Source organism: Aegilops tauschii, chromosome 6 (assembly GCF_002575655.3).
Source record: "Aegilops tauschii subsp. strangulata cultivar AL8/78 chromosome 6, Aet v6.0, whole genome shotgun sequence".
NCBI lineage: Eukaryota > Viridiplantae > Streptophyta > Magnoliopsida > Poales > Poaceae > Aegilops > Aegilops tauschii.
In genome coordinates this window covers 378,511,534-378,583,622 of record NC_053040.3, presented here as the reverse complement: position 1 = coordinate 378,583,622, position 72,089 = coordinate 378,511,534, and the positions used below count along the sequence as shown (strand labels likewise).

General features: G+C 45.8%; 1 protein-coding gene, 2 long non-coding RNA genes and 1 other non-coding gene across 4 annotated transcripts; all 4 read left to right on the top strand.

Annotated features, from left to right (window-relative positions):
- Window positions 1–25,309: 25,309 nt before the first annotated feature.
- Window positions 25,310–28,918, top strand: LOC141025957 (uncharacterized). Its single transcript, XR_012187954.1, has 3 exons — window positions 25,310–25,725; window positions 26,917–26,993; window positions 28,620–28,918. It is a non-coding gene; the product is annotated as an uncharacterized lncRNA (long non-coding RNA).
- A 2,619-nt stretch (window positions 28,919–31,537) lies between these two features.
- Window positions 31,538–38,803, top strand: LOC109731952 (DNA topoisomerase 2). The gene is made up of 21 exons (XM_020291131.4): window positions 31,538–32,372; window positions 32,940–33,229; window positions 33,322–33,388; window positions 33,471–33,741; window positions 33,827–34,026; window positions 34,107–34,316; window positions 34,401–34,514; window positions 34,660–34,767; window positions 34,917–35,084; window positions 35,164–35,349; window positions 35,428–35,583; window positions 35,670–35,803; window positions 35,899–36,067; window positions 36,174–36,443; window positions 36,521–36,707; window positions 36,793–36,842; window positions 36,919–37,332; window positions 37,432–37,563; window positions 37,657–37,737; window positions 37,822–37,933; window positions 38,022–38,803. Exons 1-21 carry the CDS (start codon window positions 31,806–31,808, stop codon window positions 38,600–38,602), a joined length of 4,467 nt encoding a protein of 1,488 aa, XP_020146720.1. The 5' UTR covers window positions 31,538–31,805; the 3' UTR covers window positions 38,603–38,803.
- Window positions 38,804–42,947: 4,144 nt separating this feature from the next.
- On the top strand, window positions 42,948–43,107 carry LOC120967727 (U1 spliceosomal RNA). Its single transcript, XR_005761448.2, has one exon. It is a non-coding gene; the product is annotated as a U1 spliceosomal RNA (small nuclear RNA).
- An 8,064-nt stretch (window positions 43,108–51,171) lies between these two features.
- LOC120965880 (uncharacterized) lies at window positions 51,172–51,852 on the top strand. The gene is made up of 2 exons (XR_005758869.1): window positions 51,172–51,237; window positions 51,410–51,852. It is a non-coding gene; the product is annotated as an uncharacterized lncRNA (long non-coding RNA).
- The last annotated feature ends 20,237 nt before the right edge of the window (window positions 51,853–72,089 follow it).

Below are 72,089 nucleotides of genomic sequence, written 5' to 3'. Positions count from 1 at the left end.
ACAAATGGTCATGTGAGTGGTGTTGCAGGCTGCTATACAGACTGAGAGAGATAGAACGGAGAAACTTCTGGCGGAGGCGGCGGAGAGGCAGCGGGAGATGGAGGAGAGGACGAGAAAGATGATGGAGGAGGAGAGGGCACGGAATGACATGCAGGCAAGGGCCATGTACGAGCTCCTTGTGGTAAGTTTCTTCTGCAGATTACTTGCTAGTCTTAACATTTGAGTCTCATTACTAAGTAGTATGACTCTGTTCTGAAAACCAAATGTGCAGTCTGTGTGCGAGAAGTCCGGTCAGCCCGCTCCGCCGATGCCAGTGATTGCTCCTGGGAGCACGGTGAGTTTAGTTTGAATGGACATTACTTGGTAGTCTTAACATTTGTGTGTCGTAATGCTAACGAGACATTGGAAATGATCTTTGGTGCAGCTTAACTCCAGAAACGCATCGCACGATCCTTCTCCAGGTAGCGGCACTAGCCACCCCGCTCCTACACCTCCCTGATCACAGTAAGTTTCTCTAGTGTTTTGCTTAACAAATGCATAAAGACCTAGACTTAGCTTTATTTCCTCCAATATGCTTACCATAATGACCTAGAGTTAGCTTATTTTCCTCCAAAATGACCCATTTTACCTAGGTTAGCTTATAAATGATGCAGTTCATCCAAGTTAGCTAAAAAATGACCCATTTTACCTAGATTAGCTCCTAAATGATCCATTTTACCTACGTTAGCTTTAAAATGGCCCATTTCACCTAGGTTAACTCCAAAATGACCCATCTTACCTAGGTTATCTCATAAATGATCCATTTCAACTAATTTAGCTCATAAACGATCCATTTGACCTAAGTGAGCTAAAAAACGATCCATTTCACCTAAATTAGCTCTTAAATGATCCATTTCACCTAAGTTAGCTCAAAAAGATCCATTTCAACTAAATTAGCTCTAAAATGACCCATTTTACGTAGATGAGCTCCTAAATGATCCATTTTACCTACGTTAGCTTTAAAATGACCCATTTCACCTAGGTTAGCTCCAAAATGACCCATTTCACCTAGATTAGCTCCAAAATGACCCATTTCACCTAGGTTAGCTCCAAAATGACCCATTTCACCTTACTTAGCTCAAAAACGATGCCCTTCACCTTAGTTAGCTCATAAACGACCCATTTCAACTAAGTTAGCTCATAAATGATCCATTTCAACTAAGTTAGATCATAAACAACCCATTTCAACTTAGTTAGCTCATATATGATCCATTTCACCTAAGTTAGCTCATAAATGACATATACTTCTTGTTCTAGTCTTCTTCTTGTTCTAGTCACCTATTTCTAACTTTCTTATTTACCATTTTGCAGATTTCATTCACTTCATAGAAGCTTGCTATGATGGAGTGCTTGCTTTTCCTTTCATGAAACTTTGCATTGTATCTAGCTTGTTATGATGGATGGAACTATGTGATATGGATCATTGCATCTAACTTGCTATGTTGATGAAACTTTGCATTGTAATATATATATGGATGGAACTATGTGTATGGATGGAACTTGCTTATGTATGAACAATGTGTATGGATGAAACTGATGTGATATGTGATATGAAACTTATGTGCTGGATATGTGCTGGATATGTGATATGAAACTTATATATTTTCTGTGCAAATTGTGGGATTTAATAAAAAACAGAAAAAAACAGACAATATGCAGGCTCTTTGCCGTCTGCCACCGACGGCAAAGAGCTCTTTGCCGTCTGCCGCGGACGGCAAAGAAGCCACGTGGCAGCCAACTGTGCTTCCTGGGAGCTGACCCATTTGGTCAGTTTGCCTACAGTGGCAGACGGCAAAGACTTTGCCGTCCGTGGCAGACGGCAAAGACTTTGCCGTCCGTGGCAGACGGCAAAGAACCTGCCATCTAGTGACGTGTAGATGACATCATAAGGCGGACGACAAAGAACCTGCCATCTACTGACGTGTAGATGACATCATAAGGCGGACGGCAAAGACCAGAGAAATTTTGCCGTCTGCGGCGGACGGCAAAGGTCTGCCGTTAGCCACTTAACGGACTGACAGCGCAATTATTGCCGTCCGCCCTCTTTGCCGTCCGCCGCAGACGGCAAAGAGCCTTTGCCGTCTGCCTCCAGGAAGCAGACGGCAAAGCAGCTGTTTACCGTAGCCTTCTTTGCCGGAGCCTTTTGCCGTCCGCGGCTGACGGCAAAGGTCTTTGCCGTCCGCCTTTCGAGCCTTTGCCGTCCGCCGTGGCAAACGGCAAAGTAGCTGTTTCCTGTAGTGCTAGCCACCGTGCTTCACTGATGTACTCGGCGGGAAAGGTGGTCTTTCGTGATTTGAAGACTCATTTACTTGCTTCGGCGCTACGACCGAGGAGGACCCAGAAAACGCGCGGTAGGGCGTCCCACGTCAGGAAGAATATATGCGCGCACCACCCGGGAGGACCCCGAAACCGCGCGGTAGGGTGTGCCACGTCTCGGCACGGAGGAAAAATGTGCGTGTAAAAATATACTGTATCAGACGTAGTACCTATGGTTCGACCTCGGGACCCAGCCAGTCGGTCGAAAACACCCCACTAGCCACACAGCTTCATCATGCAAATGTGGCACGGAGGATAGATGTGGTTAGCTCCGTCTCGACCAGCCACAACGTCTCTTGTTCTAGGCGATTCTTCTATTTTCCAAGCTTTTTTTAGTTGTAATAACACCACGGCAAGCTAGCGCCGCTCTTCGTGTGTGCCCGTGAAAAGGTTAGACAATGGAGAGAAGAGAGATTGAGATCGCAGACCTGGGACCCACCAGTAAGTGAGACAACGGTCATGCACGTGTTGACGAGGCACTCCCTCTACTCTACTCAACGCAAGTACTGTATAAAATCAAGTTATGGGACAAAGCCAACAACCGTTTGTTTTTTCAGGCTATCGACTTATGCTTTGTAGTCCAGGTTGCCAGTTTGAATCTCGTCTTTCAGATTTGTTAGTTTTAGGTCCAAATTTGATTAATGACAAGTGGGAACCCCGTGTGTTGTTCCGATATTTCAGTGTAGGATGGTTTTTTTGAACAAACACTTTGCGCGGTTAGACAAGTAACGGCACGAGTTACACGTATTTTGCAAGTTTACGAACAAAAATGACAGCGGCATAGAATATCACATCCACCCCGCAGCTTAGATACTATGGTGATATGAGTTTTTACACCGTTGGAAGTGAGATCCAATGGCTTGGGAGTAGTCTTTGTAATTATGCGCAATTTCCAAACTCTCCAAAGGTTTTTTTTGCAAATAAAACATTCAGGCCTTGTGTGTGCCGCTGCATCTTCGATCCAACGGCTCCCCGGTGCTCATATTAGGTGCTCCCCGTAGCTTAATTACCCGCTGCGGTGATATGAGCATCTAGGTCGTATGATCAGTGATCAGATGGCACATGCGTAGTACTTGTACTTTCTGCGCATTTCCCAAACTCTATCAGCCGTATATTGCAAAAACATTCAAACCTCCTACTGTGGGCCTTTAGATCTTAGTGAACTCGTATCACCATAGAATCTACGGTGCGGGAGCAGCTCATACTCTCCCGTGCGAGAAAACATAAGGTGCTATCGCAGCTTGGATGCTACGGTGATACGAGCTTGGAGGTCGTTTGATCTGAGATCCAATGGCATCTGAGCAGTCTTTGTGCTTGTAAGCAGTGGCCGAACTCTTTTGGGGCTTTTCTGCAAAAAACCATTCGAACCACCGAGGAGGTGTTGGGTCACAAATCCAACGCCTCCGAAGAGCTTGTATCACCAAAGCATCTAAGGTGTGGTAGCACATGATATGCTTACATACAGGAGAATATGATGTCCTCCTTCATCTTAGATGCTACGGTGCTACGAGCTTCGAGGTCGTTGGATATGGGATCAAAGGGCATCTAAGTAGTTTTTGTACAAATTGTGTGCAATTCTCAAACTCATCAAGGTTTCCTGGAAAAATATTAAGACACATCATGTGAGCTGCTATATCTCAGATCTACAAGCTCCAAGAAACTCGTATCGGCATATAGCATCTAAGGTATGGGGGCACATGATATTCTTCCGAGGAGGAGGGGTGGGGGGTGCACAACCAATCGGTGGTTGGGAGGGTGGGGACAAATATAATCTAAACAACCCTAAACAGAGCTCCACAATTTTATCTAAGGTCGAGGGGTTGACCCCCGACAATCATAGCTCCGCCTAAACACAACATTTGCATGTACTGTAGTACTAGACTTAATATTCATGTTTCAGTTTCATGTTCATTTTAAATATTGAACTGAGGACCATGGATGTCTTACATTTTACTCCCTTCATTCCTAAATATTAGTCTTTTTAGAGGCTTCAAATGGACTGGCACATACGGATGTATATAGACATATTTTAGAGTCTAGATTCACTCATTTTGCTCCGTATGTAGTCACTTGTTGAACTCTCTAAAAGACTAATATTTAGGAATAGAAGGAGTATTTTTGAATTCGTGTCATACATGCATGGTTTGGAAAAATAGATGCACTATACTTATTGGATTGTTGTTGTGTTCGTGCGTGCGTGTCTCTGTGTGTGTGTGTGGTCATATGCTTGATACATACAAAGTTTTCTCACCTCCGTATTGTTCATCTTTTAAATTTGAATTTGCATTGGAAAACTTACTAGGGATACCATGAAATGTGAAATCCACGTTGAGATCACTATATCACAAACTCACTCTAATTCAACAACTCGTCATAAATCAATTACCACGTTGAGATTAGTATTTGCAAGGAAAATACGGGTATTGTAATACACATAGATTCGTTCTGCAATTTAAAAGGTTCCTTTCGTATTCTCGAATGGTAGGACCCAACGGCGTACCAGCCAGACCTTGGCTCATGTTGATCCTAAAAAAATGGGCTCGTGTCCTTCAGTGGCGTGTGTGGTACGCACATTAGGCAACCCCAACCAGTCGAGCCTCAGCATTTCAAGTCGAAATATCTGGCGGCCAAAATTCCAGCCCTAGGAAATTCCCCTCATGTCCCCGGTCCATAATGACTACCGATGAACAACGGAGGGATGCTTTAGTAACTAGACAACGTTACCTACCGTGCCGAGCACGGTTCAATTCCCTCGGTCGCCGCTCGTCAAGGTCACCCGTCAACTGCATTGCCTAGTACTACTACTACTACACTAGGATGAGCACAGAATTGAGCCCGTTTGTTCGTGCCTAGTACTTGAGTTAATATATCAGGCAATGCACTGGTACGGAGGGATTATCCTTTTACTCTGCATATATAACTTGTCTGAAGTCTAACTAAGCAAAATGTTTGACCAAATCCTTTCTTAAGAAATACAACAGGACAGATGTACGGCTTGAAAATTTATTGCATGATGCAGGTTATGATATTGTTTCGAATCCTGGATCTTAAATTTCAGAAAATCCAAAAGTGAGCATAAATTCTTGAAACTAAGCATGGTCACGTGATATGGCACAAATATTACTTCGTAAGTTTTTTCTTCAATTTGAGACAAGCTACTTATGACAAGTTGCACAAATGAAGAGCCAAGGTATTTTGGAACAAAGACATGTCACGTTAAGGCGAACGCTTTCACTATTGAAACCATGGGCGTTTACGTGCCGCCACGAGTCCCCGCTTCTCATCAGCAGGTGCCGTCCAAGCAAGCGTGTGAGTCGACGGGAGGCGTGCGAGCAGACCGCTGCGCCGGCTGTCAGGGAGGCGTGCGAGCAGACCGCTGTGCAGGCTCACCGGGAGGCGAGCCCTTTGACCAGGCTCCGCCGCCCACCGTCGTCCCAACTGCTCCCACTTTTAATGTCGCCGGCGCCGCAGTTTAAAATCAACCCCGCACTACCCGGTATCGCTACAATCCTCTCTCTTCCTCTCCGATTCTCCTGTCGTCTACCTCCAACTAGCCTGACCTAAACGTACGCCATGCCGCATCACGATGGTCTGCCCTTAGTGTTCTAGTTTCCTGAGGAAGACACCCAGCCGGAGTCTCAAGAACATAAGGCGCTTTGGGACGAGCTTGAACTGGCCTTGCGGGAAGACGTCGTGCCTGTCCCCGCTCCTGTTCCGGATCCCGTCGCCCCGACTGCGCCAGCGCCCATCCCCGTGGCATTGATGGGTTGGGAGCCGCACATTGTCGCCGAGCTTGATCCCACGGGGTTCCACGAGGTCCCAGCCGACTTTCACACGCTCGTGCACCTGCCAGCGCATGCGCCTGCGCGTGCACTGACGCGCACGCCCGTGCGGGTGCCCGTGCACCTGCCAGCGCATGCGCCTGCGCGTGCACTGACGTGCGCGTCCATGCCGGTGCCCGTGCACACGAATGTCTCCCCCGCGTCGTTGACAGCGCCTGTCCCCGCGCGGGTGCCAGTGCCCCCCTCAGCGGCATGGATGGCCGCCGTCGACCGCTTCCTTGCACCAACGCCAGTCGCCTCCTCCCGCCAGTTGACTCGCTCCAAAGTCCAGAACATTTTGGCCTTCCTTGAAGCTAGGCCAACGTCCAGGAGTACGCCAACAACGGCGCAAGACGCCGCCGTCGCCGTCGGTCAGTGGCCCGACGACACACAGAGCACGGCAGAGGAGCCGCTTCCCACCGCGAGACGCCCCCGCCGCCGCCGCGTAATCTAAATTTGCCATGAAAAACGTTCGGATTGCCATGCTTAAAATCCGAACGTTTATCATTTCCGTTTATTTTATATCGATCGTCGTATAAGTTAAAGTCGGAGTAAGACTGAACGAAATGTATGATTTGATCGATTGAATGTTCTGCTAGAGCCGTATCAAATTAAATATAAAACGTCATCAAGCCACATGTATTCCTTGTCATCCAACGACCTAGACTGCTTCAATGTCGAGCGCTCAACACGTTTAGCGTGCAGTTAATTTCATGCCAAAAATAGTGCTAATCACATGACAACACGCAAATAATATCCTAGTAGTTAATATCCGCATGCACTTAATATACTTCCAAATTAACGTGCATTGCACGTACACACTGACTAGTGCTGCTAGTACGTGAAACTGGTGCCGTGACTTGTGAACGCGTCCAGATATGGTCAACGGCAACATCGCCCGCGAGTTCTTCATGTTTGCCTGTGCGTCTAAACGCGGAAGGGGAGGAGAGATAGAGAGCACACATGGAACCCACCAGTAAGTGAAGGCAAATAGTACTAAAAATAATATTACATGTTATCCATTAATTAGGCTGTGGTAATATAAAAACATTATGTGAACAAAGGGGGTACAACAAACATTGCTATTCTACGTATGTTGCCTATTGACGTGCGGCTTGAAGGCCCGGTCGCATGTTCGATCCTCGTCCTTTATTTTTTAATTTGTATATGGGTCCAAATTTGTTTCATGACATGTGGGCCCCTCGGTGTGTAGTTTGTAGCACTTTAATTTGTGGGTCGAAATTTGTTCCATTCCAGGTGGACTATCGGTGTGTAGTTTTGTAGCTTATTTATAATAATTAAAGAGAACAACATAGTTTTTTCAATAATACCATGGTGCGACGTTGAAGGCAAGAAAGGACGTGCGAGAGAGCAATGACCGAGCCAGAGGGAAATCAACTAGGGGAGTTGCGTGGGTTGCAACGGTGTTTGGAGTAGTTGTGGGCCGAATGCTACGAAAATATAATCTAAACCGACCGGAATAAATGCCTACACAAACTAATCCAAGGTTGGAGTGCCCCTCGCAATGTAAATAGCTCCGGCCTTGCGAGGGATGGAGAGGTAGTAGCTTCAATGCGTGGAAGATACGGTGTGAGAAAGCGAGGTCAATCGAGAGACATATAGATAGAGAGACAAAGTGAGTGTGGTTCGACATTCATCGAACAAATATATGCTCTGGAGAGATATTGTCCGATTGAGATTTTTGGCAAGGGTGAGGGCTGTAAGATAGAGCTTGAGAGATGATCCAGTCACAGACGTGTAGATATATTTTGTGCGTGGGAGGAGGCAAGGTCAACCGATCACATAGGGTCGCCGTGCGATCGAAAGAGTGAGACGGGTTGGAGAGAGTGACCTAGATAGACGATGTGCGTGAGAGAGTATACAATGTGAATAGGTCGAATTGGGCTCAAACATGGTGATATATCATTTTTTTCCGAGAAAGAGCGAGGTCAATCAAGACATACGGAGAGAGAGAGAGAGAGAGAGATTGAGTGAGCGTGGCCCACCATGAGGTCGAAAGAGTGGCGGCGGCTTGGATGGACTGACCTAGATAGACAATCTGCGTGAGAGAGTATAGAGTGTGTCGATCGAGGCCCGAACAGGGAGATATATCATTTGTGTGTGAAAGAAAACGAGGTTAAACGAGACTCAGATAAAGAGAGCGAGATTGAGCGAGTGTGGCCCGCCGTGCGGAAGAAAGAGTGAGACAATCTCGAGGGAGTGACCTAGATATACAACGTGCGTGCGTGCGCACGAGAGGTTGGGGGGCTAGATAGGCAATGCATGTATTTAGCGCGAGAGGGTGAGAGGGAGAGGGGGGAGAGAGAGAGCTCGGCATGGGGTGCAATGGCGGGTGTGTGAGGTAAATACATTTGGTAACAGAGTGGAAAAAGGGGTTGTGTAGTTGAGAGACTTAGAGATCGAAACATGGAGAGAAAGAATGAACGTGTGTTGGAAACCGATAGCTTCCTAAGGTGGTTAGGAGAGGAAGATTGACTGATACAGGAAGTATGTAGCGTTTGTGCGGGGGGGGGGGGGCTAAAAATAACATTTGAATGTACATAGTACGAGACTTAATATCGATGTTTCAATTCGGTGTACATTGTAAGATTTGAACCGAGGACCAGGCATACGGGTAATTATTTCGAATTCGTGCCATACTAAGTTTCGAAAAGTTGACATTGACTCTGTTTGTTGTGCTATTTTGTAGGTCATATGTTTGAATCCATCCAAAAGTTTTCTCACTACCATGGTGTTCATCATATACATATGAATTTGTATTAAAAAAGTAGCGTGGATACAGTGAAATGTGAAATCCACGTTAGAATTGGAGATCGCTACGTGACACACACTCTAATTCAAATAACTAACTACGTGACACACACTCTAATTCAAATAACTAATTATGTGACACACACTCTAATCCACGTTAGCGTGGGTACCATTTCGATTTTTTTTCAAATAACTCCTCATTAATTAATTTATAGTACTCCCTCTGTTCACTTTTATAAGACCTTGAAGACATTTCAGACAATGTGCAAAACAGTTCATTTTAAGTTGTCTGAAACGACTTACAAAAGTGAACGGATGGAGGATCTCGTTTCGAATGACTAATTATTGCAAGGAAAACACGGGCATGGTAATACATACAGATTCGTTTGCAAATGAAAGAAGATTCGTTTGCATTCTCAAATGTAGGCGCACCAGGAAGACCAGGGTCGTGTCGGGGTGGACGCTGCTTCGGTGCCTTAAAGGCAACTGCCTTTGGGTCACTGACATGTGGGCCAGCCACTTGTTGGGCCCACATGTCATGGACACAAAGGCAGGTGCCTTAAGGCACCGAAGCATAGTCCTGTCGGGGTGGTCGCGTGTGTCGGACGGACGCGTAGCACCCAGCCACCCACCCCCCCTCCCCCCAAAACAGGACAACGACAATATAAGTTCGCGCTTCCATGTTTCGGATTGAAATATCTGGCGGCCCCAATTCCAGCCCTGCAAAATCTCTCACCGTCCCCTTCCGCGCCCAGATTGCTCAAATCCCTAATTCGCCGCCAACCCTCGTCTCGTCTCTTTCCCCACCGTTCCCCACCTCTGTGCCGGACGACGACGACGAAGACGACGGTCGCGCTTCACCACCGCACCGGAGCGACCTCATCTACACCCTCGTCCATCGCACCGGGTGGTCCACCGACAACGTCGGCCGCCGCAACCGACGTGCCTCATAGACACCGAGTTCCACCGCATCAGGTGCGCTTCACCGACGCCGTCTCCTAGCTCACCGGGGCTACTTCACCGAGCACATCGTCGCACCTCCGCCCACCGAGGCCGTTGGGGCTTCACCAACGGTCTCGTCCACCGCATCGTAGTGCTCCGCTGCCACTCAAGATCTGCATCCGTGCGCGGCCAGCCAACGCCAGCGCATCACCCTCAACGGCTCTGAAGTGACCCGCACTCTAGCTAGGCGAGCATGCCCAAACGCCGGCCTGAACTAGGTATCCACACATCACTCCCTTGTGCATTGTTCCGACGATGTTTGGATATCCTTTCACTGCTCTCTTAGCTTACACGCCTATGCAACTCTGACTTTAACTCTTATTTCTTCTGGAGATATCATCTGAAACAAGCAAATTCATTTTTTAGCGAAGCATGACGACGCTACGGGATCTGGTACACATCCTGCACACCTGTATAACCTTGTAAGTATCTGTCCTCCGGTACAACATCAAGGTTGATTCCTCTTATTTGATCAACCATTCGCCGTGTCAAAAATGCAGAGGGGGATGCAAGGAGCACAAGGCCTGCACATCCAAGCAAGTGGTAACATGGACTTGTACATGGAACATCCCAAGCGCAAGCAGAGCTGCAGTGAGCTTGTACAATGAGCTAGCGTAAATCCTTGCATTTCATTTAATTCGTACTGGCATTCGTGTATGATTTGTGTGCAGTGGCTGATCCACGAATTCAAGTTACCAGGGGCGAACATTTCACTTAAAAAATACGAAGGCACTTGCACTCCGGAAATCAACATAACTTGAGAAATGTGAAGCTACATGCACTTTGAAAACCAGCTAATGATCCAAAGTAGTTCAGATTATAAACACTAAATGATGCAAGCACCAAAAAACACAAAATGCAACATGGTGTACAAGGACTACAAACATGGTCTGTACCTGCTTGAATTATTCGTTCTCTGGCTGAAAATATCGAAGTGTAATTGCACGTATAACCAGTGCGCAAACTGCATATCAATATATCTATCCTGCACAAGTATGCCAATAGTTTCAAACAACAGATTAGAAAAGTATTTATGCTATGTTGTCATGATACGGGGAATTTCTGGTAGATGGCCTCGACGTTTCCTCAAGCTATGAAAATGCACTATAATTTGCTTGTCATCACTGCCTGCAAATCTCTGTCTCTCTCAACATAGTAGATCATCATTAGACACTAAATCCTTCAATGAGCTTGCAAAATGCTTGCATTAGATCCCTCATTAGACACTATATGTTCATCACCAGGAGCATGTAAAATGTTTGCATCAAATCCTTCATTAGCAGTCTGTTCATTAGACACTTCAGGATCAAGAACAACATGAGCTTGTATGTTTGCACCGGAAACTTGATTAGATACATCAGATTCAGTCAGTTCAGTATTGATTGGGGGAGTTATAAAATAAGTAGAAATTGGTTTCATTTTCTCATAGATTCCCTACATACAAGCAGTTTTACAACACCGTCAGGTTTAACTATTGGCCAGAAATTGAAGAGTTGAATTAGATATAATCATGGATGTGATGTACCTGCTCGTTGCGCATGCTACTCTTGCAAGCTGCGACTATCCGTTTGCGCAAGCTCGATGCCATGCCCGTGCTGCCGCCGCTACCTCCCACGCAGGCTACACCCAGGGTTGGATCTTCATCTTCTTGTCCTTCCGTTCGCTTGAAGCCCGGCGACCGCCCTCCAACGAGGGCGCGAGGAAGTGATGTGTCGGTCTGTCCAGCGGCGGCTAGGTTAGGAGCGAACCAGACTGGAGGCTGGAGCGAATGAATTGGGATTTTTCCTGCTGTGGATCGATATGGGAGGCGCTCGTTTGGGCCGCGAGCCTGCTATAGGGCCTGCCTTGCACTTATGTTATTGGCCCATCCAAATTGAAACATTTTTCTTCATTTTTTACATTGCCTGCTCGTGCGTTGGGACGAACAAAACTAGCGTGGGCCAACCTGGACGACTCAAACTAGGTGCACACTTTCCAGCCACCTAAGGCGGCCGCCCATACTAGCCCCTATGGTGGCGTCGCCCCTTTTTGCGTGTATGATTGGGTAGTGAAAAATATTCCAGCGGCGCTTTTGATTTACCCACAGAATGGTTGAATTGCTTGTTTCTATGAACTGAGTTCTCCAATAATGTGAAGGATGCCAGTCTTTTCATCCTATTGTAGATTGCTTAGATCTCTATATGCCAAAAGTAATCGCATGAAATATACAGTAAAAGCCAGTGTGATGTGTTTGGCTACAACTAGTCTGACTACACGTCCTCATATAACATATCAAGGACGCATCATCTTACCAGATTAACCATTCGACTTACCCATGCATTGTGGGAAGAAAGAAGTATTAGGACTGCGTATCCAAGCAATTGATGCCATGGACTCCTTCGTACAACCTTGTAAGCGAAAAAGAAGTTGCAGTGTGCATGTACAAAGAACTAGCATAACTTCAGTTACCTGCTTCTCGGAATTTTAGTTAGCCACTTATTGCAAAATTGTTCAATTACGTTGCTTGGCTTAATTTAGTTTGCTACTGATTACATAATGGCACAGCCTGTTAATCATATTGTAGACTGCGCCTATCTATGTGTTTGATACTTACTGTTAAGAATTACCTGTTTGCCTTAACTTAAATATCTACTTGTTTGTTTAACTGCTTTGCTGCTGCAACAACGGGTTACAATGATGTTAATAACTACTTTTCAGCATCCAATTGAAACTCTTTAATTCCTTGTTTGTTTAACTGGTTTGCTGTTATAACTCCCAGTTGAGATGTTTTGCTAACTTCAACTTTTCTGAATCCAATCGGAACTTTAATGGCAAAACAGGTTAGCCCAAGATCAAAGAGCGAGGTCCCCATGGACATTGCATCATCCCACAGCAGTGGCACCGGCCCAATCGTGCATTATGAATTGCCAACTGCTGATGCTCTATAGGCTAAACTAGTGGTAGAAAGAGATTCTGCTTCTGCACTTAGAGATGAAGTTGACATGTTGAGGAAGCAAACAGCACAATCACAAGCAGTACTCAAGACAACCATTAAATATTTGGTGGATTTCAAAACGAAGCAAGCTGAGACTGACCAGATTGTTAAGGTCCTGAAGGAAAAAAGGAAATTAAATTCCTACTTGGTAAATCATAGGTGAAATGTTCTTTCCATAGTTGATTAACCTTTGTGTTGTCTGTTCATGTAATCAATCAAACCATTTGTTTTAGAGATCATGTAATAATTGTTTTTTTGTTTTTTGGTTTGTAATTTTATTTGAGCACAAGTCTGTATTAATTGATAAGACTCGGAGACATTTCATTTGGATTGCTGTGCCAGACCTACAAATATGCCAATCGGGCTGAATGTGCATTCAGCAATAGTAGTAGTATAGATGGACCATAAGTGGCATGCATCGGAAAGGGCCAAGATGCTGGCTAAAAAAAGGATGCTATTGTAGCCCAAAAAAAGTACAGCGGCCTGGCTTATGTATGTTAGTTGATATTATTGATCCATATACTCTATAAGTGTTTATATGTCTGTTAGTTCTGTACATTCTTGGTTGATTGACTCGGTATTTGAATCTTGATACATCGCTTGTGTACATATCTAAATGGGAGTACACATTATGCTGCGTGTGACATTTGAGTTGGACATGAAGTGTTCCAAATATTTGAATTCACCTTAAACTGGATTCATATATGACAGTGGAATACATCTTTGTTGTCCTTTTGAAGATATATAAAAACACATAGAAGGATTTATAAAGATTCATATAGGAATACAAAATGGATTCGAATTTAGTTGCCAGGGTAAACGTGGATGCTTATTGTCCCAAAATTCGAAAGAAGCAGCAAAATGTCCACTCCCACGTCAGCTGCCCGAAGCCAAGTGTTTGGGAGATGGAAATTATTGTCTACCCATTACACGGACAATCCATCGGCCCAATTTCCACTGCTCTAAATAGGGGTAGGTTAGTACCTTCAATTAGACGTGACACGACCGCCTCTGAGCCCATTCCGACACGGTGGGCGTCAAACATGGGCGGCAAAACTCATTTGATTCAAGCTAGTCCGAAAGACCTCTGTTTCTCCCTCCATTCCCCATTCATACACGGTGGGCGGCAAAACAAACTCGACTCGGCCGAAATCGATGTAGGCAAATATTTTCAATAGGGGCAGGTTTGTAACTTCACTCAGACGTGACACAACCGCCCTACCTGTCAGCCCCGTTCATACACCGTGGGCGCCAACCATGGGCGCCAACCACCCTCTCCTCGCCCGAAATCGCTCTGGGCAAATATTGGCGAGATGCGAGATTACCGTCCTATCCCCAACCGATGAGACGTCCAAATTTTAAACGGGGGCTAAGTTCGTAACTTTCCCATATTTTAGACAGGCGCGTCCCAAAAACATGGTTCCCCGTACCTCTCCCTCCATTTTCCCATGCATACACTGTCCGCGCTAGAACACCCCATCCCCACACCAGCCTCGGTCCGCCACCCCATCCATCGCCGCCGTCCTCCACCACATCCATCGCCACCGTCCTCCACCATGCCGGAGCGCCTACCAAGACCGCGTCGTCCACTGCTAGAGATGGACGTTTCTCATCCACGGCGACGGACCAATAGCCTTGCATCGCGTCCTCTCGCTTCATCGGCGCCGTCATCCTCTTTGTCGGGGCCGCTCACACGACCTTCTCTTCCACCGCAACGGGACTTATCCCCCGATGCACCCGTCTACCGTCGCAGATCTGCTTCAACGCCACCGACAGCCATCGCACCCCCGATGCCTACACGGCGCCGCAAGAGAGGTGGTACTTCATATCTCCTCAACTTTTTGATCTCAACCAGAAAATAGATCTTAACTTGGTTACTCTACTTTCTTTTCAGCTCTTAGAATTTAGTTCTTAGTTCGAAGCAAACAATGGATGCTAAATATCATTTCTCCGGTTTGCGGCCTCAAATATGCCATGGCACAGCCATAATACGGTTTAATTGATCATGCTTAGGGTTTAATTGATCATGTTGGTTCCGTGGTGGTTTCTTTAATAGAAATCGGAGGGGAAACCCTCTTTTGCTAAAAAAATATGCTTAGAGTTTCCCCCTTTTATGATCACTATACGATCAGAATACGTGCTTCGTGTCATAATAACACTGCTCCACCCATCAAGCTAAACAAGCTTAGTTGTTCAAATATGAATCTGATATTATTAAAACAGAGTTGTTTAATTGGTCAGCTAAATGTTCCTAAATTAGTTTTGAAAATGCATGTTCGCCGCTCGGGTGTGTATCTCTACAGGGTGCCCACAGTGGGCCGGCCCACCCTGGGATTATGGGTCGTCCCAGGCCCCGATTCCCCTCTGTTCTGCTGCGCGCTTCCGATCTCTACTCGCCCCCAGCCGCCTGCCTCGTCGGCGGCTTGCCGTCCCCGGACGGCATGACTCTAGGAGGAGACGCCGGACTAACAGGACGCCAGGAGCCGCTCGCCCAACAGCGTCACCGCTGCCCGGGCGCGCCGCCGTGCCTACCTTCCCAGTCCGTTCAGGGCTCAGGCGTGCAGCACCCATCAAGCCAACCCGATTTATCCTGAGATACGTCCTCAACACTCAGCAGCCACTCCTCATCACCCATTTTCTAATTGATTCATTACTCATTAGGCAGGACTGTCATTAGGGTTTGTTGTGTGCTCAGTGCTACCTACACTTAATGGTTCAGATGTATTTCGGTAATCTTTAGTACCTCTAAAGTTCACAGGGTTTTCAAAATTCCGGCCCTCGGAACAGAAACTAGTCATTTTGGATTGTTGGTCGTAGTGACATTGACCCAGATTACTACTGCAAGCCAGGTTTGTTGACAATTTTACTTGTCTTTCTTACTCATTCGATATAATATCCAATTATTCACGTCGATTAGTTGCAAACAATAAGTGCTAGACAAACTTCTTCATTTAGATTTTGGACGGTCTCTTACTGCAGTTACAATTCTGCATACTTGTCCTAGTAAGCTCACAAGTAAATGATTGATTCACTACATCTATGCTTGCCTTGTCATATTTGTTGTCAATATTCTTTTAGGGTGGACCACCCTGTTTCTAAATACTGGAATCGTAGACATGAGTGAATAGTATTTCTCTATGTGATCTCTTCCATCATGTGTGGGTAACGAACACTGCATTGTATAGAAAGAAAGTGTCATTTCCAGCTTTTACATAGGTTTCGATCTTTTACATGGAATACAATCTGCCTACTTGCTTTGTGTCGCACTACCAACACTCCACCCTTGAAGCTAAACATTACGCCACTCATAATTGCTTAGTTTATTTGTTCAAATACGAATTTCATATGATTCTAATGTTCCTACTTCAGTTTTGAAATGTGTGCCTGCCTGTTATAGAGACATAAGGGGTTTGTATTTCTGTGTGTGGTATGGTCAGCACGGTTGGGGAGGTGAACTTTGCATATGCAGGGGTTTATAGGGAGACACTCTCCGAGTTGAATCCGCAATGCATTCCATAGATAATCTGACTACTTTTATGTTTTCATGAATCTCAGATTCTGAACAGCATCATAATGATTATGAGCTTGCGCGCATGAAAAGATTAAAGCAGAATAATGCCATGGCTATCAAACTTGGCATTAAGGGACTGAAATCAAGTCTGGATGCAATGCAATGCAAACGCTCTCCACCTACAGATTCATGCTCAGAATATGATCCTAATAGTGATTCTGAGCTAGAGGGAGACCTAAGTCAATGTAGCTCCCTAGTGGAGGAGTCAATAACATGCGACATATCAGAATCAATAGCAGGTGTAGGTGTCGCAAGCTTACTCAAAACAGAAGGTGAATCAAGTGCAGAGCTAGATGGCAGTTCCTTACCTCCCCTCGTAGTAGAGGAAAAATCATGGTTTTGTTATCTTTCAGATTCCTCATAGTGATCAACAGATATAAATCCCAAGTGACTCAGAGAATAGAGCTATGATCCCCGACAACGGCGCCAGAAAAAGGTCTTGATAACCCACAAGTATAGGGGATCGCAACAGGGTAGAGTATTCAACCCAAATTTATTGATTCGACACAAGGGGAGCCAAAGAATATTCTCAAGTATTAACAGCCGAGTTTTCAATTCAACCGCACATGAAAGACTTAATATCTGCAGCAAAGTATTTAGTAGCGAAGTAGTATGGAAGTAACGGCAACGGTGGCAAAAGTAACAGTAGCAGTTTTGTAGTGATTGTAACAGTATCAACGCGAAAGTAACTTAGCAAAGACAATGTGTGAAAAGCTCGTAGGCAATGGATCGGCAATGATAATTGTGTCGGATGATATTCATCATGTAGCAGTTATAACCTAGGGTTACACAGAACTAGCTCCAATTCATCAATATAATGTAGGCATGTATTCCATATATAGTCATACGTGCTTATGGAAAAGAACTTGCATGACATCTTTTGTCCTACCCTCCCGTGGCAGCGGGGTCCTAATGGAAACTAAGGGATATTAAGGCCTCCTTTTAATAGAGAACCGGACCAAAGCATTAGCACTTAGTGAATACATGAACTCCTCAAACTACGGTAATCACTGGAAAGAATCCCAATTATTGTCACCTTGGGGTATGCGGATCATAACTCGTAATAGGTGTCTACAACTTGCAAGATAGGATCAAGAACACAAATATATTCATGAAAACATAATAGGTTCAGATCTGAAATCATGGCACTCGGGCCCTAGTGACAAGCATTAAGCATGGCAAAGTCATAGCAACATCAATCTCAGAACATAGTGGATACTAGGGATCAAACCCTAACAAAACTAACTCGATTACATGGTAAATCTCATCCAACCCATCATCGTCCAGCAAGCCTATGATGGAATTACTCACACACGGCGGTGAGCATCATGAAATTGGTGATGGAGGAAGGTTGGTTATGATGATGATGATGAATCCCCCTCTCCGGAGCCCAAAACAGACTCCAGATCTGCCCTCCCGATGAAGAACAGGAGGTGGCGGCGACTCCATATCGTAAAACGCGATGAATCCTTCTCTCTAATTTTTTTCTCCCGGGATGTAAATATATAGCGTTGGAATTAGGGTCAGAGGAGGTCCGGGGGGCACAAGCCACCTAGGCGCGCCCCAGGGGGGCGCCCCCAGGCTTGTGGCCAATGGGTGGACCCCCTCTGGTTGATTCTTTCGCCAATATTTTATATATATTTCAGAAATATTCTCCGTAAATTTTCAGGTCAATCCGAGAACTTTTATTTCTGCACAAAAATAACACCATGGCAATTCTGCTGAAAACAGCGTCAGTCCGGGTTAGTTCCATTCAAATCATGCAAGTTAGAGTCCAAAACAAGGGCAAAAGAGTTTGGAAATACGATGGAGACGTATCATGAGGTTCTACTTTAATTTGTTCAAAGGGTTAGGTGCTTTAATATTACTCTTATGGACCATAGTTGTAGCTTTAGCATGTTCCTTAATCCTAGCTGGGAAAGAAGGCCTCTCAATGTAACTAGTAGGCACAACAGGATTAGCAGTGTAAGAAAGTATTTCAGTATTTGCAATAATTGGTTCTTCACAAATATGTTTAGTGGGTGGATGAAATTTAAACCACTTCTCCTTAGGGGGGTCAACGTGAGTAGCAAAGGATTCACAAAATGTAGCTACTGTCTCATAATTGAGTCCATATTTTGCACTAAGCTTATGAAAAAAAACATCTGTTTCTACAAAATACTTAAATCATTCAAATTCAAGATTTATACTTGTCTCATTACCTTTGTCGATCTCCCAATCTTTTGATTTTCATTTAATTCTTTCAATAAGATCCCATTTGAATTCAATACTTCTTTTTGTGAAAGAACCAACAGAAGAATAATCAAGCATTGTTCTATCATTATGAGAAAACCGAGCATAAAAGTTTGCCATAATCACGTCTCTTGAGAGCTCATGATTGGGACATTTGAGCATCATATCCTTAGTCCTCTGCCAATATTGAGCAATAATTTCTCCTTCACGAGGCCAAAAATTATAAATATAATTCTGATCACGATGAACCAAGTGCATAGGATAATTTTTTGATGGAATTCCAGCTTCAGTCGATTCCAGTCCCATGTTTCAGGTTCATCCAATAGCCTATACCATGCTGATGATTTTCCCTCTAAATACAAAGGGGATAATTTATTATTAACTCCATTCCTTGATAAACCTACAAGCTTAAACAATCCACAAAGTTCATCCATATAGACTAAGTGCATATCAGGATGTATTTTTTGATCTCCTACACAGGGATTAGCATGCAATTTTTCCATGATACCAAAAGGGATTTCATAATAAATATTTTTAGTAAGTTGAGGCATAGATCTTACCACTTCCGCTTAAGATTAAGATACCCCGAACAAACCCCTCAAAGGATTGCTTTCCATAGTGACAATCAAAGATGAAATTCAACATGTAATATAAATGTTTCCTTACAAAGAGCGCTTCACTCCGTGGCAACGGCACCATAAAAGAGTCTTGATGACCCACAAGTATATGGGATCAATCATAGTCCTTTTGATAAGTAAAAGTATTGAACCCAACGAGGAGCAGAAGGATCATGAGCGGTTTTCAGCAAGGTATTCTTTGTAAGTGTTGTAAAGTAGTTGTGATAGATAGTTTGGTAGCAAGATAATTCATAGCAAGTAACAAGGTGCAACAAGCTGGACCGATCCTTTTTATTACAAAGGACAAGCTAAAAGTACTTCTTATAGTGGTTAAAGCATTCTCAAGGACACATGAGAATTTTGTCTCGTCATTTTCATCACGATTCATTGACTCGTGTTCACTACTTTGATAAGTTGTTATGTGGGTGCATCGGTGCTAAGGCGCTCCTCTTACTTGAACAAACAACCTACTTATGATTACCCCTCTTGCAAGCATCCGCAACTACAACAGAATAATTAAGATAAATCTAACCACAGCATGAAACATATGAATCCAAATCAGCCCCTTACAAAGTAGCGCATAAAATGTGGTTTAGGCTTCTGTCTCTCCCGCAACCCATCATTTACTTAGTAATCCCACAATGCCTTCCCCAAGGCCCAAACATGGTAATGTGTTATGTAGTCGACATTCACATGGCACCACTAGAGGAAAACATAACACATCATCAAAACATTGAATGACCAACTTCACATTATTACTTATAACGAGACTTCTCCCATGTCCTCAAGAAAAAAGGAACTACTCACAAATCCTATTCATGTTCATGATCAGAGGAGATAAATATATGATTATCAATCTGAACATATAATCTTCCACCAAGTAAACCAACTAGCATCAACTACAAGATCTAATCAACACTACTAGCAACCCCACAAGTATACCAATTTGAGGTTTGAGACAAAGATTAAATACAAGAGATGAACTAGGGTTTGGAGATGAGATGGTGCTGGTGAAGATGTTGATGGAGATGAGTCCTCCCACGATGAGAGGAGGGTTGGTGATGACGATGACTTCGATTTCCCCCTCCTGGAGGGAAGTAATTAACCCCGGTGGAATCGCTCCACCGAAGGGCAAAAGTGCTCCTGCCCAGGTTACGCCTCGAGACGGTGGCGCTTCGTCTCGAAAGTCTTCTTCTGATTTTTTTTCTAGGGAAGATGGCTCCATATAGGAGGAGATGGGCTTCAGAGGCCTTCTATGGGCCCCACAAGCTCACATGGAATGCCGAGGGGGGCGCCACCTGAGCTTGTGGGCCCATGGTGGGTCCTCTCCAGTATATTTTTCTTTCAGTATCTTTTATATATTCCAATATAAATCTTCTTAAGTTTTCAGGTCATTTGGAGCTTCGACGAATAGCTATCTTTATTGTACTCCCTCCCTCCCAAAATAAGTGTCTTGACCTTAGTACAATTTTGTACTAAAGTTAGTACAAAGTTGAGACACTTATTTGGGACAAAGGGAGTATATTTTTTGAGGTCCAGAATACCAGCTACCGGCAATCTCCCTCTTGTGATAGAACTTGCAATTAAGAGAGAAAAGGCATTACAATTGCATCGAAAAGTGGAATATAACTTAAAAGAAGAAGAAATAATGGTAGGAAAACATGATGTAAAATGCATGTATCAGGGCATTGTATAGGCCCCACATATAAGCGTTCGTGGGAAGTGGAGGGATAGGAGGGTGGTCCATGGGAGGGAGGAGAGCGAATGTGTGTGTCTGTAGACATAGAAACATAAGGGAAATAGGCTCAACATAACCAACATGAGGATTTTTAATGGGGAAGGGCAGCAGACACATATTATAATGTTGCATACACAACAACAACGACTCACACGAAAAGTGAAGGGTCCTTTTTGAATGTACAAGACCAACAGGCCAATTTTGATAGTTGGTCAGTGATGATGACCAATCTATTTTGGGCGTCTGAATACATCATCATAAACACATTAGTTCAAGGCCAGTCAGACATACCTCTCTAGACGAACTCTCGTGTCACCGGTGCCTCCTAAGTGGCCTATTAATGATAATGCTCATCACTAAGCCTTGGACCTTGGCATGTCATGATGAGGGGGGCAATGCTACTTGGTTTTATAACAGTGATATTGATTTTTTTTGTCGATATGACGACATTCACTATAGGTTCGTTGTGACCCCCTACTAATTGTTGGCATGGCCATGTTACTAGTGGCACCATGTAATCTGATGCATGTTGTTTCCACAAAAAACAACAAATGGATTGGCATTTGAGTAACAAACTGAAAACTTCAAAATCGACTTGGCTACAAGGACTGGCCTTGTAGTTACAAGACTTTTTTTATAGAAAGATTGTAGGAAAGGCCCCTGCAATATAATTGTTGGAACAAACGCAAATTACAAGCACCATGCCTTGAACCTGGGTGGGTAGGAAGGCATCATCCATGTTGTTACTGTCTTATAGATTCCCCTCTAGATTCATTACTCGTTGAAACAACATATTCCCATAAAGAGGGTCCTGGCATTAATGACATATGTTTAGAAGACTAGCCTTGTTTCAAAGTGCTTTCACAACTGTGTGAATCTTAAGATGAAACAAATGGTTGGTCGGATACCCCCATGCAAAGGTCAAAGAAGCTGTCACGTTAATTTTTTACCGATGATTTACCGTTTGAGGCATGCTATGGATATATGTATGGGTATGAACAAACTTCAAATAAGTCAAATACACCCACAACCTATGCAATAGAGTGCGTTCAAGATGTTGCATGAAATTCTCTTTATTGGTGTGCCTTCGAATCTCCTAGGTACCTCTAGCTAAAGCAACAAGCTTCTATTTTGGCTCGGACGGTGATGTCTACTACACAACTTTATTCTTGTAGACTCGTGTTGGGCCTCCAAGCGCAGAGTTTTGTAGGACAGTAGCAATTTTCCCTCAAGTGGATGACCTAAGGTTTATCAATCTGTGGGAGGCGTAGGATGAAGATGGTCTCTCTCAAACAACCCTGCAACAAAATAACAAAAAGTCTCTTGTGTCCCCAACACACCAAATACAATGGTAAATTGTATAGGTGCACTAGTTCGGCGAAGAGATGGTGATACAAGTGTAGTAATGATAGTAGATATTGATTTTTGTAATGGTAACAATAAAAACAGCAAGGTAACGAGTAGAAAAAGTGAGCACAAAGGGTATTTGCAATGCTTGAAAATGAGGCCTAGGTACTTTCACTAGTGCAATCTCTCAACAATGCTAATATAATTGGATCATATAACCATCCCTCACGTGCGATGAAGAACCACTCCAAAGTTCTTATCTAGCGGAGAACATAAGAAGAAATTGTTTGTAGGGTACGAAACCACCTCAGAGCTATTCTTTCCGATCAATCTATCCTAGAGTTCGTACTAAAATAACACCAAGCTATTCTTTCCGATCGATCTAACCAAGAGTTCATACTAAAATAACACCATATGATACACATCAACCAACTCTAATGTCACCTAGATACTCCAATGTCACCGCGAGTACCCGTGAGTTGATTATACGATATGTATCAAACAATTTCAAATTCATAATACTTAATCCAACACAAAGAACCTCAAAGAGTGCCCCAAGATTTCTACCAGAGAAACAAAGACGAGAGCGTGCATCAACCCCTATGCATAGATTACCCCAATGTCACCTCGGGAATCCGCGACTTGAGTGCCAAAACACATATCAAGTGAATCAATATGATACCCCATTGTCACCATGGGTATTCATAGCAAGACATACATCAAGTGTTCTCAAATCCATAAAAGTATTCAATCCGATAAGAACGAAATCTCAAAGGGAAAACTCAATTCACAACAAGATAGAGGGGAAAACAACATATGATCCAACTATATTAACAAAGCCCGCGATACATCAAGATCGTGACATCTCAAGAAAACGAGAGAAAGAATGAGAGAGAGATTAAACACATAAGTACCGGTAGAAACCCTTAGCCCCGAGGGTGGACTACTCCCTCCTCATCATGGTGACCGCCGGGATGATGAAGATGCCCACCGGTGATGATTTTCCCCTCTGGCAGGGTACCGGAGCGGGGTCTAGATTGGTTTTTCGTGGCTACAGAGGCTTGCAGCGGCGGAACTTCTGATCTAGGGTTATTTATGGGGGTTTATGTATTTATAGGATTTTTTACGTTGGTTTCACGCGAAGATGGGCCTCGAGGTGAGCACAACCCAGTTGGGCGCGCCTGGGCCTTCTGGCGCGCCCAGGTGTCTTGTGCTCCCCTCCTTCACCTTCTGGTACTCCCGTGAAGCTTCTAGTGCCTCTTTTGTTCCAAAAGAATTGTCAAAAAGTTTTGTTGCATTTGGAGAACTTTTATTTCTGCACAAAAAAGAACACCAGGGTAGTTCTGCTAAAAATAACGTTAGTCCGGGTTAGTTCCATCCAAATCATACCAAAACCATATAAAATTGTTGTAAACATGGCATGAATACTTCATAAATTATAGATACGTTGGAGATGTATCAGGCGGCACCTGAAGGTACCTTGGAGCCTTTGAGGATACTACAACACAATGTCAAGGGCATATTTTTTGTGGGGCCTATATAAGATATTATATTCCCCACATAGGAAGTGATGAACCCAAATCTCTCTCCACCATTGTTGGACACCTAAAAAGGCTTGACACCCCCCTCCCTAGTCCTCCATTCAAGTTATACTTTTAGGAAGACCAAGAGGAGATCCTGGTCAACACTTGCACCAAAAGTAAAACTTAAGTTTGTTAATTCCCCACTAGTTTGTTTATGAACCATGTTACTCTTGGACATGTTGTGGAATTGTGCCCCGATATCATTTGTGAGGGTTTGGAGCTCATACAAAGAGCCATCCCTAATGAGAGGGTTCTTGGATATTTGTTGGTCAAGGCACTCAGTGACTTAGGTGAGACATTTGTTGTAATGGGAACATTGTGTTGTTCCCCACCTCTTAAATGGTGATCAAAACACTCCTAAGAGTTTGAACTTTAGATTACATCTTTGTCTTCATCGCTGGTGGTTATTTATAACCCTAACTTTACTTGTTGTTATTACTTGCTTGCATGCTTGTCCTGTCCAACTTGCTAGGTTACGATAACTCATCATATATGGTGTATTACTTAGTTGCATTTATGGAGAACATATGATTCCACACATGCCTCTGAAATCAACTAAGAAAATATTAAAATTGGAACTTGCTTGTTTCACCCTCATCTAGTCGACATATTAACCAAAAACCAAAAAATGAAAACCAAAAAGGAACCAACCCAATTCACCGAGTTAGCAAGTATTTTGGTTTTCAGGTTTGTTTTATTCTTGCACCTATTCACTTTTTGGGTCTAAAATCATGTTATTCCTTTCTACCCGAACTAACCACATCTAACACCCCCAGTGTCATGCTACAGTAATCCTCTATTAATGGTGCCATGTCATCATGTTACTGTTGCTAATCTTCACTTGATCCAAATCACAATTCAAATTCAAATCCAATCCGAAGTCAAAAATAAAAGTTTTCAAATGACAAAAGTAAAATATTCATCATGTGGCAAATTTTCATTTGTTAATATTGATGGTGAGCCAACATTTTTGTAAAGTGTTTTAATGCACAACAATAACTAAAATAGTGGCCTAAGCAATTAATTGAAAGCCTTTTATAATTTATAAAATAACAAACTAAGTTATTTGAGTACCAAACTTTTTGTGGAAGTGCCGAATATTGCAATACTATTTATGTGGCCATCTACACTTTTTACAAAACTCGTTTGCTAACACATTAATATACAAAACAGAGTTATAAAAGGTAAATAGAAAGCAGAAAAGGGGGAGAGCTACTACTGGCCACTTTGGCCCAGCTAGCTACACAAAAGGCCCAGCTCACCCCCCCCCCCCCCCCCCACTTGTCCTGTTCCTCTCGCTACAGGGGACAGGGGGGCCGTGGCGCTCATCCGCCGGCCATGCCGTGCGTGGCGGCCATCCCCCGCCTCCCCGATGAGTACAAGGCCACCTCAAGCCCCTCCTTTCTCCCTCGGTCGAACCCTAGCCGCCACTTCTTCCTCCCTCGCGCCGTTGCTCGCTCCCCCGCACACACCCGAAGCTATCGTCGCCGCGCCATCGTCACCGTCGCGGCCACTGTCGTCGCCTTCGCGTGGTAGGACATCCAGGAGATCCGCGGAGGCCGGCTTCGTCCGTCCCGGGCATCAGCTCAAGCCGGCGCGGCTCGTACGCTCGGCATCGCCGTCTTCTTCATCACGTACATTGCCGGCGGCCATCGTCGATTCCCACCGTTCCGGTCCACATCCGGCCTCCCCGAGCTCGTCATCCGCACCACGGTGAGCTCCTCCTCCATCCCCCCTCCTTGTACACTCGATCCGCGCCGTAGTCGTCGTCCACGAGTTCGCCTTGGTCGTGTACGCGCGCGCGCACCCGTATGCTGCTGCCGTCCATGGCCCCACGCCCTCCTGCTGCCGCCGGCGCCCTCCAGTGCGTGCCTCCCGCCAGCCGGGCCCTGCCTCGCCTCGCTTACGCCCCCCCGGCAGCGCCCCGCGGCCACGCCACCGAGCCCGCGCCCCGTTGCTGCTTCTGCCGGGGCGTACGCGTACGTATGTGCGTGTTCTGAGCTTCTGCTCTGCGTGGCACTGCTGCTGCCTTGGCGCTGCTACTCTGCTTACTGCCCGATGCATGCTGCTGTTTGGTCGTCGCCGCCGCTCGCCCCTACTCCACGCTGCTTCGGCCTGCTGTCGCTGCCACCATCTGTTGCCGCTGCTCCTGCTGCTTTACTGCTGCCTGCTGCTGCGCTCGTCGCAGCTGCTGCTGGCCGGCCGTGCCATGGCTTGGCCATGGTTACGTGCGTGAGCGTGTGCACGCAAGTGCCCAGCTCGGCCACTGCTAGATGGGCTGGCCGGTTAGTTTAGATTAATTAGGATTAGATTAGATTGGATAGGTTAGTTACTAACCTTTGGCAAGTGGGACCTCCTCCTTTAATTAACCAGTTTATTTAGCCCTAGTTTATCCTGAGACAATGACACGCGGGACCCATGCACTATTCACTGCTTGACCCAGTCAATAGATTGCTCTGTTGTTGACTTTGACTTGGCCCCACATGTCTTTGACTGTGGCTGGCACTACACAAGGTAAAAAGGGTATTTTACTGTTTTATTTTCGAATTTAATTTAATATCCGGAATTTTTAGAATAATGTTTAAATCGTTGGAAATTAGTAGTAAATAATTCATAACTCGGATGAAAAAGTTTTATATATGAAAGTTGCTCAGCACGACGAGATGAATCCGAACACGCGGTCCGTTTACCTGTCAGATGCCTCTAACTATCTGAACATGGAACTTTCTCTCTCCGGTCATCTGTCTGACACAGGTCCGGAACCGGGAAAACATTCCCGGTTGGCTTCCCCCTTCACCGGTATCGTGTAGCACCGCGTTAGAACACGTCTAGCTCTGCCTGTTGTCCTGTTATGCACTTGCTTGCTATGTATTTACTGTTTCTCCCCCCTCTTCTTTTCGGTAGACCTCGTGACGATGCCGATGACCCTGTGATCGACTACGTCAACGACGACACTTCTTCCTTTTCAGCAGAGCTTCCAGGCAAGCCCCCCCTTTGATCATCCCGATATCGCTCATTCCATTCTCTCATGCTTGCATTAGATTTTGCTACTGTTATTTTTTGCTCCTATTCTGATGCATAGCCTGCTTTTATAACCTGCTTATTGTTACCTACCTGCTTATCCTAAACTGCTTAGTATAGGTTGGTTAGTGATCCATCAGTGACCCCCACCTTGTCCTTGTTGCCCCCGCTTCATCATTGAAGACCCGATCAACGGGATCGAAGACCAGGCACCGCACATCACTTTTCCCTTAGTTGCTCGACACTGCTGGGTTACTATCGAGTGCCGAGGGTGAGACCTCTACAACACTTCTGATGTTAACCCTGTAGTGTAGCTATTCGGTCGTGGTCATCGAGGGTGATTCCGCCTTAACCACTTCCGATACGACTCTGTCGTGCAACCCCTCAAGTGTGAACCTCGAGGGTGGTTCCTCTTACGTTCACCTTGATGATTACATCGGGTGGAATTCACCGGGGGTGATTCCTCGGGTTTTCCCCTTGATGTTTGGACACACAGTTACTATGGTTACTATGACTTTACACTGAACCATGTTACTAAAGACGGGTTGGCCCTGAGGGGTACCCGCGCGAGCTTAATTGCGAGTGATGTGGAGACGGGTTGACCTGGAGGGTGCCCGCGAGATAATTACGAGGCATGGCCGGGCATTCCTAGCCCTTGCCGCAAGTCCTCGAGATGGGGCAACGAGGTCACATCTTTCGTGAGTCTCTACTTGTTACCGCGTGCTCCTAATCCACTACGATTTGGATATTTGATCCGAGGGGCCTCTGGCCTGATAGCACTAACCATCACGTGGGCATAGTATGGGCGTTCTGCGTTGTATACATCAGCCAAAGCTTAATAGACGTCAGCGACTGAGCGGTGCGCGCCGGGTTGGACTGGTAAGCTCCTGCCTTTTTAGGGAGGTAGCTAGGTCTACTCACCGGCCGCGTACGCAACGTGCAGGAGTTCCTGGGGTGATGGCCCATGACCCCTTGGGGCATAGGTTTAGTCTGGCGTGCTGACCTCTCTATTAAGCCTAGGTCGGGTTGCTGCGTATTGTTTGGCCGAGGCCGGGCATGACCCAGAAAAGTGTGTCCGTCCGGAGTTAATCGAGCGTGGTGGGTAAGTTGGTGCACCCCTACAGGGAAGAAAACATCTATCGATAGCCTGTCCTACGGTAACAGACACTTGGAGTTGTATCCCGATCGATACAACTATAACTGGATACTTGAGATGAGACGTGGATATGAGAATTGGATTATGATTGGAACTAGATAGTATGGCTCTGGGATTGCTTTCTCGTAGGGAGTCGAGGAAGGATCTCTGGCCGAGGTTGATAACACTGCTACTACTTATGTTATACTACTCTACTCCCTCATGTTGCTGCAAGATGGTGGTTTCCAGAAGATGCTAGTCTTCGATAGGACTAGCTTCTCCCCCTCTTATTCCGGCATTTCTGCAGCCAAGTCCACATATACAGCCTTCTTTTGATAATGTTGCATATGTAGTGTAGATCCTTGCTTGCTGAGTACTTCGAATGAGTACTCACGGTTGCTTTGCTTCCTCTTTCTCCCCTTTTTCCATTCTTCTCGGATGTCGCAACCAGATGGTGGAGCCCAGGATCCAGACGACACCACCGACGACTACTACTACCCCCGAGGGTGCCTACTACTACGTGGAGACCGTCGACGACCAGGAGTAGTTAGGAGGCTCCCAGGCAGGAGGCCTTGCCTTTTCGATCGATGTTGCTTTTGTGCTAGCCTTCTTAAGGCAGACTTGTCTAACTTATGTCTGTACTCAGATATTGTTGCTTCCGCTGACTCTTGTGTTTTCGAGCTTATGTATTCGAGCCCCCGAGGCCTCTGGCTTGTAACATAAAGCTTGTATTATTTTAATTTGTGTCTAGAGTTGTGTTGTGATATCTTCCCGTGAGTCCTTGATCTTGATCGTACACATTTGCGTGTATGATTAGTGTACGATTGAATCGAGGGCGTCACACCACATACCCCAAACTTTTGATAGGTAAACCTCCATGTTCCCCGCCGAGACGCAGCAAAAGGGGCCAATAAGCATGCCATTCCATTGCAGGGCCCGTAGATCGCTATTCTCAAACCCTACTTGGATTCCCTCATGGCTCCCAGCCGCCACCCACACATGCTCCTATCCTATCACATGTCTTTGTTTCCTCTCTTGACATGCCCCCTTTCTTGTCTCTTGTCGATGCTCAGCTGCCTCCCTCGAGTTGACCACCCCCCCTTCCTTGCTCACTAGTGTTATATCTCGCCTACTGCGAGTCTGAAGTAGTTCTCGCCTAAGCGTGTGAAGCGAGTCGGCCGAACCAATAACTCGAGTTTTTTTTTCTCGGGTTTCCATTCTGCGGTATTCGATGTAGCATTTTTTTTGTGTTCTATTGGTCCATGCCTCACATTTTTCTATCCATTTTTTCTGGCTTTTCTTTCACTTTTTCCTGTTTCTTTCCTACTGTTCCATGATTTTTTAAAGTAGTTCATTGGGTATAAAAAATGTTCATCATGTATTAAAAATGCTCAATATGAATTAAAATAATAATTCAACATATACTTGAGTAAATGTTTATCTTGACATTTAAAAATTGCAAAAAATGGTCATCAGGATTTCAAAGACGTCAATCGTGTGTTAAAAAATGTTTACCGCAGACTAAAAAAGTTCATTATGCATTTTAAATGTTCACCATGTACAAAAATATACACCATTTCTTTAAACATGTATTAAAAATTCATCATGTATTGGAATTTTTTTCACCTCATGCTGAAAGAAATGTTCATCATGTATGAGAAAATGTTAATTATGTACTCCCTCCGATCCATAATAAGTGTCGTAGGTTTGAATTAAGGTTGGACTAACCTTAGTTTAAAACCGTGACACTTATTTTGGATCGGAGGGAGTACTAAAAAGTGTTCATCACATATTTAAAAAAGTTCATCATGTACTCCCTCCGTCCGAAAATACTTGTCCGAGGAATGGATGTATCTAGATGTATTTTAGTTCTAGATACATCCATTTGTATCCATTTCTACGACAAGTATTTCCGGACGGAGGGAGTATTAAAAGGGCCATCTTCTTTTTGTAATGTTCATTGTTATTTTAAAATATTAATCATGTATTGAAAATGGACATTGTGTATTAGAAAGTATTCATCATATATTCTGAAAATGGTTATCGTGTTTTAAAGAGTTCAATCATGTATTAAAAATGTGTGTACGTATGCGTGCATGCGTCTGTACTGTGTTAAAAAATAATACTTATGTGTTAAAAATGTAGTCCTGTAGTAATTTTTCATAAACATAAAAGGAAAAAATCAAATATTTCCTAAACTACTTTTTGAATAGGCAATTGACATGTTTTAAAAATGCCATGAAGTTTTTTTAGTACATGATGAATATTTTTTATAATACGAACGTTTTTTAGTAGGAGACGAACAACTTGCAAACATGACTTGAGCACAAATTCCACTTTATTTTGCTAAAATTTGATGTATTTAAATTAATTAAATATAAAAAAAAACTAAAACAAAAATAAAAATAAAAGAAAAGCAAAGCAATGGAAAAAAAAATAGGAAGTTGTACTATCAGAAACTAATTTGGGGACGCGAGCACCTGCAGGGAAATCGAAAAAAACCCGTATGACCGCATGTTTGATTGATCACAAACATGGTAAATACAACACACACACGCATGAAACCGGCTAGAAGGGTCGAGAGCAAACACGTGTCCACAAAAATTATAGAAAAACTCTACAAGAAAAGGAAAGTACATCGAAGTCCTTAGGCTAATTCTGAAGCCGCCATTGTCACATCTAACCGTCGTCGGATTCGAAAGAGAACCAAAGCCTAGAAGGGCATTGTGAGCCGACGAAGAAGCTTTCCGTTGGCAAATCCTTGGTTGATGTGGCTTGATGGCCAGGGATCATCCCCATCCTCCTCGAATCCTAAAGCCATCGTCAGTCGTCGACGTCGTCGAGGCCAAGCACCAGGTCCGCTGCCATCAATCAGCAAGCCCAAACCTGGAACCACCATTTCACTCGTCCGCCGATGACATCGCCTATGATGATAGATATCGACCGAACACCTAAAAAACGTCGACCAGAAAGATCGATGGGAGACATAGCCCATCGACTCTTCGACGCCGCCATGTATGCCGTCTAGACGGGATCGAAACCCGACCATTATTTTTAAATGCGCTGGTACTGTCACCGCAAAGAACAACATCGTCCAACATACTAGACTCACCAACCCCGAGCCTCTCAGCACAACCGTAGTGAATGCCGACAGACCAATTTATCCTAGACCTATCTAAGCGCCTGACATGGAGATCCGGGGCTCCTCCAGCCTCACGTCTCCGAAGTGGCGGACGGAGGTGAAGGAGCCCACGGCCTCGCCGGCGGCCGACGGTGGGATTGGATGCACCCTCTTCTTCCGTGTTTTTTTCCTGAGACAACCCTCTTCTCGCGTGTGAAACCGTCAAAGGGAACGGAACGGCTCGAGTATGTAGGCACGCACACCCTTCCTTGCGCGTTCACTCCCGTCGCCGTCTCCAGAATCCCCCATCCGACCGGACGGACCCGCTGGGCGCACACGCGCAACGTCGCCCGCTCCCCAAATTCAAATTTCGAATCGCCCCGCAGCCCCCTCCCAGTCCACTTTAAACCCCACCCCATTCCCCTCCCCCTCCCCCAGATCCCCAATTCCAAACCCCACCCCGCATTCCCCCCCACGCCCCAAACCCTAGCGCGCACACAACCTCTGTGTGCCGCCATGGCGCCCGCCGCGAAGAAGCCCCCGCTGAAGTCCAGCTCCTCGCACAACTCCGCCGCGGGGGATGCCGCCGGGAAGACCATCGAGGAGATGTACCAGAAGAAGACACAGCTGGAGCACATCCTGCTGCGCCCGGACACCTACGTCGGCTCCGTCCAGAACCACACGCAGACGCTCTGGGTCTACGAGGACGGCGCCATGGTGAATCGGCCTGTCTCCTACGTCCCCGGCCTCTACAAGATCTTCGACGAGATCCTCGTCAACGCCGCAGACAACAAGCAGCGCGACCCCTCCATGGACTCCCTCAAGGTCGACATCGACGTCGAGGGGTGCTGCATCTCCATCTACAATAACGGAGACGGCGTGCCCGTCGAGATCCACCAGGAGGAGGGCGTGTACGTGCCGGAGCTCATCTTCGGCCATCTCCTCACAAGCAGCAACTACGACGACAACGAGCGGAAGACCACTGGCGGGAGGAACGGCTACGGTGCCAAGCTCGCCAACATCTTCTCCACGGAGTTCGTCATCGAGACCGCTGATGGGCACCGGCTGAAGCGGTACAGGCAGGTAAGACAATCACGGATCCCACGAGCGTTTTACGGTTGCTATTCTGGTTTTTGGGTCGGTGTTTGGGACTGGGTTAGTTAGAACTGCAGACATTCTGGTGAATCGATGTGCCATATGGCTGTAATGAGGCGCGGTTGGTTGTGACCACATTAGAGTTGAGAATCTGGTTATATTGGAGTGTGAGGCCGTAGTATTTTTAACCATGAATGAGATTTTGGTACTAGATTGGAGCATGTGCGTTGTTTAGTTGGGGTTTCTGATGAAAATTTTGCAGGGTCAGTTCAAAATTTATCGTCTGTAGAACCTGGCTACATAAGGGTTTCTTAATTATTACACTTGTCCGAATCTTGTTTCCTTTGATAGTTTTTAGCATTGCTCAGTGTGGTTTACCATGAATATGCGCATCTAGTTTAAAACTAACACAAAGACACATAGCTAGTTTAAACTCACACCAGGGTTGCAGTAGGAGTAAATTAACTAATATCTCCTGTACGTTATTTAGGCACAGCTACCCAGATCACCAAGCGCATGGTATATTGTGACATCTCTCCTTGAATGCCTGTGCAGGTTTTCTCTGAGAACATGGGGAAGAAGTCGGAGCCTGAGATTAAAAAGTGCAAGCAGTCAGAGAACTGGACCAGGGTTACCTTCAAGCCTGACCTTGCAAAGTTCAACATGACCGAGCTCGAAGCTGATGTTGTGGCACTCATGAGGAAGCGAGTGGTTGATATGGCAGGCACCCTTGGCAAAACCGTGAAGGTTGAGTTGAATGGTGAGAAGGTGGCAGTAAAAAGCTTCTCTGATTACGTGCAACTGTATATTAACTCTGCTTCCAAAGAAGGAATCGATCTACCAAGGTTTGACATTGTTTTTTCTTACCTGTTTGATCGTCTCCAGGAAAACTCTGACAAGCACTATTTCTGATATTCAAATTTGCCTTCCTTTTCAGAATTTACCAAAAAATAAATGATCGTTGGGAGGTGTGTGTGAGTCTAAGTGAAGGCCAGTTCCAGCAGGTAAGTGTTGCGTAGTTTCCTGTGAAGCTCCCCTGTAGTGTGTTGTCATAGTTATACCTCAGACATTTTGCTTGGATTGCAGGTCAGTTTTGTAAATGGAATTGCCACCATAAGAGGTGGAACTCATGTTGACTATGTTGCAAACCAAGTTGCCAGCCATGTGATGGGGGTTGTGAACAAGAAGAACAAGCAGGCTAACATGAAGTTGCATACAGTGAAGGGCTACCTATGGGTATTTGTTAATGCGCTCATTGACAACCCTGCATTTGACTCACAGACCAAAGAGACCTTGACAACTCGTCAAGCAAGCTTTGGGTCCACGTGCGAGCTCTCTGACGAATTCCTTAAGAAGGGTATGTGATGAGTTAACTTTGCTATCCTTGATTTGTCTATTATGGCTGCACCACTAATGCTAATGTTCACTTCTTACAATTGCAGTCTCTAGCTCGGGTGTTGTTACCAATCTTCTTTCTTGGGCCGAGTTCAAACTAAGCAAGGAACTTAAAAAGACTGATGGAACCAAGAAGACAAGTATTGTTGGCATCCCTAAGCTGGAGGATGCAAATGACGCTGGTGGGAAGAACTCTGACAAGTGCACCTTGATCCTTACTGAAGGAGATTCAGCAAAGGCTCTAGCTGTGAGTAACAAGAACCTATTAAGTGCCATAGTATGCTATTTCACAGTCATACTGAAGAGTTCAGTCTGTTTTCTTTGCAGATGGCTGGCATAGGTGTAGTAGGAAGGGACCACTATGGCGTGTTTCCTCTCAGGGGTAAATTATTAAATGTGAGGGAAGCGAGCCATAAGCAGTTAATGGAGAATGCGGAGATCCAAAATATAAAGAAAATATTAGGTCTGCAGCATGAAAAAAAGTATGATAGCACGAAAGGCTTGAGATATGGCCACCTCATGATAATGACTGATCAGGTTTGCCTGACATCATCTCCAATTTATCCCAACTAGTCGAATTGAAGTTGTTTCTTGGCTTTGATTAAACTGATGACATTTCAGGACCATGATGGTTCCCACATCAAAGGGTTGCTGATCAATTTCATTCACAAAGAGTGGCCATCTCTCCTCAAAGTTCCTTCTTTCTTGGTTGAGTTCATCACTCCAATTATCAAGGTAGGCAATTCTTTGGGTCATTTGACAGATGCTCTTTTGTGTGTTAAGATGCACATTAATACATATTTAACCCTAACATTTATCATTCAGTTTTTTTCTATATTATAACTCCAGTTAAAAATAATGCTTTTGCTTATTTGTCCAGGCAACCAAGGGCAAGTCTGTCAAGCCATTTTACTCAATGCCAGACTATGAAGCATGGAAAGAGGACTTAGGAGCAAGTGCAAGTTCGTGGACTATAAAGTACTACAAGGTGTGCCTTTTGCCCCTTATTTAGTTTTTGCATTATAGTTTTTGCATTATAGTTCATGCGCGCCCTACACACGATTTTTCACTGGAAGGCAGTGCAACAAAGATGTCTGTAGTTATATTTGTTCTTAAAAAGAGTTCTGACTGGTACAGGGGCTGGGAACCAGCACAGCTGAAGAAGGCCGGGATTACTTTGAACATATTGCCCTTCACAAGAAGGATTTTGTTTGGGCAGATGACAAAGAAGATGGTGAAGCTATTGAGTTAGCATTCAGCAAGAAAAAGATCTCTGAGAGGAAGGATTGGCTGACCAACTATCAGGTCAAATATTTGCATCCTTTCCCAGTTTGATAGAAGTTCCTTATTATGTATCAATAGTAACACACAAGCCTTATTGCAGCCTGGTACTTGCCTTGACCAACGTGAGAAACGCATCAAGTACAGTGATTTTATCAACAAAGAGCTGATACTCTTCTCGATGGCAGACCTTGAACGGTCAATACCTTCAATGGTTGACGGCTTTAAACCAGGACAGAGGAAGATTTTGTTTTGCTCGTTCAAGAAGAATTTGGTTAAAGAATCTAAGGTTTGCCAAAGAGCTTTTGAATTTGTGTATTGGAATTATCATGCATATTCCTAATTTTGTTATCTTTGTTGGCTACAGGTGGCACAGTTTATTGGTTATGTGTCAGAACACTCAGCATACCACCATGGTGAGCAGAGTCTAGCAAGCACAATCATAGGAATGGCTCAGGATTTTGTTGGCAGCAATAATATTAATCTTTTGGAGCCCCGTGGCCAATTTGGTACCAGAAATGCGGTGGGTTAGCTTTGTTAAAGCCAAGTACCAATTACTCTGTTTGTAATGGTTCTCAGGTTTCTTTGCTTGTTTACATTCATTTTCAGGGGGGCAAAGATGCTGCTAGTGCTAGGTACATCTTCACCAGATTACAGCCTGTCACCCGTTTAATTTTTCCGAAGGATGATGATGTTCTTCTGAACTATTTGAATGAAGACGGGCAGTCAATTGAACCCAGCTGGTAATATATATTATCTCTTTGAACATTCATCCTGCCAATTATGATTGCGATTGGATTTATTTTTATGTACCTAAAATATGCCATGTTATGTTCAGGTATATGCCAATCATTCCCATGGTTTTGGTCAATGGAAGTGAAGGCATTGGCACTGGATGGAGCACCTATGTCCCAAATTACAATCCAAAAGACATTATTGCTAATCTGAAAAGGTTGCTGAATGGGGAGACTATTGTACCAATGGTTCCTTGGTACAGGGGGTTCAAGGTCGGTGCAATGCTTTTACTAGCATAATATTTTTGTTAGACCGAAAGTTTGGCTGCTTAATTCAGCAATTGATTTTGATGCAATTTTTTTGTTCATCACCTGACAGGGCTCTTTGAAGGAGACAAGTTCAAAGGCAACCGGTGTGACATATACCATCACTGGTGTTATAGAGGAAGTTGCTGACACCAAGCTTAAAATTACTGAGCTTCCCGTCCGCCGCTGGACTACAGATTACAAAGAATTTCTTGAATCCATGTGTCCTATTCCTATCAAGGAAAAGGAAAAGAGCAAGGACAAGAACAAGGAAAAGAAGAAGGACAAGGACAAGGACAAGGACAAGGAAAAGGAAAAGAGCAAGGAACCACCATTGTTAGAGGTAGTTAATAGTGCAAATAGTTCATTCTCTTTGGGTTTCAGATGTTTTGACTTACTTGCACTTCAACCAATTTACAGGAAATAAGGTCGCAGTGTGATCATGCGGATGTGGAATTTGAGCTTATACTGACTGAGCAAAACATGAATATAGCTAAGCAAGAAGGCCTTGAGAAGAAATTCAAGCTCACTACCACAATAGGAACAACAAACATGCACTTGTTTGACTCACATGGTAAAATAAAAAAATATGACACCCCAGAGGATGGTGAGTATCTCTAACATGGACCTGTATTATAGCAACAAATCCTTTTACTTGTGGTTTTGGCACTGACATTATGTTAACTTTCCAGTGCTTCAAGAGTTCTTCGATTTGAGGTTTGAATTCTATGTCAAACGGAAGGTACATGTTGACCTTTTCCTTTAGTTGTTCGTCTGCAAACTACTAAATCATTATCTAACAAACGTATGCTGTGCAGAAAGTAATGTTGGAAAACATGGGGAATGAGTTGCTGAAGTATCAGAACAAAGTTAGGTTTATTCTTGCTGTTATTTCCGGGAAAATCATAGTTAATAACAGGAAGAGGGCAGACCTATTCCAGGAGCTGAAGCAGCAGGGCTATAAACCTTTCCCAAAGAAAAAACCCACGTCTGGGCCAGTTGCTGTAGGATCTACAGAAGCAGATGAAGATAATGATGAGAGTCCTGCTGAAGCTGCAGCAAGTGATTATGAGTATCTTCTTGCAATGTCGATTGGTACCTTGACTATGGAGAAGGTGAAGGAGCTCATCGCGCAGCAGGATAAGGTAGAGGCTGATCTTGAAATCCTGCGTAACACAGAGCCAAAAACTCTTTGGCTGAGAGACCTTGACGCTCTTGAGAAGGAACTGGATGTAAGCAGTGTTTCTCTCTGTTGTTATGTATTTTTTCTCTTGAGCAGGTTTTGCTTGATGTTATGTGTTTCACTGCTCCTCACATTGATTTTGATACAGGTGCTTGATGCAAAACTTGAAGCTGAACAGAACGACAGATCACGCAAGCGCGCCAAAAATTCTGAAAAAGCGAAGGACCCTAAGCCAGCAACCAAGAAACAGCCTAAGAAGGCCACAGCCAAATCCCAGAAGGTACAGACTAACACAAGTGATGCATTTCTTGAGTTGCAGAGGACTAGGTAGTACTTGTTGCTCTTTACTGATAAAACAATCAAACTTTTCTAGGCTGGGAGTGATGATGACGTTGATTATAAAGGAGACATTCTGAAACCTGCTGCACAAAAGAAGAAACCACCACCCAAGAAGGTTGGGTCCTTAATCAAACCTTTTCTTATTGTGCGTGTCATAGTTTATTTGCTGCCTTAACAAGTCAATTTAACAATTTCATAGGCAAGTGCACCGGTGAAAGATGAGGTGAAAGATGAGGAGGACGAAGTGGCTGAACTGAAAGACCGCCTGGCTGCTTATAATATCGATAGTGACAACTCTCCAGAACCCAGTGGTAATGGCCATTGGTATAATGTTGTGTTTGTGAACATAAAATATACATCTCTTACAAGTTTAAGCTGATGGTGTAACCACTTGTACAGCCATGGAAACAGAAGAACAGCAGAAAGGAAAGAAAGGGTGGAATGGACCAAGCAAAAGAGGCGCAGCAAAGAAGGCCATGTCATCCTTAGCTGAAATTTCTGATGAAGACGTAGCCGAGCCCGACCATGAGAGCGACGATGGGGGGTCTTCCATGGAAGTTGAGAAGAAAACTAAAGGAAGAAAACCTGCTGCCGAGAAGCTGAAGACTACCATCAGGAAGAGGGCGCCAGCTCAGACCAAAGGCATGAGGCAGAAAGTGATGGAAGAAATATTCAAGCCTACTGATGACAGCACCCTCAGCGCTCCTTCTCCTGAGAAGAAGGTGCGAAGGATCAGAGACTCCCCCTTCAACAAGAAGAGCGGCTCGGTTCTGCACAGAATGGCGAGCTCTTCAACAGGGACAGAAGATGCTGAGGCTCCTCCCTCCGGCAGCTCTGCTGAGCCAGTTGTACCGAGAAGGACAACAAGGGAGAGGAAGGCAGCAGTAGTCTACGTTGCTTCTGAGAGCGAAGATGATGAGTCTGAGGATGAAGATGTGTCGGAACCAAGCGACGATGATGACTTCTCCGAAGATGACTAGACTCCTTGGCTCAACCGCCCATACATTGAGTGGGGTGCAGTGACTTGTCTTGAGACATTTGTTTAGCTAATCTGATGTATTGGTGCTTTGCAGGGTGCATCTCTTGTGCGTCATATGTTATGTTAGGTTGCCGAAACATTCCGTGAGCTAATCTGTTTGAGACAACAATCTGAGATGCAGTCGTTTTTGTATTGCCCCTGATATTCTTCCATGCCTGTTAAGGGCTAGTACTCCCGATCACCAATTTTTTCCAATGATGGCATCTAGGCTAGGGTGAAAATCAAACATAGGTCAGATAATATGGGTGTTGTTAGGTTTTGGTAAGATAAACCTACAGGAATTAGTTGTACCAACCCGCTCGCGGAGACAATATCACTAGTTGCATAAAGTTTACCAAAAAGGGCTTGGTAAAATTCATCTGTCTCCAAATAAAATTCATCTATGAATTTCACCACTCTGGTGCTATTCTGGTTAGTATCAAATTGATCCCTCTGTTAAACATGTGTATGATAGCCGTTCTTATGGTATGATTGTTTTTTTGCACCTGCAGGATACCATTGCTCAACCTTGGAATTAAAGAGGAACTTTATGTGTCATTTTCCTCGGGCACTACAGGTTTACCGGGCTAAGAATGAGCTTACTAGAATCGACAATATGAATTATATCAAAGCTAATCTTGCTTGATTTATTATGTAGGTCTATTCTGTAGCTACCACTGCTTCTCTCTGCTTGCTCCACAATTGCTATTTTATGTTGATAAAGATTCTGTTGCAAGTATCAAGGAAATTTGATGTTGCGCAAAAAGGGGTTACTCCAAAATGGGGATGATCTTCAATGGTTAGCCCCCCCCCCCCCCACCCCCCGGGCCCCGGGCGGGTTTCCAGTATATTTATCTGTAGTTAGTCTTGACTTCTCTGAAATAGTAACAGTAATGTAGTGTTTCTGTGAAAAATAATTGTACTTCTAGATGAAGCACATGGTGTGAATCCACCAGAAATTCTCTTGTGGGATGGCGGTTTGGAATCTTCTATACATTTTACTACAATATGCACAAGGAACTGCCCACAGAATAATGTTGCAAATGATTTATTTTGCTTTCTGCACTTAAATTCTTACTTCCCCCGTCCGGGTATATTTTACGAGCAAGCTCACTGCATGGTTTCTCCATTGTAAAAAAGGGCTTACTACTCCGCTTGCAGCCCATATGTTAATTGTTGAGTGCTACAATGCCCCCACTGCAGTCAATCTTCGACATGATCAATTGATCATCATCATCTCTGACCCCAGGGTACGTGGGGATGTATCAATCAACACCTTTTAGTTAGTTATTAACAAACGGCATGAATCACTGGCTCCATCTGGACATGATCTTAGCCAAGGACTGGTGAGCCTTCTGTAGATTTGCAAAAACAGAAGAGTTGGTTTCCTGTTTCGCTGCATCCTAATGATACTCTGCCCTCCCTCTCAGGATAGGTGATCAACATACATGATTTATAATATAAACAATCTGTATCACTACACAAGTGGCGGATATATGCTGCCATCAATTTTTTTGGATCTCATTTTGCTGGCAATTTCTGGTGGTTGCACTAACAACCTGTGTAGAATGCACAGGTTAGTAGACCGCTAATTAACTGTATGATCAGATGACTCTGCTCGGTGCCAAAGCTACTGTCCTTTGAGAATGTACTTCTGCTTCTTTCCATGTCAGTAATACGCAGCTCATTGTTCTTTTGCATTTCTAAAGAACTATGTTTGCTGTGGCAAGCTTATTTACAGAAGCTGCTACCATTCGAGCATTTTTGTTAAACAAAAATTTCCACTCATCATATTAAGGATGTGTTTTTTAAATCTTTTCTTTGTACCAGCTGAGATTTTTTTTCTTTTCTTATTAACATGATGTGGTCAGTTCTCCTACATCATCTGGCCATTTCTTTAAATTCTGTAGATCAAGCACCACCAAAGTTTCTTTGAATTACCGAAACCAGATTTACTCCTGAAAACTTTTAGCCCATCTAACTGATCAGGTGCTAATTTAAAACTTCATGCAAGTTGTTTGAAACTGATTTGCAAATAACTCAAATTCAGTATGTGCCGTGTCAGTAGAACTACCGCGGATCTCGGGCATTCCATGGGGTTCTGAAACAGACACACTCCTCTCCTCACCCGCGACCGCGCCCAGCCCTCTCCCCCGCGCGCCTCTCCCCCCCTTCCTCTCTGCCGCCGGCGCCGGCGCCCGCTGCGGGCCTGGCCCGGGCGACGCTGGTGGCGGCGGCCCCCTGGCTTTTCCCCTCTCGGGTGTCCGCCGGCGCGGGACGGGGCGACCCCGGGCGGTGCTTCTAGGCGGCGGCGGGGGCTCCCGGCGCGAGCGGGGGCGGACTTCTGGACGGCAGCGTCGCCGTTGGCGGCGGGGTGACGCGGCGGCGCGGCCTGGCGGCGCCCGCTCGGCCCAGATCTGGGCCTGGGCGGGCCGGCGGCGGGGCGGGTCTGCTTCGTGGCTTCCGGGAGGCGGGGGAGAGACGATGAGCGGCAGGGTGCTGGCGGTGCCATCGCCGGCTTGCTGCAGTGTGGCGGCGGGGCTTAGCGGGCCCGTTTCGGGCCTGGCTGGGCCAGGGGTGGCCTGGTATGCCCTGCTGCCGCGTCCGGACGGCTACCGCACGACGGCGGTGGAGGTGGTTCCCTCCCGTTCGGCTTCGGTGCTGCTTCTCCCTCCGCGGGGCGCTTCTCCCCGGTCCTCTTGGCCGTGTGTTGGTGTTCGCAGTGAGGCGGCGTGGGTGACGGCGCAACCGCGATGGCGCATGGTGGTGGGCGGCGGTCTGGCTGGTCGGCTCCGGTCCGTGGGACGGTGGGGATTGGAGTACGGGAGAAATCCTTGCCGGTCTTCGGCCCCGATGCGGTGACACTTGCGGGTGCCACCATTCCTTCCTGGAGGGTGTCGGTGATATCCATCCCCCACCTCCCTCCGCGTGCCGGGGAAACCCTAGGACATGTCCGGGCAGCAGCGTCGTCGGCGTCGCTTTTTCTTCTTGGAGGTGCTGTTTTGTACGCGGTGGTCCGAAGCCTCGGGTTGTAGTGGTTTGTGTCTGGTGGGCGTAGCGGTGGCGGGTCATCCGTGCTCTGTCGAGCTGCCGTTGTTGGCATTTGCTTCTTCTTCTTTTTCTTTTGGGCTTGTTGTGCTGTTCGCCCCAGCGATTCTGTATCGGTGTTGGTTGCTTTGGAATACAAAGCGGGGGGAAACCCTTTTACAATAGTAGAACTACCGCGTCACAAACAAGAACGTGCATTTTTCTTATGCTGAATACTGTGATCTGGTCACAAATCCCTTTTTTTAAGTGATCTCTTTATTTAAATTCATGCTTACGGTTTCTCTATCTAATAGTAGTACTACAATAAGATATGATGGTACACTGAATCTGACTGCTTACGTGTTGAGCTACTACAGAACCTGAAGGAATCACACTAACAGAAATTTCTGAGATGGATCCGTGTCACATCATTTTCGAGCCAACTTGTGGACTCGAGAAGCCATACCGCATACAACTATGGGCTGGAAGCCAAACTGCATTCTTGTTTGGCACTAATTATAACAACTATTGACAACAATTTGCTAGGTCTTCCCTAAAAAAAAACAATTTGCTAGGTCACCAATACTATTTTTATGCCTTATTTTATTACGTCTAAGGTGATTACATGCATATATTTTTTAGGGCCTTAAACGTAAGATGTAAAAACATCATGCTAGCACCTTCACTGTTTGTACCGACCAACAAGTATTATCGCTGCCTAATTTGAACGGCATTGTTCTTTTGCTACCAACAGTAGCACCAAGAATCGAAGAGATCCATCTGTTTATTTTTGAGTTAAAAAAATGGGCACCATGTTAATTCCTCCTTGGCTAAAGAAGTGTGGTCAGTAAAAGAATTTGTCCAAACTTCAGCTTCTGAGGGTTTTTGTCAAATCTTTGTGAAAGGATACCTTTGAACGTGTGATCACTCTTTTTTTTTTTGAGCATTTGAACGTGTGATTATTCGTACGGTTTCTTCCACGTTGATGTCGGTCTGACGGGCCAGCTTCAGACTCTCCATACATCTGGTGCATGGGCTTCCAGTCCAACCCATAAAAAACAGCCTGGTTGGTACCAACAGGCCCATACAAGGCGAGGCATATTTTCGTTTAGTACCGGGAAGCTGCAGCAAACACCAGGCGAGGCATATTTTCGTTTAGTACCGGGAAGCTGCAGCAAACACCAGGCGAGGCATATTTTAGTTTAGTACCACATCGCCCGGCAAGGAGGGAGCAGAGGCAGCGCAACCAATATAAGCAGGGCATAGGGCAACCTTGAAACATACTTACCTGGACGGGGTCTATGGCTGATCAAGAAGAGACATGGCCTAGGCAAGTGGCCCATATTGCACTTTGTGGGTGTGCTGGCTTACCATCTCCTCTTTGAGGGAGAGTGGACGTCATAATTTGTGATAAAGGGGTACGCGTTCGCGCGGCCCCTGCCAAATATCAATTTTAAGCTTTTTGTCATTTTGATTCGTGGGTTGGTCTCTAGTGTCAACTCTGAATTCTCTGAGTGTGAATGACCTTGGCTGATTTCCCAAGTCTATGAAACTGTGAGTGACCTTGGGCTTCTTTCTATTTTCTGTGTTGTACTGGGGCCAAGTGTGTTTAAGGTTCGCAAATTCTGTTTGGGAGTTTGATCCTTCGTCTGTGCGAGAGTGGTCTTTTCCTCTAACAAAGGTTTTCAGTGACCTTGGGCTTGTTTCTATAGTCTGCTATGTATTACCAGTACCCACTGAAGTCTGAACTTGCTGAACTGCACTAAGAGCGAGCATACTGGTAATGATATGGTAGAGGTGAAGAGCAGACTAGTAATGAGGTGGGAGAGGTGAAATTGCTGATAGCCTAACCTTTTCCTTTTCTTAAAATAGCCAGTCCAACTGTCCAAAATTTGACTGCACGGCGTCAATCTCTGAAGTCTGAAGAAAAACTAGTCAACTACAGTTCACATCAGATTGCTTATACTAGAAAAAGAAACCTGGCTTACTAGGAAGAAAAACCAAAGATTTCTTCTGTTCAACATACTGCTTCTCTTAGTAGCACGTGTTCCCTTTCATACATAATTCGGTTTTTCCCTTTGTGAAAGAGACAGCTTTAGATCGAGATGATTCGTCAAACTACGAGGAAAAAAAATTGAACTAGTTCGACTGTAAATGTGCTTTCTGTACTTTTCCTGGTTTCTTATCTGAAAAAGATTATGATTATCCCGTGCAAGCTGCAAAATATGAATAATAACGACAGCATGCATTTCACAAAGTTCTGTAAAATAGAGACCAAAACCCGCCGACGCGGTGCAGTAGCAGTAAGCGAGGCGGCAAGGGCACCTCTTATCCGGGCCTCGTCCTCGTCCACACCGAGGCAATCACCTCCGATCTTGGAAGGTGATAGCATAAAGAGGGAGCTTCTTCCAGTACTTAACCGTAGCATTAGCCATGTGCAAATTGTTTATCTCCTGAACTTTTTAGGCGTTCTACGATGGTTCGATGCAAGTATGGATATCATATCTGGGTGTCATATTCCTTCAAAGCTCAGATTATATATATGTATGTGCAACACTCCACAGAAATATATTCAAGCAGAAGTAGGTGACTGATTGAACTTTTGTGGTGCATGATTTCTGTCAGTTCAAGTTATTTGTGAACACTGTGTCATACTTCTGGATACCAGGATAATGTCAATTCATCCTCCTTTGAATCTAGAATACCAGGATAAGGTCAATTTATCCAAAAATAATAATCAGACAACAAATCTGAGATGCATTCGTTTTTTTATTGTCCTGATATTCTTCTATGCATGTTTATGGCTAGTACTCTCTTACACCAACTTTTCCAATGATGGTATCTTGGGTCAAAATCAAACAGGTCAGATAATATGGGTGTGGTTGGGTTTTCGTAAGATAATATGGGTGTGATTGTACCTACCCGTTCGCGGAAACAAGACTTAGTAGTTGCATAAATTATACCAAAAAAGACTCGGTAAAATTCATATCTGTCTGCAAATTGATTGTATGATTGGCTCCGATTGCGTCAACCAAGATACAAACTCAAAAGAAAATTTGCTTACAACTGAGATGCTGATGACTGGGCAGAACAGAAGCAGAGTTGTGAGGGAAGGGAGAGACAAGAAACTGTCAATAAACCTGGTTTAGTTCACATCAGAACTGCGCAGCTGTATTCCTCTTGTAGATTAAATATAGTACCTCAGTTTTGGGATCTCTCAACAACCATAAAGCGGGAACGATCATGTGATCAGAATTCCAAGTTCCTCGTAAACATGCAAGCGGGGGGGGGGGGGGGGGGGGGTGCGTTCGGGCACCCATGCACTTCCTTCCCCCCCGGTGCGCTGTCGTCTCCGCCCTGTGGGGCGCGTCCTGCCATTGACGCTAGAGCGTCCGTGGAGGCTGACCAGCTCCGTGTTCGGGGTGAGGCAGGAGGCCACACCTCGAGCAGGATTTCTCGAGAGGAGGTCATTGCGTTTGGAGGGATTCCGGATCCGATTTCTGAGGGACGACGGTTGAGCTGCCGTCTCCAGAATCATCCGGAGGTGGACGACATTCAGCAGCGGTGCGCTATGAGGGCGGCCAAGCTTCGTGACGTTGAGGTCACTACTGGTATGTCGGTCAATACCTCTCATTCCATTTTGCATTTTTCTAATGATGAGATTGTCGATAATGCAAATCAGTTAGGAGTTTCACTAGGTAGTAATGTTACTGAAATTTCAAATTCTGTTAATGACCTCCTGGATTTAGAGGCTGAGCGGGCTCTAGAGATGATTCGCAACTTAGCAGCGGTTAAGCCCATGAGTGATTCAGAGTTTGATGCGTTGGGGGTCAGAGTGCTCGATAACTTTTGTGCGGATCTTATTCCTCCCATGCCTGAGTCGGAGGAGGAGGATGATACAGCGGTGATTGATGTCGCGAGACCTGCTGAGACTGGTTGTGAGGACCGGTTGCAGAGTCAGAATATCACCAAACGCAAGTGGAAGCGGAAGGTTTATCCGGTATCCGCAGTGCGTAGGAGTGCAAGGATCCGTACGACAAAAAAATTCCATGATGAATTATGAAAGGAATCTTTTGGAATAGCAGAGGTCTGAAAGACTTGGCTAAAAGAAGGTTTCTGGCGGAGGCGTCTCTAGAGCATAGATTAGATTTTATCGCTTTATCGGAAACTGGTAGAGATAATTTTGCGCCACAATTTCTAAATACCTTGTCGGGAGGTATTGATTTTGACTGGCACTGTTTGCCACCGAGAGGGTGATCGGGTGGGATTTTACTCGGAGTTCGATGCGATTCGCTCGAGGTTCAAAGTGTGGTTATGGGAGATTTTGCAGTCAAGTTTCGGGTGCGGTCAAAGGCCGATGGGTTCAATTGGGCTTTGGTGGCAGTATATGGAGCCGCACAGCCTGAACTTAAGCCTGAGTTCTTGGCTGATCTGGTTAGGATTTGTGGCTCTGAGCAGCTCCCTATCCTGGTGGGGGGTGATTTTAACATCATTAGAAGGCGTGAGGAGAAGAACAATGACAACTTTGACGGCAGATGGTCGTTCATGTTTAATACTATCATTGAAAGTTTGGATCTGAGAGAGATTGAGCTTTCAGGAAGAAAATTCACTTGGGCTAACGCGATGCCAAATCCGACGTTTGAAAAGTTGGATCGCGTGTTGGCTAGCGTTGAATGGGAACAGAAGTTTCCCTTTGTAACTGTTCAGGCCCTTTCCCGTGGAATTTCTGACCACACGCCGTTATTTGTTGACTCTGGTGAGGCCACCCACGTGGGAAATAAGAATACGTTCTCTTTTGAGCTTGCTTGGTTTGAGCGAGACGGCTTCTTTGATCTCATAGCCAGAGAGTGGGCTAAGGATTCCGGAGGTAAGTCTGCGCTTGAGCGCTGGCAGAATAAGATCAGGCATTTGAGAAGTTTTCTGCGTGGGTGGGCTAAGCATCTTAGTGTGATCTATAAGGTCGAAAAGGAAAGGCTCCTTAACCTTATTCAGTTAGATGTAAAAGCAGAAACTACTGTTCTGCCATCCTCGGAGCTTCATGCCAAGCTTGACGCGGAGATGGGGCTGAAAGAGATTCTTCGAGAGGAGGAATTGAAGTGGGCGTTGCGGGCCAAGGTCCGGCGAGTAGTCCAGGGGGACGCGAACACTCAATTCTTTCACATGATCGCTAATGGTAAACACAGAAAGAAGAGGATCTTCCAGCTTGAACAAGATGAAGGAACGATTTTAGGACAGGAAAACCTAAAATTATACATTACCGAGTATTACAAGCGGTTGTTTGGACCCCCAGAGGATAACTGTGTGTCTCCGGATGAGTCCAGGATTGAGGATGTTCCTCAACTAACAGCAGTGGAGAATGATATTTTGGCGGCCCCGTTCACTGAGAAAGAAGTTTTCGAGGCTATATCGCAAATGAAAAATAATAAGGCTCCCGGCCCTGATGGATTTCCGGTTGAGTTCTATAAGAAGTGCTGGCACATCATTAAGGGGGATCTATTGCCCTTGTTCAATGATCTCTTCTCTGGGCAGCTTCAGCTTTTCCAACTGAATTTTGGAACAATAACCCTTCTTCCTAAGAAAACAGAGGCTGTGAGAATTGAGCAATTCAGACCAATCTGTCTTCTCAATGTTAGTTTCAAAATTTTCACCAAGGTCGGGACTAATAGGCTCACACAGATCGCGCATGCTGTGGTGCAGCCTAACCAAACTGCTTTCATGCCGGACAGGAACATCCTGGAAGGGGTTGTGGTCCTTCATGAAACGCTCCATGAGATCCACACGAAAAAGCTAGACGGAGTTGTTTTCAAGGTGGATTTCGAGAAGCGTACGACAAAGTCAAATGGCCTTTCCTTCAGCAGGCCTTACGCATGAAGGGTTTTGATGAAGCTTGGTGACGCCAGGTAGAATCCTTCACGCAAAAAGGGAGTGTTGGAATTAAAGTGAATGATGACATTGGTCATTATTTCCACACACACAAGGGCCTGAGACAAGGTGATCCAATGTCTCCTATTCTGTTCAACATTGTGGTTGACAGGTTGGCAATTCTGATAGGAAGGGCCAAGGAGGCTGGTCAGGTGGGTGGATTGGTGCCTCATCTAGTTGATGGAGGTGTATCCATCCTGCAGTACGCTGATGATACAATCATCTTTATGGAGCACGACTTGGCGAAAGCGAGAAAATATGAAGCTGGTGTTATGCTTATTTGAACAGTTGACCGGACTGAAGATCAATTTTCATAAAAGCGAGTTGTTCTGCTTTGGTAGAGCCAATGAGGAACAAGAGGCTTATAGGCAATTGTTTGGATGCGAATTGGGGGCGTTACCTTTCACCTACTTAGGTATACCCATTCACCATCGTAAACTGACAAACAGAGAATGGAAGAGCATCGAAGACCGGTTTGAGAAGAAACTAAGTTGCTGGAAGGGCAAACTCATGTCTTATGGAGGCCGACTAATACTTATTAATTCGGTGCTCACGAGTATGTCTATGTTTCTCTTATCTTTTTTCGAAGTCCCAGTTGGTAGGAAAAGGCTGGACTTCTATCGATCCCGGTTCTTCTAGCAGAGTGATGAAACAAAGAGAAAATACCGACTAGCCAAATGGGATATCATCTGTCGACCAAAGGACCAGGGGGCCCTTGGTATTGAGAATCTTGAAGTCAAAAACAGATGTCTTCTCAGCAAGTGGCTATATAAACTTTCAGTTGACACCGAGGCCACGTGGGCGCAGATTCTTCGAAGTAAGTATCTGCAGTCCAAGACGTTGTCCTAGGTGACAGTGAGACCCACAGACTCGCCGTTTTGGAAGGGGCTTATGAGAGTCAAAGCTGCCTTCTTTAATAGAACTAAGTTTATAGTCGGTAATGGTAGTACCACTCGCTTCTGGGAGGATACTTGGCTTGGTGAAACGCCGTTGGCGCTTCAGTATCCGTCCCTGTATCGTATTACTCAACGACGTGATGCTCTTGTTGCCATGATTTTGCAGTTCATTCCCCTTAATATTCAGTTTAGGAGGGCGCTTGTGGGCGACCGGTGGGAAGCATGGCTTCACTTGGTGAGTAGACTGATGGAGGTTCAGCTATCTCACCAACCCGATAAGTTGTGTTGGAAGCTTACTAGGTCTGGTGAGTTCTCTGTCAAGTCGATGTATATCGATGTCATAAACTCAAGTGTTATCCCTAGTTCCATAGAGGTTTGGAAAGTCAAAGTTCCTTTGAAAATTAAAGTGTTTATGTGGTTTGTGCATAAACAAGTCATTCTAACAAAGGATAATTTGGTTAAGCGCAACTGGACAGGATCTACTAGGTGTAGTTTTTGTGGTCGGGACGAAACCATCAAGCACCTCTTCTTTGACTGCCCTTTGGCAAAGGTCTTGTGGCACACGGTGCATATTGCCTTTAACATTACTCCTCCAAATTCGGTCAGTACGTTATTTGGAACGTGGCTTGTTGGGATAGAGTCCGAAACAGCCAGACACATTCGTGTAGGAGTATGTGCTTTGTTGTGGGCAATTTGGAATTGCAGAAATGATTTGACCTTTAACAGAAAAACAAATATTCATTTTTTGCAGGTTTTATTCCGAGCTACTGCGCTGATCCGTATGTGGTCCTTACTCACTCCGATGAAGGCCAGGGAGCGTTTGGCTACTGGATCTGTCCGGTGGGAGATGGTAGCGCGGGATATCTTCAACCGGTTTGGATGGCGGTCATGTAATAGGATAGGCAATTAGTTTACCTATCTTTGTTTTGCCAGCCGGTTGTGGCTTTTGGGCCTTGTGTTTTTGGCGTTTGTGGCTCTTTGTGAGCTCGCCGTTATTTTGCTTTCAGACTTTACAACCTTGTTGAACAACTTTATTTATATATCTATGTGGCCGTATGCATCGTTCTGATGCAGAGGCCGGGGAGACCCCCTTTAAGAAAAAAACAACCAGGAATTAATCATCCGTTGACAGGAAGCATTTTTCACCATTCAACACATTCATTCATTACATGTCTCTCGTGGCACGTGTTCTTTGTTTTCATACAGAGGATTATGAAGTATGGACACAAGAACTGTAGTGGTAAACATGAGGTGTCAAAGCTTTGCAAGTTTTCCATCTCAAGTCCGAGTTTGTCGATCGGTTACTTTGCAACCAGTAGAACATACCTAGTTACATGAACCATTGACTTTCTTGTTCTTACCTACTTTTGTGATCGTCGTCACAATTAACTTGATGCGAACGGGGACATATATGTGCCTTTTGTAAGGGCGTTGAAACAGCTGGATGCATTACATATTCCGTGGACATCTTCAGAAATAACGCGCTACGTTTAGTACGTAATCCTAACCACGCATGCTAACAAGAAATGACAGTGCTTCTTTAGTTTAAAAGAATGGGAGATAAGGGGGTCAATATCACAAAGAAGAGGTGAGAAGAACAGACAGTTTCAGTGTAGTAGAACCGTACGGTGCAGTGAAAGTGCAAGCAGATTACCACGCGTCTCCAACTCCGACGAGCAGGGGCACCATCAGATTCAGTACATTTAGAATGAAATAGTATGTTTTTACTGCGTACATTCTTTGCATTAGATAAAAGGCACTGCCCTTGGCAAGAGACGAATAAAGAGGAGGATAAAAAACTTCAGTGCGTGGCGGCACAGAGTCCTGACGCTAGACTGAGGTTCTTCAGAGTTCAGAGTTGAGAGGTTTTTGCAGCCTGGAAGTTCGTCGTCAGTTTGAATGTGGCGGAGAGTCTTCTGGGTAAAGTGGAAGCAAAAAGGCAAAACGAGAGCGTCTGGATGAAGGAAGAAGAGCTAACTTCTTCCGTCTCCCTGCCTGTAAATTGCACACTTTTTTTGAAACTTCCCTGCCTACAAATTGCACACTTCATTGAGTTGCTGCAGGTGCGGAGCCTGACGGCAAGTGCGTATCACTTCAGAGCAGAACACCGTGCACGGACAACCCGTTCAAATACACTGGCGCAGTCTTGAGCACACATTGATTGACTGACTGACGTTTGGTCGTTAGCACAGAAAAACCTATCGATTTGCATCCTCCTACTAATCAAGGAAGGAACAGTTCTGAAGCTCACCTGGAAACTGAATGAATGAAAAGGGGGGATAAACTATAGAGGATCACGTAGCCGTGGCGGTATTCGGCGACAAGTTTGACCTGTCATCGTTCTCCGTTTGACACTTTGACAGAATCTACACATCTCCTATCCGATCTCAGTTCTCAGCCTCTGCTCCTCTTGGGACCTGGCACCTACCGTGCCACAGGATGGATGATGACATCGACCCGGTTAACTTCTTTTCCAATGCCGACTTGGCCCGGTTGGTACCAACAGGCCCATACACAGTGCCCCGTTCGAACTCCTCGTCCCGGAAAGCCGCACCGCAGCGAGCACCAGGCGAGGCATACTTTCGTTTCGTTTAGTACCACATCGCCTGTCGAGGGAGGTAGCAGAGGCAGCGCATCCTATATTAGCAGGGCATAGGGCAACAGTAGAAGATACTTACCTGGACGGGGTCTATGGCTGATCAAGAAGAGCCATGGCCTAGGCTAGTGGCCCACATTGAATTCCAAAATTTTGGTACTTCTCATTTGCAATTTGTTCTTTGTTATTATTCTAAACTCTGAAGTCTATGAAACTGTGCTTTTTCTCTCCTGTCTGTTTTCGACCGGGTCCAAGTTTCAGTTCGAATTTTGCACCTAGTTTGATCCTTAGCACTCACCGAAGTCTAAACTTGCTGAACTGCATGAAGGGCAAATTTGATTGGATGGCGTCAATATCTGGAGTCTGGAAGCAACCACAGTTCACAACACATCGCTTACTAGAAAGAATAACCAGGCACCGTATGTTGACAGCAAGAATTCTTCTGTTCAACATACTGCTTCTATTAGTAGCATGTGTTCCTTTTCATGCAGAATGCGCATTTTTTGCCCTTTCTGAAAGAGGCAGGTTTAGATTGAGACGATTCGTCAAACAATGCAGAGAAATTTAGAACTAGCTTGACTGCAAATGTGCTTCGTGCTCTTTTCCTGGTTTCTTATCTGAAGAAGATTATGCTGTGCAAGCTCCAATAACTGAATATTATGGATTCCATATATCCAGGTGATCACTGATGAGCAGAGCTTCTTCACAGTTCAGTACTTTAACCATGCATGGAAGTAGCTATGTCTAAATTGTTTATTTACTGTTTTGTTTTATGCCTGTACACTGTTGCGATACGAGCATGTATATCCAGGTGTCATGTACCATCTTTTCCTTCAAAACTCAATTTGACAAATATGCATGTGCAGTTCTCCAGGGAAAGAAATTCAAGCTTAAGTAGGTGACTGATTGAACGCGTGTCGTCCCTGGTTTATGTTGGCTCAAGTTATTGGTGAACACTATGTCATACTCATGGAATACCAGGACAAGGTCAATTTATCCAAAATAAATCGACAATGATATGAGACGCACCCATTTTTTTTTATGGTCCCTGATTTTCTTCCATGCATCTTTATGGCTAGCACTCCTGTTCACCAACTTGTCCACCAAACTTTCCAAATCTTGGGTCAAAATCAATCACAGGTCAGATAATATGGGTGTGGTTGGATTTTGGTAAGATAAACGTACAGGAATTAATTGTACCAATCCGTTCGCGGAAACACGACCAGTATACCAAATAGGACTAGGTAAAATTCACGTCTGTCTGCAAATTGATTTTATGATTGGCTCTGATTGCTTCAAGCAGGCTACAAACTCAAAAGAAAATTTACTTACAACTAAGATGCTACTGATGACTGCACAGAACAGAAGGTGAATTGTGAGGGAAGGGAGAGACAAGAAACAGTAAACAAACCTGGTTTTTAAGTTCACATCTGATTGGGTCACTCTATTCCCCTTAGAAATTTAATATAGCCGAGCTTTGGGATCTCTCAACAACCACGAAACGGGAACGACCCTGTGATCGGAATTCCAAGTTTCTCCTAAACATGCAAGCGTTCATCCTATTCATTAAAAGAGACCGCGAATTAAATCATGCATTTCACCGTTCAACACGTTCATTTATTACATATCTCTCGTGACACGTGTTCTTTGTTGTCACACAAAGAGGATTATGAAGTATGAACACGAGAACTGTAATGGTAAATACGAGGTGTCAAAACTTTGCAACTTCTCCGAGTTTGTCCGTCCATCGGTACAAGAAACCAGTTGAACACACATAGCCATATGAACTATTGACTTTGTTGTTCGTACCTACTTTTAATAATGAGTTAAATGCACTAGAGGTCCTAAAAGTTTCATCGGGGTGTCACTTTAGTCCTAATTCTTCCAAAATGCACCTTTAAGTCCTAATACTTTAGTAAGTGGTTCACCTGAGGTCCTTTTTTCACGAGCGCTCGCTGACCTGCTCGCGTAGCACGTTGACCCATGCCACGTCGTCAGATGGCCCAACCGTTTGGCGAGAAAAATACATTGAAGGTCCTAAAAGTTTTGTCAGGGTGTCACTTTAGTCCTACTTGTTTCAAAATGCATGTTTAGGTCCTAATTCTATAGTAAGTGGTTCACCTGAGGTTCTTTTATGAACGATCGTTCGCTGACCTGCTTGGTTGCGCGTTGACCCATGCCACGTCAACTTAGGGTCACTAGCAGATGGGGAACATTGCAAAAAAACAATTTTTTTGCCCCTATCGTCCCGTAGCTACTCTGCCACAATCACTACGTGTAGGCATTGATTTAGTTCGATTTGCATTGTTTCATTAAGTTTTTGAAACCACTCTCTCTGATGTGAGGTTAGGTGGTAGGAGCTTGTGGAGGAAGCAGTGCCACTAACGATGCTGCAACGCTCCTCTTCGTCATCCGCTTCCTTGCCGAGGAGTTCGCTGCCCCTCAGTTTGGCCCTCAGTCGACATGGCATGGGTCAACGCGCCACGCGGACAGGACAGCGAGCGGTCGTGAAAAAAGGACCTCGGGTGAACCACTTACTAAAGAATTAGGATCTAAATGTGCATTTTGAAATAATTAGGACTAAAGTGACACCTTGACGAAACTTTTAGGACCTTCAGTGCATTTAACTCTTTAATAATCTTCATCACAACCAACCTGATGCAAACTGGTAAATATATGTGCCTTTATAAGGGCGTTGAAGCAGTTGGATGCATTACAAATTCCTTGGACATCTTAAGGGATAAAGTGTTACGCTTAGTACGTAATCCGAACCATTCATTTTTAACTTGAAATGACAATGTTTCTTTAGTTGAATTAATAGAATGGGAGATACAGAGATGGAGTCAATATCACCAAGAAGAGGAAAGAAGAACAAGCAGTTTGTTAATGGAATGGACAAACCTTGCGTGCTGGTGGTGGCGCTGGCGGCGGTGTGGGGTTCGGCCGACCTTGCGTGCGGCGGCCGTTGGCGGCGAGGGTGGTGGCGCTGGCTCGGGGCTGCCCCTCGGGGTCCCGAAGTGGATGTGGGCTGCCACGGCGTGGTGGTGGCCCATGGTGGTGGTCTGGGCCGTTTCACGCCGGCGGCTGGACTTCTTCGGCGTCAGCCTGTCGGTGAGCGCCCTTGACGACCTTCGATTCCTCTCCCCGTCGTCCGGGCGCTACCGTCATCGGAGGGTTGGCCCTCTCCCAGCTGCGGGCCATCGCCCGTCTCGCGCCCGGCAGCGGGACCGAGCTCGTCCCGCGCCCGGCAGCAGGACCGGACTCGTCTCGCGCCCGGCAGCAGGACCGCACTCGTCCCGCGCCCGGCAGCAGGACCTGATTCGTCTCGCGCCCGGCGGCAGGACCGAGCTCGTCCCGCGCCCGACAGCAGGACGGGTCGATGGTGGCCAGTTTTGGCCGGCCTATTGGGTCTCGACGCTGGGGACAACTCAGGGGTGCGAAAGGCGGTTCCTTTCCACTCATCTCTTTGGTTGGGGTAGCGGTGGGTGGCGGGTGAGGTGGCGTCAAGGTCCTGGATGTCGGGGCGGCGGCCCTGGTGGTGGTGTCGCGGTGCTCCTGGGCAAAGCCCGTGGCTTGGTGCTGCCTGGTGGCCATGGCCGTGTGGGCGGCGTGGTAGCCAGGGTGTGGCGTTCGGTGGCGGTGAATATTGGCCGGGGTGAAAACCTGTTCTATCTTCGGACGAACCGGCGACGACGAAGCTCATTCCCTTCTTGAAGGCGTCGCCGCGACCCTCACTGCCTGTCGTGTTGCTCCGGGGGAAACTCTGATCCTTGGGTAGGGTGGTGGCGGTGCTTCGGTGTCGTAACCTTCCTGTAGGCACCGCCTTGGAGCCCACGGTGCGTCGTATGTGACTTCTCTTCGCGGTGACGTGTTCACGGGTGAGGCCCCGGTGGCTCATGTAGTGCTAGGGGTGGTGTTGCTGCGCTCAGCGCCTATGTATCCTGCCTTGGGTGTGTGCGTGTGTTTCGGTGGCGTGCATTGTGCCAGGTTGTTGGTGATCTTTGCTTTATATATAAAGCAGGGCAAAAGCCTTTTTCGGTAATGGAATGGACAAGACAGGTGGTTCATCTTCCTATGGAGTGGACAAGAGAGGTGGTTCATCTTCCTATTGGTAACCTGCTTAGTTTGTTACGTAGAAAAACATTGCACTCGGCGCGGTATGATAAAAGGTGGGTGTAAGAAGGCCTGCTCTTTGGCATGGTCGTGCGTGCTCTGGAGGGAGAGAGAGACGACAAAAAGAAGAGAGACTTTTTCCAGGGTGGGGTCCACCTGTAAGAGAGAGGGGGGAGGTGTGTATGTGTGTGTGAGAGAGAGAGACTTTTTTCTTTTCTTTTTCCAAGGTTAGGTCCCACGTAAGTGAAACATGCATAGAGGGGTAACTATGTACAAGAGATGTCTCGACTGGACGAAAACAACACCAAAGTTTATTTGAATATAAGGGCTTTTGACGGAAGAGGGGCAAAGTTGAGCAAATGAATTTTTTAGGGGTAAAGATGATAGTGGGCACAAATTAAGGGGGAAAATGGAATTGGCCCTTGATACAAATGTCCGAACTCGTCCATGGTTCTTAGAAACTGCAAAGAAACTTAGTACACAAAACAAATGAAAACTCAAAACAAAGACCAAAGGCACATAGCTCCCCGACAACAACGTTAGAAAAAGCTTGATGTCTTAAGTGTACAATATACATTTGTAGCCATTTCGAAGTAAGATTATTGATCCCACAAAGAGCTTAGGAAATGGCCTTTGCCTCTTATAAGTGTCCGCAAGTTATTTGCGAGGCAAAGCAAAAACTTTGTGTAGGAAGAAACATCGCAAGAGTGTTTAAAAGAGAATTAAAGTGTGTTGCTAGAAAAGTAGTAAAGAACAAAAGAGTAATGAAAAGTGATGGAAACTGCAATAGGGCTAAGAGTTTCTTAAGGAGTCCAAATTCACCAGTCGTATGCTTGTTATTTTATTACACACAAGCATAATTCTCGGCTGACCAATCCATGTTATATGTTTAATGTGTTGGCGGAGCCAAATAAATATACATGCATACTGCCGCAACTCCGTATCACGCATGCCACCACCATCCCCTCCTGCCGGTGCAAGCAATGATGATTAAGGGACTTCCAGTGGACGTGGATTAAGGCTTTGGGGTCTTTGTTATTTCCCTTATCATAGCTCAACAAAGAAGGGAGATAACTTCTGTCACAACACTACCTCCACATCCCCGCTTCCCAATAATAGTAACATCCTTCATGTCCACTAAGGCAAATGTTGTGTGATCGACTTCACACAACATAATGAAGAATAATTAACACAAACATATAAGAAAAATATTGCCTCTTATCGGTGTTCAGTTCATACACATACTAGGGTTCCTCCATATCCCCAGGAACTAGGGTTCTGCTCAGAAATAGAGATAGTAAACATCATCATGGTGTTCGTGGAAATTACAGATGGATGATTAATGCAACACGCGTATGTATCCACACTAGGGTTCGGTATTACAAAGAAAGGAATGGAGGGGTCGATGGCAAGGATGTGGATGATGATGATGATGATAATGATAGTTGATGTCGTAGTCTCCTTTGTCGAGGTGATGGCGTGGCGGTGCCCTTCCGCCGATTTCCCCTCTAGATCCCTCTTGGAGGTGATTTTCTGCTCCTGTTTCATGGTTGTGGTGTCTCTGTTCATCGAATGCGAGATCCGATCACATGTGGATGAAATCGTTGACCATGGGGAGCTGGCTGTACTGCACACTGTCTTCTCTCCTGGTAAGGCTTGTGCTGCTGGTTTTCTTCCCACTTTGATCTTCTCTCCGTATGTTAGGTTATTATTACATCAATTAGCATGGTGTTCACCAAGAAATAGGTGATTTCCAATCAATATCCACTAAGGTAGTGCGAATGCGATAAAATTATGAAAATCGTATAACTATGACACAAAAATAAGGGGTAAAAAGTGAAGCAAAATGTACTCATACGTCGCCGCAAAAATGCAAAGGCATTGTGGCTCGAGGAGTCCGAGCACCTCGCCAAGGAGAAGGTGGCTGCTGCGGCTAAAGTTAGGCGCCTTAACAAGGAGCAGGCCCACCCCGCCAGATGTCTGGCCGGACCACCCTTCTCGTCCGAGTCCTCCAGCATCTCTAGTGACGATGATGGCCCTCCGGATGCTGACGTGTATGACGAGGACTTCAACGCTTACTAAATACGTTTTGGAGACGCCAAGGGGAAGGGCCTGGCAAGGAAGTTGTCATGGTTTTGTCACGGCAGATGTCCTAGTGTGAGGACTTAGTCGTGAGGCCATCGCAACCGGGTGGTTAGCTTGTCGGGGTTGATCGAAATCGAGAGACGCGGGTTACACAGGTTCGACCCCTCACGATTGACGTAATAGCCTACTTCCTGCTTGTTTGCTTATTTTTGAGGATCAATTATAAGGGAGCGGATTCACTTGACCTAGCTATTGATCGATTGTAACTTAACTTTCCCGCCTCCGGGTCTCGCCTTTATATACAGGTTGAGGCCTAGGGCTTACAAGAGTCCGGGTCGTATCACGATCCGTGACTTAACTTGTTTCTACTTGTCTTGTTTCCTAAGTAAGAAGACTCCTGGTGACTTGTACTTCGAGGCTATCGAGCCGTCGTCTTCGGATGCTGGGCCCTAAGCCGGCCCACTCTGTGACCCGCCCTATTGGTCTGGCTCCTGGGCGCGTCAACTCGTCTTGAGTCTTGTTCTACAGCCACCACTGGATGACCCGGCCCAATAAGGCGGGTCATATTGTGGGGTTATATCCCCAACATTAGCCCCCAGATTGATTTGAATTCATTCATGTAAATCTTCACCATTTTAACCTGGCGACTATGGTCAGGTCTGCATCTTCTCCGGGTCACCAAGCGGCGGCTCATGATGCTTTCTGACTTGTCACTTCTCACATCTTATTGCTGACATCCTCTTCCGGAGATCTAGGAAACCCATGATGACATCGTAGCGAATCTTTTAATATCCGTCAATGCCAAAAATCGAGGCGCCCCTCGCTCCAAAAATTACCGTGCCCCCTCAATTCTCGCACCTGTCATTTACACTTATCCCTTCACCTTATAAATACACGTGGGGGGGGGGGTCTTCTTTTTCACTTTTACCTCGCCCTCGTCGCCTCTTCTTCTTCCTCGTGCCCAAGCTCTTCGCCGCACCGCCGCCTCTGTTCGTCCGTCATCGGTGAACCCATCCGGGACCGCGGTGCTTCCAGTCTTCACCGGAGCTTGGTCAAGCATCTCCGCCGCCCTCTGCCACAGTCAGGTATTGTGACGCCCGGATAATCAAGCTGCAGTAAACCTCTGTTAATGATGCCACGTCACCATGGTTACTGTTCCTAATCTCGCGTTAGTTCAAAACCGATTCAAATTCAAATTCAAAATCACGGCAAACAACAAAAGTTTTCAAATATTGAAACTAAAATGTTCGGATCATGCCAGATAATACATAGGTGATTATGGTGGTGAAACCAAACTTTTATGAAATGCTGAACTGCACTAAAATGATTTAAATAGTAGCAAACCTAATTATTTAAATACCTTTACTAATTAATAAATTATCAAACTAAATTATCTGGGGACTAGACTTTTTGTAACAGTGGACTAAACTGAAATACTAAATTAGATGCTAAGTATGTATTTTACAGAAACTAAAATAATAGGAAACAAATATAAAACAGTAAAACAAAATTACAAAAAGAAAAAGAAAACAAAAATAAAATAAAAGGAGAACCCCCCACTGGACTTCGGCCCACCGGGCCGCCTTGCCGGCCCAACCGGCAGCGTCCCCCACTCCCTTATCCTTCCCCCACTCCCGCAAACCCTAGGCCACACCCACTTTCTCCCGCACGATCCCCCACTCTCCCCCGTTCCCTCCCTGCGCCGCCACCCACGACGCACACACACCCACACACACGCTGACGCACGGAGGAGGGGCGCTCCTGTTCGATCCCCTCCTCCCGCACGCCCGTCCCCCGCGACTTGACGCCGTCGCCCATCGTCCCTGACGCCGCCTGGAGGACCACATCGCCGGAGCCCCGCGCCGCCACGACTCCGTCGTCGCCCGTTGTCACCGCCACCTCGTCGCGCGTCCCCGTCCTCCTCCTCGACATCCGCTGCCATAGTCCCTACGTCCACGCGGTGAGGGCCACGCCCTCCCCTCTCTCCCTGTCCCCGCTCTCCCGTCGACCGCGTCGTCCGCGCCCCGCTGTGGCCTCGCCTCCTATCGCTCTCGCCCGCGCACGCGCGTCCGCGCCTCCGGCCCGTGCTCACCCTACCCTCGCGCGCTCGTCAGCTCGCACCGCCCGCACCTCGCCCCGTCTCGCTGTGCTGCCGCTCGCGGCCGTGCTCGCCGCGCGACCTACCTATTCACGCACGTGGACCACCCCGCACCCCACGGCTCCGCTCGCCGGGTTACCGCTGCTGGCCCCTCCGCGCGCGCTCGCGTAGGCCCGCGTGCCTCCGCTCGCCGACCGCGCCACCGCCCCGTTTCCCTCGCTGCACCGCGCGTCTGGCCACCACCTCGCCGTACACAGCACCGCGCCCCGCCTCTGCTCTACATGCCGCTGCGGCCTCACCTCGCCGCCCGCAGGCCTCCGCCGCCTCCCCTGGCCGGTGTCGTGGGCGCCGGCGGCCGCGCCGATGGGCTCGCCGAGCTAGCGCCCAGGTTCCCCCAATCGGGCGCCTAGCGCTCGCGCTTGGCTCCGCCCTGAAACCGTCGCCCGCACCCGTTAGGCCTCTGGGCCACTGCCTAACGGACCCCACCCCAGAACGTAAAGAAAAAGGATAAAAAAATTAAAAATAAATAAATAAATTAAAAATATGAATTAATTAATTAAATTAATTAAACTAATTAAAATCTATTAGCCCAATAACCTAGTTAGACTAAATTAATTAGTTAGATGGTGTAACAGTCAACGACAGGGGGGCCCCACCCCCTGTTGACCAGTCAAACCTTGATTGGTCAACAGGGACCCCCTGGCCCACCTGTCAGCCTCTGGTACACTTCTGTGTACGCAGAGCTGGGTGCACCTAGCATTTAGCTATTTAATTTCGAATAAATAATAATATTCTGGAATTATTATTAAAACTTTGGAAAATAATATAAAATAAACCGTAGCTCGGATGGGAAAACTTTGTACATGAAAGTTGCTCAGAACGACGAGATGAATCCGGATACGCAGCCCGTTTGTCCGTCACACATCCCTAGCATAGCAAACACGCAACTTTTCCCCTTCGGTTCATCTGTTCGAAAACGCGAAACTTCGGGGATACTTTCCCGGATGTTTTCCCCCTTCGCCGGCATCACCTAGTACCGCGTTAGGGCATACCTAGCACCGCGTATTGCCTCGTTATGTTTTGTGATGCTTTGTTTGCTCCGTATTTACTGTTTCTCCCCCCTCTTCTTCTCCGGCAGACCCCGAGACCGGCGCTGATGCCACTGAGTACGACTACGGTGTTGACGACCCCTCCTTCTTGCCAGAGCAACCAGGCAAGCCCCCCCTTGATCACCAGATATCGCCTATTCTTCTCTCTACTGCTTGCATTAGAGTAGTGTAGCATGTTACTGCTTTCGTTAATCCTATTCTGCTGCATAGCCTGTCATTGTTGCTACAGTTGTTACCCTTACCTACAATCCTAAATGCTTAGTATAGGATGCTAGTATTCCATCAGTGGCCCTACATTCTTGTCCGTCTGCCATGCTATACTATCGGGCCGTGATCACTAGGGAGGTGATCACGGGTATATACTATATACTTTATATACATGACACATGTGGTGACTAAAGTCGGGTCAGCTCGTTGAGTACCCGCAAGTGATTCTGATAAGGGGGCTGAAAGGACAGGTGGCTCCATCCTGGTAGAGGTGGGCCTGGGTTCCTGACGGCCCCCGACTGTTACTATGGCGGAGCGACAGGGCAGGTTGTGACCACCTAGGAGAGAGGTGGGTCTGGCCCTGGTCGGCGTCCGCGGATACTTAAAAATAACACGCTTAACGAGTTCTTGGTATTTGATCTGAGTCTGGCCATTTGGTCTATACGCACTAACCAACTACGTGGGAAAGTTATGGGCACTCGACATCGTGGTATCAGCCAAAGCCTTCGTGACGTCAGCAACTGAGCGGCGCGCGCCGGATTGGAACGTAAGCCCGCTCTTATATTAAGGGGGCTAGTTCTGCTTTCGGCCGCCCTCGCAACGTGCAGGTGTGCAATGGGCGATGGGCCCAGACCCCTGCGCCATAGGATTTAGACCGGCATGCTGACCTCTCTGTTGTGCCTAGGTAGGGCTGCGACATCTTGATCTTCCGAGGCCGGGCATGACCCAGGAAAGTGTGTCCGGTCAAAGGGGATCGAGCGTGTTGGGTTATGTGGTGCACCCCTGCAGGGAAGTTTATCTATTCGAATAGCCGTGTCCCTCGGTAAAAGGACAACCCGGAGTTGTACCTTGACCTTATGACAACTAGAACCGGATACTTAATAAAACACACCCTTCCAAGTGCCAGATACAACCCGGTGATCGCTCTCTAACAGGGCGACGAGGAGGGGATCGCCGGGTAGGATTATGCTATGCGATGCTACTTGGTGAACTTACCATCTACTCTCTCCTACATGCAGCAAGATGGAGGTGGCCAGAAGCGTAACCTTCGACAGGATTAGCTATCCCCCTCTTATTCTGGCATTCTGCAGTTCAGTCCACCGATATGGCCCTTTACACATATACCCATGCATATGTAGTGTAGCTCCTTGCTTGCGAGTACTTTGGATGAGTACTCACGGTTGCTTTTCTCCCTCTTTTCCCCTTGCTATACCTGGTTGTCGCAACCAGATGCTGGAGTCCAGGAGCTAGAGATCCTGAGGATGATTCTACATGGAGTTCGGCTTCGAGGAGTAGTTAGGAGGTCCCAGGCAGGAGGCCTTGCCTTTTCGATCGTTGCTACTTTTGTGCTAGCCTTCTTAAGGCAAACTTGTTTAACTTATGTCTATACTCAGATATTGTTGCTTCCGCTGACTCGTCTATGATCGAGCACTTGTATTCGAGCCCTCGAGGCCCCTGGCTTGTATTATGATGCTTGTATGACTTATTTATGTTTTAGAGTTGTGTTGTGATATCTTCCCATGAGTCCCTGATCTTGATCGTACACGTTTGCGTGCATGATTAGTGTACGATTGAATCGGGGGCGTCACAGGTATACTAGTTCCTTCTCCTGAAATCTACATTAATCCTTTCATAGTTCGTTGGAGTTCTTTGGCGTTGAACTTGCCTCCGTCACTATTTAGATCTAGTTTTCCTCCATAACTTCCTCATAAAGATGCAGCAGAGCTTGTTTCAATGTCATTTTTGTATTTGTGAAACCTAGATCCTTCATAAAATCCGTGAGCAGATCAGGAGCCACTTCCAATGCTCGTCTTAGGTTTAGGAGATATTTCCCTTTTTCTATGATTTGTAGATCCGTAATAATAGATGCTTCGGTAGAAACCTGTTGGTCCCATATTTAGCAGAAAACTTAGCAATCTCCAACTTAGTTAAATTGCCTTCGTGTTGTTGGTAATTGTAACCCGCCAGATATTTAGAAATTTCCTCTGTGTCGAACCGGCTCACCTTTGGGCGACTCACCATCATTAATAATTATGCCGTGTTATCTTTAACCACAACTAGTAGTGCCGTCTCATCATATAGTTGATGTGGCGGGCTATCACTTCATAAGTAACCCGCCATTCATATTTCTGCAGCTCTTAATCTTGCTTAAGCGACTCAGCATGTCAAAAACCACAGTTTGCAACTGGGTGCCTTCCCAAGTTTCCGATCTCGTACTTAATGATTACAAAGAACAAGGCCTTCTGCCGGCTCAGGAAGAGGTTGGCTGGCGAGCTGCCCAAGGAGATGACGTTCCCAAACCCGGCAAAGGAGAGGTCGTGGTCTTCATAGACTATCTCCTTAGAGGCTTCTCTCCGCCTGGGTAAAAATTCTTCCGGGTCTTCTTAAACTATTTCAACCTTCATCCTCAAGATCTTGCCCCAAATTTTATATCCAACCTATGCCAGTTTCAAGTCTTCTGTGAGGTATATTTGCAAATGGAGCTCACTGTTCCTCTCTTCAAGGAATTTTTCTATATCAACCGCCAGACAGAGTTTGCTGACGGCCCCAGCCTATAGCTTGTCGGGGTATCAATTCAGAGGTGAAGAGATGGCTCCTTTCCTCCAGTTACTTTACCAAGTCATCACAAGGGATGGATCAAGACTTGGTTTTACTGCAAGAACACAGCTCTAGCCACTGATAACCCCTTGCCGGGTTACAGACCTGACCGTCTTCCAATGGATTTTGATCTCCCTAGCTGGGTTACCCTAGAAGAGCATGCTCAAGCCATCCCTGTATATGCAAAACTCAGGGCCTTATTGGCCAATGGCTTAACGGGAGTTGATTTGGTCTGGTGCTGGGTCACGTTGAGAATCATGCCCTTGAGCCACTGGCCTGGTTTAATGTGTAATTATTCTGGCGACTCAACAGATGCTCAATGGTATAGCTTTGATAATTTAGAAGCCGATGAAATCAACAAAGTTGTGAAGAAGCTGCTTGGGGAGACTCAAGAGAACTGCAACAAGACAGGGTTGCAGTCATTTTTCAAGCTTAACCCAACTCCTCAGGTGAGTATATATATAACCACTTGTCTGACTTATCAATCCTTGCTTATCCGGATACCTCACTTGTTAGCCTTTGTTCAACTATGTAGGCCAACTCTCCATTCTGGAATAAGAAGAGGAAGACACAAGCGAGCAAGGCCAAGGCTGTGCCAGCTCAAAGAAGGAATAAGCCTGCCATTGTGAATGAGCCGGCAGCCAGGGGCGAGTCACCCATGGCTGACAACCAGTCAGAGGTAGAGCTTGACTCCCTTGGCCGTCTTTTTATTGAACTCGCTGACACTTCTTATTCTTAGGGTAATGCTGCAACAAGCCGGGCAGATGATGCTGAGGTAATTTCCATCTCTTCCGGCTCAGAACCCTTGTCTCCAAAGAAAACATGGCGGGTGGTGAGGAAAGTAAGATTTTCTCATCCAGATGCTCACTTGAATCCAAACTTTATTTTGAAGAAAACCCAGCATGAGTCAAGGCGCCAAACTCGGAGCGGATCTGGAGAGCCGCTAGCCGGCTTAACCCATGAACCATCCGCCCGCAAGCGACGTAACAAGGTGCCTCATAGTCCAACTCCTTCTCTTCCACGAGCCGGCCTTATCAGGCAGCCTCTTAATCCCTCTGATTCCAATTATTAGGAGTCGTCCCCATCTTCGGGAGACTCGTCTGCCACTCAGCTGCCGGTATAAACCCGGGGTAATTTTTCTCTTAACTGAGTTACACCTTATTCCTAGTTATTACCACATATATTACAACATGCTGTCTTTATCTGCAGGGCCAAAGCCAAAACCAAGAAGAGAAAGGTTGGCGAGTCATCAACAGCTCCCGAGATTCCTGAATCACAGGATCAGACCCTGGTAACCCCCGAGGGCCACACGGAAAATCATGAAGATCATCATGATGACCAAGTTGAACCGCCTCAGCAAGAGGATCCAACAACTACAGAGGCAAGGGACGCCAAGTCTAACCCGGCGGATGATCTCAACCTGCCAAGTTCGGCACAAGCTTCAAGCCCTGTTAAGGCGGCTGAAGGCGTTCCTTCTCTTGAGAAGAACAAGGATGAAGTTACCATTACTGGGGAGCCTTATTGTCGTGGACTTAACATGGCAGATGCCCTAGCAAAAGGACTTAGGTGTGGAGCCATCACAACTAGGTTAGCTTGAAGGGGTTAAACGGGACAAAGGACACAGAGAGTTTACCCAGGTTTGGCCCCTCAACGAGGTAAAATCCTACTCCTGCTTTAGGTTGTATTGCTTGGGTTTCGATTACCAGGGAGCGAATACGCTTGACCTAGTTCTCGACTTGTTGTTTCCTGTCTTAACTCGCCGGCCGGTCACCCCTTTATATACACAGGTTGATGCCCGACGGCTTACAGAGTCCCGGCCGGCTCATACACATCGTGTCCAACTCGGTGACTAACTAAGTTTTCCTTACAGTACAAGTTAAACATATGGCGGTTCATCCTCTTGGGCCTCAAGTCGCCTCTGGGTCTTGGGCCTTCAATAGGCTTGCTTCATGACCCGCCATCTTCATCTTTTAAGTCACCAGTGGTATGACCCGGCCCCTTCTGGGCGGGTTATACCCAATAGTCATATCCCCAACATTAGGCCCCAGGTTGATTTGAACTTGTTCACATCAATTTTCATCACTTTGACTTGACAAAAATCTTCCATCCTCAGTTCATTGTAACCCGCCATGACGTCACCTCCTAGAAACGTGGTAACCCGCCATGACGTCATTACGCATTAACTTCACACGAAGACCAGAGCATCTCAACAGATCTTTATCTTTAATGGACCTCCCGAAAATCGAGGCATCCGTGTAACCACATAATCATTTTCTCGGCCTCCTTGATTCCCGCGCTTGCCATCTATCCACTGCCTTATAAATAGCGATGGGGGGGGGGTCCTTCTTTTCATTTTTCGATCGTGCCCCCCTCGTCTTTGTCTTCCTCCTCGTGATACCCTAACGAGCCCGAGCTCTGCCGCCGCCGCCTCCGTCCAGCGTCCTCAACTCTGGCCGATGCATCGACCTGATCAGACCAGAGTACTGCGGCGCACCTCCGCAGTTCAACAGCCTCAGTAAATACTTCTCCTCCTGTATAACAGATCTGCATTAGGGTTTGCCCCAGTTCGTCGGAGTTCCTCTCTGTTCTTCTCTATTCTTCTTTAGATCACAGAGTTGAATCTGAAAATGATATTGAAAACGCGCGGTAGTAGCTTAGCATCCCTTTTCCATTCACGATAAATACTTTTCCTGTATAAGATCCATCCGAACACATGCGTTCTTCCACTGCCTTCACTTTAGGTCTAGAATTTATTTTATTTTGTGAACCGCTGCAGATCCAAAATCATAGCACCAACCGGTGGAATCTGTTTGTCCATTACTTAGCAAAAATTCACTTTCAAATCTGTCACACTGCGACCATATGGGCAGCTTATATGATAAACCATAACCCGCCATATAACATTAGTCCCCTTATTAAGCCGCCAATATATGTTCACAATCCATATGAGCCGGCACTGTCTTCCGGCTTAATCATGTCAATCTTTGCAATACTTACTTTTTAATCACTGGTCGGCTTAATAGCTTAATCTTAAACCGGCAATGTTTTCCTTTGTAGTCAAAATGTCTAAAGCCAAGACCGTCACCTCCTGCAACTGGTAGTTTCCTAGGTCACCGAGGAAACACTGAATGAGTTTGTCCAAACAGGCGTCTTAGCCAAAAAAGATGTCATCCATTGGAGGGTCACATGCACAGAAACCCCTCTTGAACCCAAGGAAGGTGAAGTAATTGTCTTTACAAATCATCTGCTCCGGGGTTTTACCCCTCCCGGTTCAAAATTCTTCCGCGATGTGCTGCACTTTTTTAAGCTCCATCCTCAAGATATTGGGCCTAATTCCGTCTCAAACATCTGCAACTTTCAAGTGTTTTGCGAAGTGTACCTTCAACAGGAGCCCACTATAGAACTATTCAGGGAGTTTTACTATTTAAACCGGCAGACTGAATTCACAGATGGGCCCAGCCTAGAGTTAGGTGGCATTTCGATTCAGAGGTGGAAAGAAGCCACCTTCCCAGCCGCCAAATTGCCCAGTCATCCTAAGGACTGGAACCAGACTTGGTTTTAGTACCAAGACACTTCTCCAGAAGGTGAAAACCCTCTGGCGGGTTACCGTGAAAGCCGGCTTAGCAATAGGCACCCTCTTCCAGAACGGATTAGCATAGGAGAACGGGCTAAATACATGCCCATCTTTTCAAAGATCAGAGCCTTAATGGCTAATGGTTTGACTGGAATCGACCTAGTCCGATGCTGGGTCGCCTGGAGAATTTTGCCCTTAAGCCGCCGCTCCAATTTAATGTGTGAATATACTGGCAACATCAAAGACCGTCAGCGCCATTGTCAGATAGAGCTGACTGATGAGGATATCAATAATATGACCAAGACTCTGCTGAATGAGAGCTTGGAAGATTGCAGCAAGGCCGGCTTAAATCCTTTTTGCACCCTTAACCAATCTCCAGCTGTAAGCATTTGAAACAATTTCCGGTTTATTCAGTTATTCATTTGAAACTGCCTTCTTACACTCACTTTAACTTCCACAGGCCGACTCTCCTTTCTGGAATAGGAAGTTGCAAGATAAACCGGGAAAGAAGACCCGGACGAAGAATAAGGCTCAGAAAAAACCTGCCAAGAAGAAGACCAACCCCTCTGAATCATTTAACTTGGATGATGATGAGTCGGAGGTAGAACTTGACTCCCTTGGCTCATTTTTTGTACATCTTATTGACAATGATTACTATTAGGATGACGCGGAGGGTAGCCATGCAGATGGTGTAGAGGTAACTATCCTTTCCTCCAACTCAGAACCTCTGCCAAGTCAGAAAGTTCGTCAAGCGAGCCGGAAAGCAAGGTTTTCTCACCCTTTAGCTTACTTGGATCCCAACTTTATTTTGAAGAAGCAGCAGCATGAAGTTCGCCGCACAACCCGGAACAGCGGCAGTGGGATTCTTTCCTCCGGCTTACCCAACACGCCGGCTCCTCGCAAGCGCCAAGCAGAGGTTTCACAAATTTCTGACTTAGCTTTTCCAAAGGCGGGTCTTATTCGACAACCTCTTAACCCTTCTGACTCAAACTATCAGGGAACCTCTCATTCTTCCTCTGGTGACTCAACTGGGACTCAGATTCCTCTTTTCAAGACTATTCCTGGGTAAGAACATTTAACTTTATTTGCTTCAGCACTTAATCAATTGTCATATTAATATCATCATGTGTTCTACTTCCGGTGCTATGGCCAAACCCAGCAAGAAGCTGAAGGATAATAAACCGGCTGAAGATCCCTAGGTTGCTGAGCCGGAAAAGCAGACAATGTTTGAGTCTTTGCATCAAACTTTGGAAGCAGCCATGGATGATCCACCACCAGAAGAGCACCATGTCACCATTGAGACCTTGAATGTTGACCCGGAGAACGCTAAACCGCCCAGCCCTGCTCAGCCGGCTCAAGAAACCGAAGACGTCATAGTTACTGGGATGGCTTACACAGCAGCAGGTAACCCCACCGTCTTGTCGAAGCACAGCGCCAAATAGGAATTCTCCGCTGCTGACAAAGGCAAGTGGAAACTGGATCTGGAGAGCTATGCTCAATTCAATGCCTAGGAGCTTCATGCGGGTTATTTGAACCGCCTCCACACCAGCCGTGACTTTGAGGCCGGCTTGGTTAACCTCATGAAGGATCGTTTTGAGGTAAGCAAAAGCTTGTCTCACACAAATACATAAACCTGTCATCTGCCAAGTCTACTGGATATGATAAACTTGAATATGCTGTAGACTTTAAATATCCTTGTTTATCTTGATATCCATGTCATAGCATGTTAGAACTGCAGAGTCAACACAAGTAGCCCCCAAGGGCCGACTTAAGCTGCATAGCTAAATCCGGGACTTCAAAATGTAGCTCTTAATTTCACATATGTAGCTCCCAAGGGTCGGCTTAAACTGACAAGTTAAGTCGGGACTTCAAGTAGTAGCGCTCAATTTTGCACCTGTAGCCCTCAAGGGCCGGCTTAATCAGCATGGCTAAGCCGGGACTTATCACCACAATTATGATCAAAATCCAAATATGTAGCCCCCATGAGCCGGTTTAATCAGCATGGCTAAGATGGATCATTAAAAAATTGTCTTCAAAAAGAGCGATGTGCATTAGCCCCCAAGTGCCAAGTAAAATACTTGTATTGTGATTGGGACTTCAAATAGGATCATAATGCCTCCTATCTTGCTCATGTTGCAGGCTGAATTAAACATGAAGGAATCCCAAGTCAATGATCTGAGGCAAAACATAGAAAACCAGCAATCGGAGACTTCAAAGGCCAAATCAGGCTGAAGACTGCCTTAGAAAATATTGAGAAGCTGAAAAAGAATTTCAGCACTGAGAGAACCGGCTGGGAGACCGAGAAGGTAGCTCTATTAAAAAGAGCAGAAGATGCCGAAGCTGCCCTTAAGCCGGTAACTGATGAGTTGTCCGGTTTAAAGTATCAAATCAACATCATGACAGCGGCCATCTTTGGTAAGTAACCTTGTTCTTCAATCTTTCATCATCAATATTGATCAACCATTGAATCGGTTTATAAATATCTTTGGTAATGCAGGCTCCAGAAGCTCCAAGCTGGGTGATGATATGCGCATATGGCTGAAAGCTGTATATACCCTTGTGGAGCAGCTGTACACTGGCGCTCAACGGGCTATTTCTGCTGCCTTGCATAAGAAGCCAGCACCTTCCCTCATCAAGGAAGTGTTGGAGAAGTTGTCTGTGTTGCCACAAAGGGTTGTGGAATTAAAGCGATCAGCCGCCAGAGCTGGCGCCATCACCGCCTTGAGCCGGGCAAAAGCGTGGCAAGCTGAACTTGACCCGAAAGAGATATCAACCGGCTGCCCCAGCTTAAAAGAAGATGGGTCTCCCTTCAGCGCTGATGACTTCACCAAAATAGCAAGGGAGATGCATCCTTGGGCAAGCAAATTGGCTGAAGAAACATATCTCTCCAAGTATCATCCGGTTTATGACGCTGAAAATTCCAAAGTGAGGGCGCCGATTCATGAAGCTGTGGATCTTATCCCGCCAATGCGTAAGCACACCTTCGCTCCTGACATTGACCCGTCAACCCTTATAGACGATGAAGCTGTTTTCAAAGCTTTGACCGGGATCGATTGGTCATCGCCTAACTTCCAGACAACAGAGGAGGAAGAAGAACCGGCACAGGATGACCCTCAAGCCTCAACCCGCCAAGACCAAGACGACTGATGCAAGGGCCGGCTTATCATCCACAACATGGGATGCTGTGTATATTAAAACACTTATTCTTTTGGGTCGTAGGACGCCTTGTAATAGGCTAGTTTGAAAACAATGATCTGCCATGCCATCGTGCATGTTTATTTGCATAGTGCTTTTGACCCGCCGATCTGATGCCGAAGATCTGCTACTTATGCTTATAATCTACGTAGCACTGATACGGCAGAAGTTAGTGTATCGGCGTACCAAACGTCGCCGATACGGTGATACGCACGATACGGCCATGATACGGGTATCGGCGAAGTATCCTATTTTTCGATTTAAAAAGAAAAGAAAAAACGTTGATACGTCCTGTGCAGTGTCTACGATACGGGAGCGACACGTCGAGCCCAGTAGAAGGCCCATGGCTAACCCTAGTATTTGCCCTGCCTGTCTTTTGTTTGCTTGCACTTTTGAGCCGCCGCCGCTGGACTTGCTGGAGTCGCTCGCCGGTGCCGCCTGGAATTGCCTAGCTGCCGCCTCGACTTGCCACGCTGCTGCCTCAGTTGACTAGATTCTTCTCGGGCACCATCACTAGTCACCAACAAGAACGAGGCAAGATAGATCCAGCGACTCTGCTGCTCTCTACTGTTGATCTATCCATTCATGTTTTTCCTTCTTCAATAATTCTTGGCTCCCTGTTCTTGTTAGGTCGACGATGCTTGGCTGGCTGCTTGGTGCTTCTGCATTGTTTGCCTATGGCCATTGATAATTCAGAATTGCAACCTGTTTGAACTTGGAAGTTTGGAACAAGTATATATTAATATGATGTATTTTGTATTTTGCATACACCATGATGTGTTGAGCACCTCGATGATCATTTAGGACTTGAAAAGAGGCATGGAGGAAATCAGGCAACCAATGAGGAAGTATTTTGATTTTATCTCACACGTTCTATTATGTTTTGTCTTTATTACTTATCATTTTATAAATTATATTTATATATACTCACCGTATCGACGTATTGATGTTTCTAGAAATTGCCGTATCCCGTATCGCCGTATCGGTGCTTCATAGCTTATAATATCATCAATTATGCAGACCATGTTTATCATATGTCCTGCACACAAGCAGATAGCATGTTCCCTAGCGGTTTACCCCAGGGCGGGTCATAATGTCCCATATAAACTCCGCTGGTGACTATATAGTCCATAACCAGGGTGGGTTATCAAAACCTCGCATATTCATATAACAAGTAAATAACATACCTGCGCAATTTAGTCACACAGCCGGCTTACAACGCCATATGCAGCAAGGGTATCAGCCCAAAGACTTAGAGCACAACGCCCAAAGTGCATAATCAAAATATACTGGCGACTTATTGTCCAAAGCCAGTCCGGTTTATCAAAACCTCAGATATGCTCAAATATGAGCTATAAAGATTAAGGCTACATGGCCTGAACCGTTTTGTAAACCATATGTCAATATGGTACAAAAGATGAACCCAAAAAATGTTCAAATAAAATCAAACCAGAAAAAACAAGGCTTTTCATAGGCTGCCAAACCTCAATATCAAGTGCTATTCAAGGGCCGCACATCCACTGAGTTAAACCTTTATTCAAACCTGTAAGCCGGGCCTCACATGACCAATCGTCGTTTTAACTTTGACAAGTTCAGGGTCTTTATAAGATTGACTGTCAAGAGTTCGGCGAGTCATTCCAGGATTACCTGGTCGGAGTGGCAGGCATACAAAGGCAGGATAACCTGGATTTTTGTGAATACACCTGGCGTCCAGGCCAATCAAAAGGGTAAATAAAGCTATGTTCATTGAACAGGAAGCCCCCAAGTGATTTTTAACAAGCCATCAAGGCAGGTTACCTATGTTTGAACTGTTCATTGTAACAAGTTCTCTTTTGTAACCTTTTAACTTAGGCAAAAAACCCCAAGTTGTTTGCAATCAGGCGTATAAGCCGGATCAAAGGGTAGTCAAAGCTATGCTCAATGAGCAGGAAGCCCCCATGTTGTTTTGTAACAAGGCGTACAAGTCGGATCAAGAGGGTAGTCATAGCTATGCTCAATGAGCAGAAAGCCCCCAAGTGACCTTATGGAT

Coding starts and splice junctions, on each gene's coding strand:
- LOC109731952 (XM_020291131.4), top strand. CDS start 31,806: ATGGCGCCCGCCGCGAAGAAGCCCCCGCTGAAGTCCAGCTCCTCGCAC. Junction 33,742..33,826: donor TGACGAATTCCTTAAGAAGG/GTATGTGATGAG, acceptor TTACAATTGCAG/TCTCTAGCTCGGGTGTTGTT. Junction 35,085..35,163: donor ATTGGCTGACCAACTATCAG/GTCAAATATTTG, acceptor GCCTTATTGCAG/CCTGGTACTTGCCTTGACCA.